This window comes from Trachypithecus francoisi, unplaced genomic scaffold (assembly GCF_009764315.1).
Source record: "Trachypithecus francoisi isolate TF-2019V2 unplaced genomic scaffold, Tfra_2.0 Lachesis_group10, whole genome shotgun sequence".
NCBI lineage: Eukaryota > Metazoa > Chordata > Mammalia > Primates > Cercopithecidae > Trachypithecus > Trachypithecus francoisi.
The window spans coordinates 99,192,060-99,263,087 of NW_022681455.1; the positions used below are offsets into that span (position 1 = coordinate 99,192,060).

Consider the following 71,028-nt stretch of genomic DNA (forward strand, 5'->3'; position numbering starts at 1 on the left):
TTGTTGACATATAATTTTCATAGTATTCTCTTATAATCCTTTTTATTTCTGTAAGGGCAATATTAATGGCTTTTATCTCATTCCTGATTTTAGCAATATGAGTCTTCTCTTTCTTGGTCAGTGTAGTTAAAGCTATGTCAATTTTGTTGATTCTTTTTTTTTTTTTTTTTTTTGAGAGGGAGTCTCGCTCTGCCACCCAGGCTGGAGTGCTGTGGCCGGATCTCAGCTCACTGCAAGCTCCGCCTCCCGGGTTCACGCCATTCTCCTGCCTCAGCCTCCCGAGTAGCTGGGACTACAGGCGTCCGCCACCTCGCCCGGCTAGTTTTTTGTATTTTTTAGTAGAGATGGGGTTTCACCGTGTTAGCCAGGATGGTCTCAATCTCCTGACCTCGTGATCCGCCCACCTCGGCCTCCCAAAGTGCTGGGATTACAGGCTTGAGCCACCGCCCCCGGCCTATTTTTGTTGATTCTTAAAAAGAAACTTTTGCCGGGCGCGGTGGCTCAAGCCTGTAATCCCAGCACTTTGAGAGGCCGAGACGGGCGGATCATGAGGTCAGGAGATCGAGACCATCCTGGCTAACATGGTGAAACCCCGTCTCTACTAAAAAAAAAAAAATACAAAAAACTAGCCGGGCGAGGTGGTGGGCGCCTGTAGTCCCAGTTACTCGGGAGGCTGAGGCAGGAGAATGGCGTAAACCCGGGAGGCGGAGCTTGCAGTGAGCTGACATTTGACCACTGCACTCCAGCCCGGGCGACAGAGCGAGACTCCGTCTCAAAAAAAAAAAAAGAAACTTTTGATTTTGTTGATTTTCTCTATTTTTCTATTCTGTTTCATTTATTTGAGCTCTAGTTTTTATTATTTTCTTCTGCTTGCTTTGGGTTTAATTTGATCTTTTATTTACTAGTTTCTTAAGATGGAACATTAGGTTATTGAATTAAGATCTTTCTTCTTCTTCTTCTTTTTTTTTTTTTTTTTTTTGAGACGGAGTCTAGCTCTGTCGCCCAGGCTGGAGTGCAGTGGCCGGATCTCAGCTCACTGCAAGCTCCGCCTCCCGGGTTTACGCCATTCTCCTGCCTCAGCCTCCCGAGTAGCTGGGACTACAGGCGCCCGCCACCTCGGCCGGCTAGTTTTTTGTATTTTTTTTTTAGTAGAGACGGGGTTTCACCGTGTTAGCCAGGATGGTCTCGATCTCCTGACCTCGTGATCCACCTGTCTCGGCCTCCCAAAGTGCTGGGATTACAGGCTTGAGCCACCGCGCCCGGCCCTTCTTCTTTTTTTTTTGAGACAGAGTCTTGCTCTGTCACACAGGCTGGAGCGCAGTGGTGTGATCTCGGCTCACTGCAACCTCTGCCTCCTAGGTTCAAGCGATTCTCCTGCCTCAGCCTCCCAAGTAGCTGGGATTACAGGGACACGCCACCATGCCTGGGTAATTTTTTGCATTTTTACTAGAGACGGGGTTTTACCACATTGGCCAGACTGGTCTCAAATTCCTGACCTCAGGTGATCCACTTGCCTTGGCCTCCCAAAGTGCTTGGATTACAGGCATAAGCCAACATGTCTGGCCAACGTCTTTCTTCTTTTTTTTAACAAAGGCATTTATAGCTATGCACTGCTTTAACTACATCCCAGAAGATTTGATATGTGTTTTCATGAAAATATTTTCTAATTTCCCTTTTGATTTCTTCTTTAACTGATGTTATTTAGTAGTGTACTGTTCAACATCCACATATTTATAAATTTCCCAAATTTCCTTTTGTGATTGATTCCTAGTTTCATTCCACTGTGGTCGGAGAACATACTTTGTGTGATTTCAGTCCTTTTATGTTTATGGAGATGTGTTTTATGGCCTAATGTATGGGCTGTCCTGGAGAATGTTCCACGTACACCTGAGAAGACTGCATATTCTGCTCCTGTTGGGTCAAGTGTTCTATAGATTGTCTATTAGGTGTAGTTGGTTGATTTACAGTATTGTTGAAGCCTTCTCTTTTCTTGTTAACGTTCTGCCTAGTTGTTATATCCATTCTTGAAAGTATGAGGCTGGGAGCCGTGGCTCATGCCCATAATCCAATCACTTTCGGAGGCTGAGGCAGGAGGATTGTTGAGCTCAGTGGTTTGAGACCAGCCTGGGCAACATAGCAACATCTCATTTCTACTAAAAATTAAAAAAATTAGCCAGGTGTGGTGGCACATGCCTGTGGTCCTGGCTACTCAGGAAGATGAGATGGGAGGATTGCTTGAGCCCAGGAAGTTTGAGACTGGAATTGTGCTCATGTCACTGCACTCCAGCCTGGGTGACAGAGCAAGACCCCGTCTCAAAGCAAAGAAAAAAAAAAGATTGTCTTTTGTCAACAGCATATAGTTGGATCTTTTAAATAAAAAAATCCCTTCTGCTAATATCTGTCTTCTAATTGTAGTGTTTGATTCCTTTACATTTAATGTAATTACTAGTAAGTTAGGCTTTACATCTGCCATTGTGCTGTTTGTTCTCTCTATATGTCTTTTCATTGTTGTTATTCCTCTGTTCCTCCATTATTGTCTTATTTTGTGTTAAGTACATATTTTCTAGTCTATCATTTTATTCTCTTGTGATTTCTTTTACTGTTATGGTTTGAATGTGTCCCCCAAAATTCATGTGTCAGAAAGTTAATACCTAATGCAACAGTGTTGGGATGTGGGGCCACATAAGAGGTGATTAGGTCATGAGTGCTCTGCCCTGATGAATGGACTAATATAATTATTGTGGGAGTGGGTTAGTTATCATGAGATTGGGCTTATTAGAGAAGCAAATTCTGGACTGGGGACAGTGGCTCACACCTGTATTTTCAGCACTTTGGGAGGCCAAGGTAGGCCTCTCTTGAGGCCAGGAGTTCAAGACCAGCCCAGTGAACATAGCTGTCTCTGTAGAAAAGAAAAAGTAGCCAGGCATGCTGTCTCATGCCTGTAGTCCCAACTATTCAGGAAGCTGAGGCAGGAGGATTGCTTGAGCTTAGGAGGTTGAGGTTGCAGTGAACTACAATCCTGCCACTGCACTTCAGCCTGAGTGACAAAGTGAGATCCTGTCTTATAATAAAAATAAAAATAAAAGTGTTCCACCTTTGGCCATGGGATGACTCAGCAAGAAGGTCCTCACCAGATGGCAGCACCATGCTCTTGGACTTCCCAGTCTCCAGAACCATGAGCCAAATAAACTTCTATTGCTTATACATTCTCCAGTCTGTGGTATTCTGTTATAGCAACTCAAAATGGACTAAGACATTTACTATACACAGTTTTGAGTGATTTTCTTAGTGGTTGCCCTGTGGATTACAATTAACATTAGAACAACACTCTAGAATTAATACGAATTTAATTCACTTAGATCCAAATCTTTGCTTCTATATCCTTTTGTTCTCTTTCCCCCGTATGCTACTCTAGTAATACAAATATGACAGCAGTTTATGTACATTATAAACCCATCAACATAGTTTTATTTTTAAATTTAAAAAATTCTTTTTCTGAGATGGTCTCACTCTGTCACGCAGGCTGGAGTGCAGTACTGACTTATTGCAACCTCTGTCTCATGGGTTCAAGCTATTCTCCCACCTCGGCCTCCTAAGTAGCTGGGACTACAGGCATGCATTACGACTGAAAATACCTAGTTTCTGTATTTTTAGTAGAGACAGGGTTTCACCATGTTGACCAGGCTGGTCTCAAACTCCAGACCTCAAGTTATCTGCCCACCTTGGCCTCCCAAAGTGCTGGGATTACAGGGATGAGCCACTGAGCTTGGCTCCATCAACATAGTTTTATAATTCTTTATGCTGTTGCTTTTTAAATGAGAGAGCATGGCTGGGTGTGATGGCTCATGCCTGTCATCCCAGCACTCTGAGAGGTGGATGTGGGTGGATCACTTGAGCCCAGGAGTTTGAGATCTGCCAGGGCAACAGGGTGAAACCCTATCTCTATTAAAAAAAAATTATCTGGGTATGGTGGTGTGCACCTGTAGTCCCAGCTACTGGAGAGGCTGATGTGACAGAATTGCTGAGCCTGGGAGGCAGAGGTTGTACTGAGCTGAGGTCGTACCGCTGTACTCCAGCCTGTGGGACAGAGCAAGCCTCTGCTTTAAAAAGTAAGTAGGGAGCACAAGAAAAGTGTTATAAACAAAAAATACATTTGTACTATTTTAAATATTTACTATGTAGTTATTTTTACTGGTGCTCTTTATTTCTTCATTCAAATTACTGTCAAGTGTCCTGTTATTTCAGCCTTAAGGATTTCCTTGAATATTTCTTTGCTAGCAACAATTTTTTCTGTTTTCATCTGGGAATGTCTTAATTTCTCTTTTGTTTTTGAAGGATAGTTTTGCTGGACAAGAATTCTTAATTTATGGTCTTTTTCTTTTCTTTTTTTTTTTTTTGAGGCGGAGTCTCGCTCTGTCACCCGGACTGGAGTGCAGTGGCCGGATCTCAGCTCACTGCAAGCTCCGCCTCCCGGGTTTACGCCATTCTCCTGCCTCAGCCTCCCGAGTAGCTGGGACTACAGGCGCCCGCCACCTCACCTGGCTAGTTTTTGTATTTTTAGTAGAGACGGGGTTTCACCGTGTTAGCCAGGATGGTCTCGATCTCCTGACCTCGTGATCCGCCCGTCTCGGCCTCCCAAAGTGCTGGGATTACAGGCTTGAGCCACCGCGCCCGGCCAATTTATGGTCTTTTTCTTTGAGCACTTTGCATGTGTCTCCTCACTGCCTCCGGCCTCCATGGTTTCTGATGAGAAACCAGTTATGAAGCTCACTGAGGAGCCCTGTATGTGTTCCTTCTCTTGCTGCTTTCAAATTTCTCTGTCTTTGGACGGTTTATGATGTTTCTAGGTATGGATCACTTTAAGATTATCTTAGAGTTTCTTGGATGTGTAGATAATGTTTTTCTCAAGTTTGGAAAGTTTTCCACCATTATTTCTTCAAATATTCTTTCTGCTCCTTTCTTTCTCTTTCTCCTGAGACTGCCATTATGTATATGTTGGTATGCCTGATGGTGTCTTGCAGATCTCTGAAATTCTATTCATTTTTCCTCTTTTTTTTTTGAGACAGTCTGGTTCAGTCACCCAGACTGGAGTGCATTGTTGTGATCTTGGCTTACTGCAACCTCCGTCTCCTTGGTTCAAGTGATTCTCATGCCTCAGCCTCCCACGTAGCTGGGATTACAGGTACATGCCACCATGCTTGGCTAATTTCCATATTTTTAGTAGAGACAGGGTTTCACCATGTTGGCCAGGCTGGTGTGGAACTCCTGGCTTCAAGTGATCTGCCCTCCTTGGCCTCCCAAAGTGCTGGGATTACAGGTACACCCAGCCCTCACTTTTCTTCATTTTTTTTCTTTCTCTTCCACAGGACAGATAATCTCAATTGATGTGTCCTTATGTTTACTGATTCTCTATCAGCACAAATTTACTATTGAGCCCTTCTATTAAATTTTTAATTTCAGTTATTACTGTACATTTTAATTCCAGAATTTCCATTTGGGTCTTTTTAATAATATCTATTTATGATAGTCTCTATTTGGCAGGACACTGTAGTTGTTCAGACATAATTTCCTTTCATTCTTTGCCTATGTGATTCAAAGTCTTTGTCTAGTAAGTCTAATGCCTGGGTTTGGGCTTCCTCAGGGACAGTTTCTATTGACTGCTTTTTCCCCTATGTATGGACCATACTTTCCCATTTCTTTACATTTTTCATAAAGTTTTTGAAGACTAGACATTGAAAAATAACATAATATGGATAGCCAAAAATTGGAGTTTGTTGCTGCTTCCTTTTGTTTAGTGACCTTCCTGGACTAATTCTGTAAAGTCTTTATTCTTTGTTGTGTGTGGTCACTGAAGTCTCCTCCGAGTTAGTTTAGTTAATTTGATGATTTCCTTAAATGCCTTGAACCAGTAAGTATCCCAGCCGTTACTGAAAGTCTGTTTAATTCTCTGGTTGGCAGTTTATCCCTCTGTCCTGGACTTCACTTACTGTTTGCACAGAGCCTCAAGGCCAGTCAGAAGTGAGAGATTAGGATGTTCTTAGATCTTACCTGGACATGTGCGCAGCCTGTACCTGTTCATGGTTTTCTAGTTTACCAGAAGCATGACAAACTTTTACTTACTTATTGTTTTTGAGACAGAGTCTCACTCTGTTTCCCCAGGCTGGAGTGTAGTGGCACAATCTTGGCTCACTGCAATATCCCCTTCCCGGTTCAAGCGATTCTCCCACCTCAGCCTCCTGAGTAGCTGGGACTACAGGTGTGCGCCATCATGCCCAGCTAATTTTTTTGCATTTTTTCTTTTTTTTTTTTTTTTTTTTTTTTTTTGAGGCAGAGTCTCGCTCTGTCGCCCGGACTGGAGTGCAGTGGCCAGATCTCAGCTCACTGCAAGCTCCGCCTCCCGGGTTTACGCCATTCTCCTGCCTCAGCCTCCCGAGTAGCTGGGACTACAGGCGCCCGCCGCCTCGCCCGGCTAGTTTTTTGTATTTTTAGTAGAGACGGGGTTTCACCGTGTTCGCCAGGATGGTCTCGATCTCCTGACCTCGTGATCCGCCCGTCTCGGCCTCCCAAAGTGCTGGGATTACAGGCTTGAGCCACCGCGCCCGGCCGCATTTTTTCATAAAGACTGGCTTACACCATGTTGGCCAGGCTGGTCTTGAACTCCTGACCCCAAGTATCTGCCTGCCTTGGCTTCTCAAAGCGCTGGGATTACAGTTGTGAGCCACTGCGCCTGGCCCTTACTTATTGAGACAGGATCTCACTCTGTCATCCAGACTTGAGTGCAGTGGCAATGATCATGGCTCACAGCAGCTTTGACCTCCTGGGCTCAAGTGATCCTCCCGCCTTGGTCTCCCAAAATGTCGGGATTACAGGTGTGAGCCACTCAAAACTTTTTAAAGGCCTCTATAGACACATTCATTCCCCAGTTTTTTTCTTTTGAAGTTATTTTTTTTTTCCTTTCTTAGTTTTTTTGAGACCAACTCTTGCTCTGTCACCCAGGTTGGAGTGCAGTGAAACGATCTCGGCTCACTGCAACCTCCGCCTCCCAGTTCAAATGAGTCTCGTGCCTCAGCCTCCTGAGTAGCTAGGAATACAGGTGTGCACCTGTGTACCCAGCTAATTTTTGTATTTTTAGTAGAGATGGGTTTCACTGTGTTGCCCAGGCTGGTCTCAAACTCTTCAGCTCAAGAGATCTGCCTGCCTTGGCCTCCCAAAGGGCTGGGATTACAGGCATGAGCTACTGCACCAGTCCCTGAAACCAGTTTTGAGTCTTTTGGTTTTTAAGGCTACCATGGAGCTGGGAGGAGGGGGATGGGAATAGGGCGTTAAATGACACAAGTCTTGCTGTTCTGACTGAGATTGTCATTTTTCTTGAATAAACTCTCCTGGGATGGTTGGCAGCATTTGCTTCATTCCCAGAGTGTTGATTTTGGCATTGTTTGACAGTATCCTCATTGCTTTTACGGAAGACAGGATTCTCTCTTCCACATTCTGCCATTTCAAAAATGCTCTCGTTAGAATCATTCTTTTTTTTTTTTTTTGAGATGGATTTTCACTCTTGTTGCCCAGATTGTTGTGCAGTGGTGCGATCTTGGCTCACTGCAACCTCCGCCTCCTGGGTTCAAGCGATTCTCCTGCCTCAGTCTCCCCGGAAGCTGGGATGACAGGCGCCCGCCACCACACCCGGCTAATTTTTGGAATTTTTAATATAGACAGAGTTTCACCATGTTGGCCAGGATGGTCTTCAACTCCTGACCTCAGGTGATCCACCCACCTCGGCCTCCCAAAGTGTTGGGATTACAGGCATGACCCACCACACCCGGCCAAGAATCGTTCTTTATTTTCCACTTCCTCCAGTTTAGATTAAGAGTTTGGATGGGGATCAATGTTCATATGATGCAACCAAATTGAGATGGAGCAGATGACTTTGTTCCTTAAACCCTTTTGCCTACAGGATCCAGTAATTCCTTCAGAAGACATAATGCACTTGGTGGTGTGGCCTCTGCCTGCCCTGCTAGGCAGATCTCTTGCTGCTCCAATGTTTGAGCTCTAACTTGTTTCCAGACCTTCCATTATGCTTTTGCATCTGCTGTGGAATATCCTAAACCGGGCCAACTCAGAATAGGGCTTCAGACATTTGTTGAAATTGAGAAAGAGAAGCTTTGTTTCTTTTTGTCTCTCTTTTTTTTTTTTTGAGAGGGAGTGGAGTTATTAGAAAAAACTCCTGGACCTGCTGGTGAGTATCTTCTCACTGTTGAGAGGACAGTCTTCTCAAGAATGAAGCCAGCACCTGCCAGGTGCTGTGGCTCATGCCTGTAATCCCACCACTTTGGGAGGCCGAAGCAGGTGGATCACTCGAGGTCAGGAGTCTGAGACCAGCCTGGCCAACACGGTGAAACCCCGTCTCTACTAAAAATACAAAAAAGTTAGCTGGGTGTGGTGGCAGGCACTTGTAATCCCAGCTACTTGGGAGGCTGAGGCAGGAGAATCACTTGAACCCGGGAGGTAAAGGTTGTAGTGAGCCAAGATCGCACCACTGCAATCACTCCAGCCTGGGTGTCCGAGCAAGACTCTATCTCTAAAAAAAAAAAAGATTGAAGCCGGTGCCAGCACCAGCAGCAAAAAAAGTGAAGCTGACAAATGGAGGCAGATTCTTGGCAACACGGAGCACTTAGCTCTGGCTGTTAGACCCAGCAGCTAGAGATCTAGAGCTACCATTACATCAGCCTTGGGCTGTTCTCCAGTACATGTACATGAGCCAATTCCCTTTTTATTCTTGTGCCAGTCAAGCTGGCTTTTGGCACTTGCAACCAAAGGAGCCCTAATTGATAAAGTCTAGAGGCTCAAAGCCAAGACAGGGGAAAACAATAAAGAGCGCCTTCGAGTTCTAAGCACAAATGACCTGCCACAGTATTTGCTTGAAAATATTTTTTGAAGGTTGCCACGGGCATCAAATAAGATCATGTCCTTTTTTTTTTTTGAGACGGAGTCTCACTGTCGCCCAGGCTGGAGTGCAATGGTGCGATCTCGGCTTACTGCAACCTCTGCCTCCTGGGTTCGTGATTCTCTCTGCCTCAGCGTCCTGAGTAGCTGGGATTACAGGTGCCCACCACCACACCCGGCTAATTTTTGTATTTTTAGTAATGATGGGGTTTCACCATGTTGGCCATGCTGGTCTCGAGCTCCTGAACTCAAGTGATCTGCCTGCCTCGGCCTCCCAAAGTGCTGTAATTACAGGCATGAGGCACCGCGCCTGGCTGATCATGTCCATTTTTAAGTGCCATGTAAATAAACATAAGGGATTGTTAAATATAAGCCTGACAGAAATTCTCAGCTGAAATTCCTCACATTGCCCCAGGAATTGGTCCAAAAAGGTCTTTGGATATTGAGTAACTTCCTTTTTTAGATTTGGACATTTAGAGAATGGCCTTCATTTCATTTTTTTTTCTTTAGTGTAGATACACTTTTTACAACTTTTTTTTTGAGGCGGAGTCTCTCTGTCCCCCAGGCTGGAGTGCCGTGGTGCGATCTCGGCTCACTGTCACCTCCACCTCCCAGGTTCAAGCGATTCTCCCACCTTAGCTTCCTGAGTAGCTGGGACTGTAGGCAGTGCACCACCACAGTCAACTAATTTTTGTATTTTTAGTAGAGATATGGCTTCACCATGTTGCCCAAGCTGGTGTCGAACTCCTGGTCTCAAGTGATCCTCCTGCCTTGGCCTCCCAAAGAGCTGGGATTATAGGAGTGAGCTACCATACCTCGCCTATATTTTTTAATTAAGAAAAATTCTTTTTTAGAGACAAGGTTTCACACGTTACTCAGACTGGACTTAAACTCCTGGACCCAAGTGATCCTCCTGCCTCAGCCTCCCAAATAGCTGGGACCACAGGCTCATGCTACTGCACCCAGCTAGAGAATGGCCTTCTGTCTGTAGATTCCCCAAGCCTACCACCTCACTGGGGACTTGACAGCAAGTTTTTACCATTTTAAAATAAAACCATTTTTTTTTTTTTTTGAGATGGAGTCTTGCTCTGTCGCCCAGGCTGGAGTGCAGTGGTGCGATCTCGGCTCACTGCAAGCTCTGCTTCCCGGGTTCAAGTGATTCTTCTGCCTCAGCCTCCTGAGTAGCTGGGACTACAGGCACCCGCCACCGTGCCCGGCTAATTTTTTTGTATTTTTTTTAGTGAAGATGGGGTTTCACTGTTAGCCAGGATGGTCTCGATCTCCTGACCTCGTGATCCGCCCGCCTCGGCCTCCCAAAGTGCTGGGATTACAGGTGTGAGCCACCGCTCCGGCCCCGGTGTGTATGTATGTATGAATGTATGTATGTATGTATGTATGTATGAATGTATGTATGTATGAATGTATGTATGAATGTATGTATGTATGAATGTATGTATGAATGTATGTATGTATTTTTCAGATGGAGTTTTGCTCTTGTTGCTCAGGTTGGAGTGCAATGGCGTGATATTGGCTCACTGCAACCTCCGCCTCCCAGGTACCAACGATTCTTCTGCCTCAGCCTCCCAAGTAGCTGGGATTACAGGCATGTGCCACCACACCCGGCTAATTTTTGTATTTGTAGTAGAGACGGGGTTTCACCATGTTGGCCAGGCTGGTCTCAAACTCCTGACCTCAGGTGATCCACTCACCTTGGCCTCCCAGAGTGCTGGGATTACGGGCGAGAGCCACCATGCCTGGCCCTGGTTTTGTTTTTATCTTCCGCTTATTTCCTAAGCTCTGCCAACTCACTTCTCTATTTATCTATTTTTTTCTTCCTTGATCTCTACTTTACATAATTGTCTTTCAGTACTTTCAACATATGTGAGAATCTATGGCCAGAATTTTCATTTTCTTTGTGGCATTATTTTCTTTTCGTTGGTATGCTCGTTTGCCTTGTTTCCCCATTCCTTTTTTTCTCCTAGTATTTTTTAAAGCTTATTTTAGGGCCGGGCCTGGTGGCTCACACCTGTAATCCCAGTACTTTGGGAGGCTGAGGTGGGCGGATCATGAGATCAAGAGATTGAGACCGTTCTTGCCAACATGGCGAAACCCCGTCTCTACTAAAAATACAAAAATTTGCCGGGCGTAGTGGCACATGCCTGTAATCTCAGCTACTCAGGAGGTTGAGGCAGGAGAATCGCCTGAACCTAGGAGGCGGAGGTTGCAGTGAGGGAAATTGTGCCACTGCACTCCAGCCTAGCAATAGAGCAAGACTTTGTCCAAAAAAAAAAAAAAAATTGAAGTGTAAGATGCATATAGCAAAGTCAGTAAAACATACTAATTAAATTCAGCACATCTTGATGAATTTTTACTTATGTATTCACTTTTGTAACCATGACCCAGAGCAAGATTTAAAACATTTCCAGCACAGCTCTTAGAGCATTTTTTCTTATCCCTATGACAGATTAAGAAATTTTATTTTTCTTTCGGAGATGGGGTATCACTATATTGCCCAGGCTGGTCTTGAACTCCTGAGCTTAAGCAATCCTCCCACCTCATCCCCTCAGAGTGCTGGGATTATAGGTGTGAGTCACTGTGTCCAGCCAGATTAAGCATTTTTAACAGATATTGTGCTGGTTCTTTTAAAAAATATATTTACTTTTATGTTAGGAACAACTTTACATGTAATAAATTTTAACTGAAATTTTTACAAGTGTTTATACATACATGCATCCACCACTCAGATTGATACAGAACGTTTCCAGCATCTCAGAAGCCTCTCTTGTGTCCCAGGCAATATCCCCCTCTAGAAAAGGCAACCACTATTCTAGCTGATGTCACCATAGATTAGTTTTGCCAGTTCATGAACTTCACATAAATTAAATTATACAGTATTTGCTCACTGGAGTCTAGTTTCTTTTGGCCAGTACTATGAGATTCATCCAGGTTGCTCTAAGTAGTTATTTATATATGTATTTCCCCCCCATGACTGTGAATTTTAAGAAACTCATCCTTTTTCTTTTGTTTTTGAGACAGAGACTCACTCTGTCGCCCAAGCTGGAGTTCAATGGCACAGTCTTGGCTCACTGCAACCTCCACCTCCCAGGTTCAAGTGATTCTCCTGCCTCAGCCTCCAAAGTAGCTGGGACTACAGGCGTGCACTGCCATGCCCAGCTAACTTTTGCATTTTTAGTAGAGATGGGGTTTCATCGCTATGTTGGCCAGGCTGGTCTTGAACTCCTGACCTCAGGTGATCCACCTGCCTTGGCCTCCCAGAGTGCTGGGATTACAGGCAGGAGTCACTGTGCCCAGCCAGAAACCCATTCTTCTAAAAGAAAAATTCATTCTTCTGTTGATGAATACTTGGGTTGTTTTTAGTGTTGGCAATCGATATAGTTTGCCTCTGTGTCCCCACCCAAATCTCATCTCAAATTGTAATCCCCATGTGTCGAGGGAGGGAGGTGATTAGATCATGGGGGTGGTTTTCCCCATGCTGTTCTCGTGATAGTGAGTGAGTTCTCGTGAGATCTGATGGTTTTATAAGCGTCTGGCATTTCCCCTGCTTGCACTTCTCTCTCCTGTCACCATGCGAAGAAGGTCCCTGCCTCCCTTTCAACTTACGCCACGATTGTTAAGTTTCCTGAGGCCTCCCAGTCATGTGGAACAGTTAGTCAATTAAACCTCTTTGCTTTATAAATTATCCAGTCTCAGGCATTTCTCTTTTTTTCCTTTTTTCTTGAGACTGAGTCTCGCTCTGTCGCCCAGGCTGGAGTGCAGTAGCGCAATCTCGGCTCCCTGAAACCTCCTCCTCCCCCCAGGTTCAAGCGATTCTCCTGCCTCAGCCTCCCGAGTAGCTGGGATTACAGGCATGTGCCACCACACCTGGCTAATTTTTGTATTTTTAGTAGAGACGGGGTTTCACCATGGTGGCCAGGATGGTCTCAATCTCTTGACCTCATGATCCACCCGCCTCAGCCTCCCAAAGTGCTGGGATTACAGGCATGAGCTACTGCGCCTAGCCACTCTCAGGTATTTCTTTATAGCAGTGTGAAAACAGACTAATACAGCAATTAAGAATAGGTATTGTGTATGTTCTTGTTCATGTCTTTGGGTTGACATATATGAATTTCTCTTGAGTGTATACCTAAGAATGGAATGGCTGGGTCATAGGATAGGAATATGCTATATGCTATAGTTTCGATATCTGACCCCTCCAAATTTCATGTTGAAATTTGATCCCCAATGTTGCAGGTGGAGCCCAATGGGAAGTGTCTGGGTGATGGGGGCGGATTCCTCTTGAATGGCTTGGTGCTGTCCTCGTGGAAATGAATTCTCACTCTATTAGTTGGCAGAAGTTTCCTTCCCAGCTGTCTGTTTAGAGGATCCTGGCCCCTCTCTTGCTTCCTGTCTCACCAAGTGATGTCTGCCTACACCAGCTCCCCTTTGCCTTTGCCAAGAATGATAGAGGCCAGAAGTCCTCACCAGAGCAGATGCTGGTGTCATGCTTCTTGTACAGCTTGTAAAACCATAAGCCAAATAAGCCTGTTTTTTTTTTTTTTTTTTTTTTTTTTTTTTGAGGCGGAGTCTCGCTCTGTCGCCCAGGCTGGAGTGCAGTGGCCGGATCTCAGCTCACTGCAAGCTCCGCCTCCCGGGTTCACGCCATTCTCCTGCCTCAGCCTCCCGAGCAGCTGGGACTACAGGCGCCGCCACGTCGCCCGGCTAGTTTTTTTTTTGTATTTTTAGTAGAGACGGGGTTTCACCGTGTTAGCCAGGATGGTCTCGATCTCCTGACCTCGTGATCCACCCGTCTCGGCCTCCCAAAGTGCTGGGATTACAGGCTTGAGCCACCGCGCCCGGCCATAAGCCTGTTTTTATAAATTACCCAACTCTGGTATTCCTTAAGCCTTGTCTTGTTTGCTCCGAGAATACTAACTGGCAACGCCTGTGGCTGTAGCATTTACCCTGAGATAAATTTGCCATGAAATATCTCGTTTTTTTTTTTTTTTTTTTTTTTTTTTTTTTTGAGACGGAGTCTTGCTCTGCCACCCAGGCTGGAGTGCAGTGGCTGGATCTCAGCTCACTGCAAGCTCCGCCTCCCGGGTTTACGCCATTCTCCTGCCTCAGCCTCCCCAGTAGCTGGGACTACAGGCGCCCGCCTCGTCGCCCGGCTAGTTTTTTGTATTTTTAAGTAGAGACAGGGTTTCACCGTATTAGCCAGGATGGTCTCGATCTCCTGACCTCGTGATCCGCCCGTCTCGGCCTCCCAAAGTGCTGGGATTACAGGCTTGAGCCACCGCGCCCGGCGAAATATCTCGTTTTTATGATTTTTGCATCGCTCTAGTATATCAACTTTGGAAACAAAAGACATTGTTCTATTTATAGCATTGTGTTTTTAGTAGTGGTATTTTCATTTACTATAGTAATTGCCTATCACTGAAAATGTTAAATCCTAGAAAATGTCGCATTCCTATGCATGATGTTAACATCATTCTCAAACAGTTGTTGGCCGAAGATTCATTTGATGAATCTGATTTTTCAAAAATAGACAATTCTGAGGATTCAGGTGATTCTGATGTTAGTTCTGTTTAGAAGTAACGCCAAGAACAGTTTTTATATTTTATTTTCACATTGAAAATCAGTCAGATTTGGTTCAGCCTCAAAGAGTGTGTTTATATGAAATTAAATGAGCACTGGCAGCGAGCTGCATTTTTTTTTTTCTAAATGGGAAAGGGTTAATAGCGACACAAAAGAACTAAGACAGCATATGTGTAGCTTTAGTAAATACTGACAGTATTTACTCCACTGACAAAGTGAGAGTTCTAGTTCCACATCTTCACTAATCTTAGTGGTGTTCGTCTTAATTTTAGCCATTTAGGTGGGTGCGTCTAATAGTGGTTTTGTGTTTACCTGATGAATGATACTGAACACTTTTTCATATGCTTTGAATATGTACATCCAAATTTGCATATCCTCTTTTGTGACATGCCTGTTCAAGTCTCCTGGTCATTTTAAAAACTGGATTGTCTCATTGATTTGGAATAGTTCTGGATATATCTGGATTCTAGTTTTATTTTTTTAAGACAGGGCCTCACTCTGTCGCCCAGGATAGAGTGCAGTGGCACAATCATGGCTCACTGCAGCCTCGACTTCCTTGGGCTCAAGCGATCCTCCTATCTCAGCCTTCTGAGGAGCTGGGACTACGGGTATGCACCATCACGTCCGACTAATTCTCTATTTTCAGTAGAGATGGGGATTCGCTATGTGGCCCAGGCTGGTCTCAAACTCCTGGGCTCAAGAGAGCCACCTGCGTAAACCTCCCAAAGTGCTAGAATTACAGGTGTGAGCCACCACTCCTGGCTTAGATTCTGGTGTTATTTATATGTACTGTCAATATATTCTCCATCTGAAGACTGTTTTTTTTTTTTTTTCCACTTTATTGGTTTCCTTTGTGGAACAAAACTCCTTAATTTTGATGAAGTCTAATTATGGTCAGTGCTTTTTATGTCTTGTTTAAGAAACATCTGCCTAAAGTTTTGAAGATTTTTTTTTTTTTTTTTTTTGAGATAGAGTCTCGCTGTGTCACCTAGGCTGGAGTGCAGGGGTGCAATCTTGGCTCACTGCAACCTCTGCCTCCCGGATCCAAGTCAAGCGATTCTCCTGCCTCAGTCTCCTGAGTAGCTGGGATTGCAGACGCGCACCACCACACCCAGCTAATTTTTGTAATTTTAGTAGAGATGGGGTTTCACTATGTCGGTCAGGCTGGTCTCAAACTCCTGACCTCGTGATCCATCTGTCTCGGCTTCCCAAAGTGCTGGGATTACAGGAGTGAGCCACTGCACCCAGCCCCCGCCTTTTTTTAAGACGGAGTTTCACTCTTGTTGATCACACTGGAGTTCAATGATGGCAATCTCGGCTCACTGCAACCTTCACCTCCTGGGTTCAAGTGATTCTCCTGCCTCAGCCTCCTGAGTAGTTGGGATTACAGGCACACGCCACCATGCCCGGCTAATTTTTATATATTTTTTTAGTAGAGACGGGGTTTTACCACGTTGGCTAGGCTGGTCTCGAACTCCTGACCCTCTGGCCGGGCGCGGTGGCTCAAGCCTGTAATCCCAGCACTTTGGGAGGCCAAGACGGGCGGATCACGAGGTCAGGAGATCGAGACCATCCTGGCTAATACGGTGAAACCCTGTCTCTACTTAAAAAAAAAATACAAAAAAACTAGCCGGGCAACGAGGCGGGCGCCTGTAGTCCCAGCTACTCGGGAGGCTGAGGCAGGAGAATGGCGTAAACCCGGGAGGTGGAGCTTGCAGTGAGCTGAGATCCGGCCACTGCACTCCAGCCTGGGTGGCAGAGCAAGACTCCGTCTCAAAAAAAAAAAAAAAAAAAAAAAAAAAAGAACTCCTGACCCTCAGGTGATCCGCCTGCCTTGGCTTCCCAAAGTGTTGGGATTACAGGCATGAGCCACTGCATCCTGCCCTTTTTCCTTTTTGAGACGGAGTCTCGCTCTGTCGCCCAGGCTGGAGTGCAGTGGCCGGATCTCAGGTCACTGCAAGCTCTGCCTCCCAGGTTTATGCCATTCTCCTGCCTCAGCCTCCGGAGTAGCTGGGACTACAGGCGCCCGTCACCTCGGCCGGCTAGTTTTTTGTATTTTTTAGTAGAGACGGGGTTTCACCGTGTTAGCCAGGATGGTCTCGATCTCCTGACCTCGTGATCCGCCCGTCGCGGCCTCCCAAAGTGCTGGGATTACAGGCTTGAGCCACCGCGCCCGGCCTCTTTTTCCTTTTTTAAGAGACGGAGTCTGACTATGTTGCCCAGTCTGGTCTTGAACACCTGGGCTTAAGCAACTCTCCTGCCTCAGCTTCCTAAAGAGCTAGGATTACAGGCATGAGCCATGGTGCCTGTGCCTACTTTTTTTTCTAGAAGTTTTATTGTTTCACCTTCCACATTTAAGTCTCTGATCCATCTTGAATAAACTTTTGTATATGTTGTTAAGTAGGGGGTCAAAGCTCATTCTTTTCACTTAGATCATAGCTCACTGCAGCCTCAAACTCCTGGGCTCAAGTGATCCTCCCACCTCAGCCTCCTGGGTAGTTGGGATTACAGGCCCAAGTCACTATGCCCAGCCAAAATTATATTAGTAGTACAATCTCTACCATGTAAATATTTGCATGGAAAAACCAATGAAGACCATTCAGTATAAACAACTGTTATTTCCAAATGGTAGGCATTTGAGGAACTTAAAATTTTCTGAAATGAGCATACCTTACTGTTATCAATAAAAACTACTGTTTTCAACACTTTTTTTTTTTTTTGAGATGGAATCTCGCTGTCTCGCAGGCTGGAGTGCAGTGGCGCAATCTTGGCTCACTGCGAGCTCCGCCTCCCATTTTCACACCATTCTCCTGCCTCAGCCTCCCAAGTAGCTGGGACCACAGGCGCCCACCACCACACCTGGCTAATTTTTTGTATTTTTAGTAGAGATGGGGTTTCACCGTGTTAGCCAGGATAGTCTCAATCTCCTGACCTCGTGATCCGCCCACCTCGGCCTCCCGAAGTGCTGGGATTACAGGCATGAGTCACCGTGCCCGGCCGTTTTCAGCATTTTTATAAGATATTTTGAAAAAGAAATGATTGGTCTTTCAGTTATCATTAGGTATAAATAAACCAATAGGCTGGGTGTGGTGGCTCACACCTGTAATCCCAGCACTTTGGGAGGCCAAGGTGGGTGGATTGTTTGAGTGCAAGAGTTTGAGACCAGCCTGGGCAACATAGCAAGACCTGGTCTCAGTAAAAAAAATAACAATAAAGAAAAAAAAAAGAAAAAAGAAAAAAACCCCTAGTAATTTCTATGAAAAAAAAAAAAAAAGTCCAGAAAAAAGGCTTAGAATAAACTCTCAAGTTGGCTGAGTAAGTTGGACTTTGGTTGCTTAGATGTTTAACTGAAACAGTTCAGGTTGACAGTTCCCAATGGCTGATCTATGGGTGAGTTATATTTGAATCAACTGCAGTTTTTTTTAATTTAATAAAATAGATTCTCAAGCTTTCTTTTAGACATGCTGAATCAGAATGCCCAAGAGGTGAGGCCAGAGAACCAGTATTTTAAATAAATGATCTAGATTTGGGAACTATTCTACCTTGAATTATAATGAAACAAAGTTGGCTGGGTGCGGTGGCTCATGCCTGTAATCCCAGAACTTTGGGAGGCTGAGGCAGGTGGATCACCTAAGGTCAGGAGTTCAAGACCAGCCTTACCAACATGGAGAAACCCTGTGTCTAGTAAAAATACAAAAAAAAAAAAAAAAAAAAAAAGCGAGGTATGATGGCACATCCCTGTAATCCCAGCTACTTGGGAGGCTGAGGCAGGAGAATCACTCGAACTTGGGAGGTGGAGGTTGCAGTGAGCCGAGATCATGCCATTGCACTCCAGCCTGCACAACAAGAGCAAAACTCTGTCTCAAAAAAAAAAAAAAAGGCCGGGCGCGGTGGCTCAAGCCTGTAATCCCAGCACTTTGGGAGGCCGAGACGGGCGGATCACGAGGTCAGGAGATCGAGACCATCTTGGCTAACACGGTGAAACCCCGTCTCTACTAAAAAATACAAAAAACTAGCCGGGTGAGGTGGCGGGCGCCTGTAGTCCCAGCTACTCGGGAGGCTGAGGCAGGAGAATGGCGTAAACCCGGGAGGCGGAGCTTGCAGTGAGCTGAGATCCGGCCACTGCACTCCAGCCCGGGCTAGAGTGAGACTCCGTCTCAAAAAAAAAAAAAAAAAAAAAAGGTATGACTATTCTCTCTGAGCAGGCAAACTACTCTCAGATTGGAGAATATTAACATTTTAGACCCAGTCTAGGGAACTAGGAAAAGGCTGTGGGCCAATGTTCTGACCTTCTCAGAAAACCATCAAGCTGCAGACACCACATGATGAATGGGACTTAGTCCAGTGTAAGGTGGTAGTACCCATGTTTAAAAATAACAAGGTCAGGCCGGGTGTGGTGGCCCACGCCTGTAATCCCAGCACTTCAGAAGGCTGAGGCAGGCGCATTGCGAGGTCAGGAGATCAAGACCATCCTGGCCAACATGGTGGAACCCCGTCTCTACTAAAAATACAAAAAATCAGCTGGGTGTGGTGGCGCACGCCTGTAGTCTCAGCTACTTGGGAGGCTGAGGCAGGAGAATTGCTTGAACCCGGGAGGTGGAGGTTGCAGTGAGCTGAGATCACACCACTGTACTACAGCCTGGGCGACAGAGTGAGACCAGGGGGTGGGGGTTAAGTTCCTTTCGCAATTAGTTGAGGTCTTGGCAGCCAACTTTCAACCATTTTTGCTCCAGACAGAGAGAACTTCAGTTTCTCCTGACCCAGGCAGTCAGTACCTTTGTAGAGCAGCAGACTAAGATGTCTATTGTTTCCCCTTTTCAGATAGAGATATCCAGTGAACCAGTCCTTTCACACATCCTTTCACCACCTTGGAATGTCCACTAGTAACAGGAACACAGAGAAGCAAAGGGTCAGAGCGACCCCCGACCTGCCATGCAGTGTTCCCTCAGGAGAAAGCAAGAGGGAAAGAACAAGTTGAGCCTGCTTCCCCATCCCAGCAACCATGGGGACACTGTGGAGGGTCTCTGGGCCTGGCTCCTGCTCCATTGCTTATCTGGCTGGTCACTGTCCCATACTGAAAGGCTCCTTGCACTGAATGGAAGGGACAAAATACTATAAGCAGGGCTGATGTCACACAGGTGCCAGTGCTGGATGTCTGTTGACAGGGGCATGTGACCTACATCAGAGGACACAGAATTGCAGTTTACCATCTGCATCCTGCTTCCAATCTGCACCCTGCTTCCAAATCATTTTTTTCCTTTTTTTTTTTGAGATGGAGTTTTGATCTTGTTGCCAAGGCTGGAGTGCAATGGTGTGATCTCAGCTCACCGCAATCTCTGCCTCCTGGATTCAAGCGACTCTCCTGCCTCAGCCTCCTGAGTAGCTGGGATTACAGGCATGCGCCACCACACCCAGCTAATTTTGTATTTTTAGTAGAGACAGGGTTTCTCCATGTTCGTCAGGTTGGTCTTGAACTCCCGACCTCAGGTGATCTGCCCACCTTGGCCTCCCACAGTGCTAGGATTACAGGCATGAGCCACCATGCCCGGCCCAAATCATTTTTAAAAAATTGAATCAGTTGCCAACTTTTAAGCACCAACAGACCACCCACAGAAATCAAGATTTCCATTTCTCTTGAAAAATGTAAGACCTACCACCTTGGGCGTTCATCCTCACAGTTCCTGTCACTTCGCTACTGCTCTTCAATGCTGAGGATGAGGGTTGATCACCACTGATCATCGTAAATCCAGTTCACACCACTTTTTATTCACATTACCTATTTGGCTCCTATAGACCACTGAAGGTGTCACTTCTCCTCCATCCCTTCTACCCCTTGCCTATATCCACAGGATCCTTCATGGGACTCCATTTGTTCCCCACAAGGTCCAAGAGATTACACCCACATTCTCAGCATCTTTGAACTGGACAAACTGAATGGCAACATGAAGAAGAAAACGACCAATCTTCAGCCAATATTTGGAATAGTGGCTACATCTACTGACTTATGATCAGCTACACGATTCCAAACTCCTAGGATATTTATTTACCCACTCTTACTCCTTCCTCCCATTAAAGAAAAAAGATAACTTAGTAGACAGTAGTTGGGTCTACAGTAATTTTATTGTAACAGAGAAACCAGGCCGCAATAAGTCTACATGGTTAGAGCAGATGGTGGTTCTTTCCAGTGGGTGAAGCCTGAACCCAGCTAGCAGCACACAAAGCCTAGAATATCCTCTTTCCTGGTACCACCCTGCGCCACTGGACTCACGGTGTGAGATGAGTGGCTGTATACCACATTCAACAAAGGGAGGAGGTCCAACTGGGCAGAGACAACATCCCAACCAGAGAAACTTACACAATCATTCAAGAGGATGCCTAGATAAAGTACAGTTTCCTACTCTCCACTATTCTTTGCTGAGAAAGGTGAGGGTATGACATCAGCAGAAAATTATGTTCTTCATTCTTAAATAAATCTCGATAGGATGGAGTTGATGGTCAGTCAAGCAGTAGAATGGGATGAAAATCTGCAGTAGTTAAAAATGTTGGTACATAAGGAAAAGAACAGCAATGACAAGGGAGAAAAAGAGAGCCTTCTCTTTTTCTTACATAAGACAAGAAACTGCATTATTTTCCTTGCTGGAGTGGCAGCAGCCTCATTGGTTTTCATAAAACATCATTTCTGCAGTGCGGCCTGTTGATAAGGTTGCTCCAAGATGGGAGGACAGACGGAAGGCCGACTGTTCATGACAGAACTAGGTCTTCTCTCAAAGCCTCTAACGTGTGCTATTTCTCACAAGGAACCTGACACTTCAGTTAAAGCTTCTGAAATATTGCAATGGCATAATTGACAGGTTTTTTGGTGTGATGACTTTCTTGCACATGTAAACTCTTTGAGAAAAGTTGGAGATAAAAGGACAGGCGAGAGAGTTTGGTTTAATGTTCCAGACGCCAGCCACGGATGCCTCTGCCCTGTGTCACTACATGTTCATTTCGGAGAAACATTCAAATGCTGAGTGTTACACACTGTGGTTGAAAGAAATGATCCACTCACCACCATCCACCCTCTCTCATTGTCTGTGTGAAGCTCTCAATAGCAGAGGCTGAAGACAGAAAGGTTGTCTCTGTTTCCTTGCACCAGGGACATTACTTGGTGACCTGGTGAATGGCATGGGCAAGGTAGCCCACGTTGCCAGAGGTGACCCCTGCCACAGAGATGCGGCCGTCCTTGGTCATGTAGATGGAGAACTCCTTGGTCAGTCGCTCCACCTGCAGACAAGAAAGAGTTTGGGTACCTCTTCCCGGTAGGGGGGATTCTCCCCGGCCTGGCATGGTACAGCAGCCAACTTTAAACTAAAGTTCTGTTTCCTCGCTTAAACCCTTTTCCCAGAATTTGCTGTTAACTTGGAATAAAATAAGAAAGCAAGCTACTTTAAGGCTGGGCATGGTGGCTCATGCTTGTAATCCCAGCTATTCAGGAGGCTGAGGCAGGAGAATAGCTGGAACCTGGAACCTGGGAGGCAGAGGCTACAGTGAGCCAAGATTGCGCCACTGCACTCCAGTCTGGGTGACAAAGTGAGACTTCATTTCCAAAAAAAAAGCTACTTTAAAGTAGGATGATGAATTCTGAGGCATAAATAGACGGGGAAAAAACACCTTTAGATTCAGCAGAGCCAGGATTCAATTATGAAACAGCTATTTCTCCTGTTGTTCTCTTGGGAGAAGCAACAGTGATCATGAACATGATCAAAACAAGCTCTGCTCTTTAGAAGTTTGTGAGTTCATGGGGGATACAGAGAGGTAAACAACTAAAAAAAAAAAAGAAAGCAAAATAAATGCTAAAAAGTATTACAATACTTTTACCTAAAAGGGCTCCAAAATAACTGTTTTAACTATTTTTAGGTTAACTTTGAATAGGTGGGTAATCTATGAAGAATCCTTCTGGGGCTGGGTTCAGTGGCTCACACCTATAATCCCAATAGTTTGGGAGACCAATGTGGGTGGATTGCTTGAGTCCAGGAGTTCAAGACAAGCCTGGGCAACATGGCAAAGCTACGTGTCTACAAAAGATACAAAAATTAGCCAGGTGTGGTGGCACTCACTTGTAGTCCCAGCTGCTCGCCAGCTGCTCGAGAGGCTGAGGTAGGAGGATCACTTAAGCCCTGGGAGGTGGAGGTTGCAGTGAGCTGAGATTGCACCACTACACTCCAGCCTGGGTGTCAGAGCGAGACTGTCTCAAAACAAAAACAAAAAGCCAAACCAGACCAAACCAAACCAAAACAAAAAACCCAAAAACATTAAAGAAAAAAAAAAAAAAGAAAAAAAAAAAAAAAAAAAGAATCCTTCTGGTTTGCAAAGACTGATCAGTTAGTCTGCTGCAGAGAAATCAGAATCACTCACCTGTTCAGGTTTTAACCCTGTGAAACAGAACATGCCAATTTGGTCAGTGATGTGTTGCCAGTTGTGGATGGAACCCTCTTTCTTGAGGTTGGAGACCAGTTGAGTCCGCATGCCAATGATGCGGTCGGCCATGCCTTTCACTTCTTGCAACCTGTAAAGAAATCCCGAGATGCAGCTCATTCTGCCTAAGCACTGACAGATATGCCGGAGTTTGCAGCATTTTTACCCCCGCCTGAGCGCTCCCCTAGTGTGCCTCAATTCTCAGGCCATGAGTGAATCACAGGTTGTCACTGGCCAGGGAAGAAAGCTATTTTATAGCATTCTGTTTTATATTAGAACACTATTTCCATCAGGCAACTAAAACACTTAACACATTTGAGTAGAGACAGTCCTTGACTTACAATTTTTCAGCTTTATGATGGTACAAAAGCAATATGCATTCAATAGAAACCGTACTTTAAGTATCCATACAGCCATTTTGTTTCTTTCAGTACGTTATTGAATAAATTACATGAGACATTCAGCACTTCATTATAAAATGACTTTGTGTTAGATGATTTTGCTCAACTGTAGTCTAATACCTGTTCTGAGCATGTTTAAAGTATGCTAGGGTAAGCTATGATGTTTGGTAGATTAAGCGTATTAAATGCATTTTCTTTTCTTTTCTTTTTCTAAAAAAAAAATGTAGAGATGGGGTTTTGCCATGTTGCCCGGTTTGGTTTCAAACTCCGAGGTTCAAGCAATCTTCCTACTTTGGCCTCCCAAAGTGCTGGGATTACAAATGTTAGCCACCACACCTGGCCCGTTTTTTTTTTTTTCAAGATACAGGGTCTTAGTCTATCACCCAGCTGGAGTACAATGGTATGATCTTGGCTCACTGCAGCCTCAATCGTCTGGGCTCAAGTGATCCTCCTGCCTCAGTCTCCCAAGGGGTGGGATCACAAGTGCATTCCACCATGCCTCGCTAATTTTTTTTTTTTTTGTAGAGACAGGGTCTCCCTATTTGCCCAGGTTGGTCTGGAACTCCTGGGCTCACGTGATTCTCCCACCTTAGCCTCCCAAAGTGCTAGGATTACAGACATAAGCCTGGCCTTAAATGCATTTTTAATTTATGACAGGCTTACTGGGATGTAACCCCATTGTAATTGCATACGTATTAAGAAAAGTGAATGAATCACTCTAAAACCTACTAAGATTAAGGTAAAAGCTGTGGGTTAAACAAAAAAAAGACCTTATTTTTGACATGGATGAAATATACATTCTCATCTTCACAACTGAGACAATGTACTACGAATCTACAATGAGCGAAGCTATCGCAGGTGGTGAAACCATCTCTACTAAAAATACAGAAATTAGCCAGGCATGGCGGTGGGTGCCTGTGATCCCAGCTCAGGGGAGCCTGAGGCAGAATTGCTTGAACCCATGAGGCGGAGGTTGCAGTGAGCCGAGATTGTGGCACTGCACTCCAGCCTGGGCCACACAGCAAGATTCTCTCAAAAACAAGAAGAAGAACAAAGTCATGTGTGTATCTTTGTCATCGGATTATAACCACCCTGAAGTAGTCATTAACAGTCTGGCATCTTTGTCTACTACAGACTCTCAAATTGTGTACTGAAATGCATGCATTAAAAAAAATCTTCATAACCAGAGAATATGAAAATATTTTAGAAAATATTAAGTAAAAAAAGTTTAGTATAATTCTAAGTGACAAAACCAAAACCAGTCCTGCTCATACATATATAACAGTATGTCACAACTACAGATAACAATGGGTGGCTGGGCCTGGTGGTTCACGCCTGTAATCCCAGTACTTTGGGAGGCCGAGACGAGCGGATCACCTAAGGTCGGGAGTTCAAGACCGGCCTGATCAACATGGAGAAACCCCGTCTCTACTAAAAATACAAAATTAGTCGGCCGTGGTAGCCCATGCCTGTAATCCCAGCTACTCAGGAGGCTGAGGCAGAAGAATCGCTTGAACCCAGGAGGCGGAGGTTGCAGTGAGGCAAGATTGTGCCATTGCACTCCAGCCTGGGCAACAAGAGCAAAACTCTGTCTCAAAAACAAACAAACAAACAAAACAAAACACATGAAATACCACACACACAAACTTAAAAAACAAATAAACAAAAAACAAACAAACAATGGGCAAGGGAAAAAAAAAGTTGAGTTAGAATAGCTAGAGTTATGGTTAATTTTTTCCCTTTCACAAACTTTCTGAAATATACTTACATGTTAATATCATGCTGCAAAAAAATATGACTTAAAAAGTAGTCAATTTTTTGGTAGGTCTAGCATGAACCTATTATATCATAAAGAACTATCCTGAGCTGGGTGTGGTGGCTCACAGCTGTAATCCCAGCACTTTGGAAGGCTGAGGTGGGAGGATGACTTGAGCCCAGGAGTTTGAGACTGGCCTGGATAACACAGTGAGACCTTGTCTTTATAAAAAAATCAAAAGGAAAAAACAAAACAAAAAAACAAAAAAAACTATCCTGAACCAGACTCTTATTATTTACTTTACTGTTCATGAGACAGAAACTGAAGACAGAAAAAATAGTTGCAACATGATGACTAGGGGAGGTACACATCAAGTTTCTTAGAGATAGCAGATTTAGCTTTTCTACCCAAGAGCTGCTCAGAGATGTGACCTCGCAACTAAGCAGCTACACAGGATAAACTCATATAACAAATCACGCCTTCCACAGGCATCAGGGTTTTATGAACTCATAGAGTAGGGATTGGCATACTTTCTGTAAATGGCCAAAGAGTAATTATTTTAGGCTTTACGGGCCATATGGTCTCTGCCTGCTACAACTGCTTACTTGGCCATGGCAGCAAAGAAGTAGCTATATAAAACGCATAAGTAGATGGGTACAGCTGTGTTCCAATAAAACTTTACGAGAATAGGAAGCAAACTGAATTGACTCTCAGAACAGTTTGCCAACCCCTTTCTAGAGCAGTGTTTTCTAAATTATGTGTCATGACCCATTGGTAGGTTATTTTTTAATTTTTTAATTTTCTTTTATTTTAATAGAGACACAGTCTTGCTATGTTGCCCAGGCTGGTCTCGAACTCTTGGATTCAAGGGATCCACCCACCTTGGCCTCCCAAAGTGCATGCTGGGATTATAGGTGTGAACCACGTTGCCTGGCTTAGTATGTTAAATTCAACTTAGTAAGATGCAATTGGCTGGGCACAGTGGCCTTAAATATATTTCTTATGTGGATTGTGGTCAAAAAGATTGCGTAACACTAATTCACAGAACAGATGTTGAGAGTCAGATAGTACAGATAATAAAAAACAGGCTGAGTGCAGTGGCTCACACCTGCAATCTCAGCACTTAGGGAGCCCATGGTGGGAGGATCATTTGAGCCCAGGAGTTTGAGGAGACCAGCCTGGGCAAGACAGCAAGTCCTTGTCTCTACAATAAAACACAAAGATATGCAAAAATACTGATTCAATGCTAGCAATTATTAGGACACAAACAAAAATATGTTTTTAAGGAAATTTTCCTATGTAAGGTACTTAATTTGAAACTGATTTTAGGGGAAAGCAGGTTCGATTTAACATGGAGATAACGGAATAAAAGGAACTACCAATTAAAAATTATGTCTGGGCCGGGCGCGGTGGCCAAGCCTGTAATCCCAGCACTTTGGGAGGCCGAGACGGGCGGATCACGAGGTCAGGAGATCGAGACCATCCTGGCTAATACGGTGAAACCCCGTCTCTACTAAAAAATACAAAAAACTAGCTGGGTGACGAGGCGGGCGCCTGTAGTCCCAGCTACTCGGGAGGCTGAGACAGGAGAATGGCGTGAACCCAGGAGGTGGAGCTTGCAGTGAGCTGAGAGCCGGCCACTGCACTCCAGCCTGGGCGGCAGAGCAAGACTCCGTCTCAAAAAAAAAAAAAAAAATTATGTCTGTCTCCTACAGAGAAACACCAACTAATTTGGTTCAAAGTGCTAACAAATACTTGGGAGGCTGAGGCTGGAGGACTGTTTGAGGCCAGAAGTATAAAGTTACAGTGACTTAGGATTGTAACACTGCACTCCAGCCTGGGTGACAGAGCAAGACCCTGTCTCAACCAATCTCTCTCTCTCTCTCTCTCTCAACCAATCTCTCTCTCTCTCCTCTCTCTCTCTCTCTATTTTTTTGAAACGGAGTTTTGCTCTTGTTGCCCAGGCTGGAGTGCAATGGTGCAATCTCGGCTCACTGCAACCTCCGCCTCCCAGGTTCAAGCAATTCTCCTGCCTCAGCCTCCTGAGTAGCTGGGATTACAGGCATGCACCAACCACACCTGGCTAATTTTGTATTTTCAGTAGAGACAGGGTTTCTCCTTGTTGGTCAGGCTGGTCTCAAACTCCCAACCTCAGGTGAGCCACCCAACTCGGCCTCCCAAAGTGCTAGGATTACAGGCATAAGACACCGCACCCGGCAGGAATGCACATTTTTTGCTCCCTTCCCTGCTTTCGCATATGGAATCTATGGGGTACTGTACATCACTAGAGGTCAATTATAAACTAGCTTTGAAGAAGCAGTGGTGGGAACAGGTGGGTGGCTGGGGAGTGGCACAAGCCTTTACCATTGTTTTCGCAAATCTGGGGTGTTCAGAATGGCAGCAGCAATCCGGGCCCCATTGAGGGGAGGGTTGGAATACATGGGACGGATCAAGATCTTCAACTGTGACTCTACCCTTTTGGCTTCATCCGCATCTTTGCAGACCATAGTGAAGGCTCCTACACGCTCACCTGAAAGACAAAAATGGATCTCGTCTTCTACTTCTACTATCTAATGTGCTAAAGCAAATCATGAGTGTATTTGCTATGTATTATCTGTTTCCATCCAAAGGGCCCCAAAATAACTTTATTATAAATAAAAAGCTTTCAACAACCAGAATGGTGAACTGAGGCACAAGGAAGTTTTGAGTACTCAGAGTATTCAAAGATATTTTTTATTGTATCTATCTTCTTGGCTGACGGATTCGTTACTTTTTGTTTAGAGAAGCAGTAATCAGTTTCCTTTGCTGGAAAAATTTAAGAATACTGAAGAATATATGGCTAAGAAAATCAGTAAAATCTACGATACCAGTCTTTCATCTTAGGGTAGGGAGGGACGTGGACACGGATGGACACACACACATACACACCCCCCACCCCAAAACTCTATGCCTTCGTGGCATTCTCTCCTAGCATGAGAACATGTGTCATGCTGGGTGCTGTAGCTTACCATATAAGCCCATGTTCTTGGCGTATGATTGGCAGAGACAAACATTAATGCCCTGTTCGATGAAGTGGCGCACAGCCCAGGCATCCTTATCACCATCACCACTGGCAAAGCCTTGGTAGGCCATGTCAAAGAACGCAAAGAGATTCCTTTTCTGAGAAGGAATAAAAGATCGAAGCTTCAGCGGTCTGTCTGAAGAGGCCCTAGATGTTTATAAAAATCTGAAAGACGTTTCTGTGAGGTGGGCATGGTCCCAATAAGCACAATAAGCCTTTTCTGGGGCTAACGTCATCCTGGAAGACTCATCTTACACCCAGGGCTCACGAGACAACCTCATTAGAACCATTTTATCTTGAAAGTGCTTTCCAAATGCTGTTTCTGTCTCATTCTCTGTGCAGCTTATATTTGACAGAAGTTAAAGAAAGGGAAACTGGCCAGGCATGGTGGCCCATGTCTATAATCCCTGCACTTTGGGAGGCCAAGGTGGGAGGATCGCTTGAGCCCAGGAGTTTGAGATCAGCCTGGGCAACAAAGTGAGATGGTGTCTCTATAAGAACTAGAAAGAATTAGCCAGGCAGGTGTGGCACACATGTCTGCAGTCCCAGCGACTTAGGGGCTGAGCTAGGAGGATTTTTTGAACCCTGGAGGTAGAGGTTGCTGTGAGCCATGACTGTGCCACTGTGTTCTGGCTTACGGCGACAGAGTGAGACTCTGTCTCAAAAGAAAAAAAAGAGAGAGAGAGAGAAAAGAAAGGGAAATGAAAAGGAGTGAAAAGGGAAAACAAGGAGATGAGACAACAGGAATAATATTTTCTTCCCTAGGAATTTTGACTAGTGTCTTCTCTGACAGCTGTCTACACTTTTAGAGTGATCATGGCGATGCTGCAAAGGAAAGGACATGAAAAAGTGTTTAAACAGATCACTAAGCAACCACTGACCAGGGTGAATGTAGGCATCAACAGCAGACACCCTGGGGTCAGTAGACAGGTTTTATCAGAGTTCCCTACAACCAGGATGAAGAAAAAAATTATTTTCTTTTTTCTTTTTTAGAGACAGAGTTTTGCTCTTGTTGCTCAGACTGGAGTGCAGTGGCACGATCTTGGCTCACCACAATCTCCACCTCCTAGGTTGAAGTTATTCTCCTGCCTCAGCCTCCCAAGTAGCTAGGATTACAGGCATGGGCCACTACGCCCAGTTAATTTTGTATTTTTAGTAGAGACGGGGTTTCTCCATGTTGGCCAAGCTGGTCTCGAACTGACCTCAGGTGATCCACCTGCCTAGGACTCCCAAAGTGCTGGGATTACAGGCGTGAACCACCGCGCCTGGCCAGAAAAAATTACTTAAAAATGCTCATGCGTCATCAATCCCAGAACTGCTAATCACGCAAATGGGGAGCCCTTTTCTGGCAGCTTATCCACCTGTATGGACATTTCACGCAGGTTCAAGGTTAAGACTCTCTGTTAAGACATTGCCAAATTAAGCCTCCAAAGCTGGTTACTAAACACAGAACTGTCGCCAGTGAGTTCATCCTCCTTACCTTCACCACTGTTGCTATTTCCTTCCATTGTTCTGGACGCGGGTCCACTCCCGTGGGATTGTGGGCGCAGGCATGCAGAAGAAGAACACTCTGCTCTGGTATTTTCTAAAGAGAAAACAGCCAAGAGACGACTTTGCAGCTTTAAGGGAAACAGTTTATCTGAAATGCCACAGGATTGTCATCATTTGATAAGTAACAAAGGTAACCAGAAGTCTGGAAATCACCTCTTCCCCAGTATTTTAACTCAGATATCGGAACATGGTGGGAGACATCAAATGTCTGCAAGCAAGGAGTTTTATTCACCTCTCTCACCCTGAAAGCCACACTTACTGAAATATCCTCCATAGCGCCTGTGAAGTCAAAACCGCAAGTCTTGGGGTCATAATACCGATAACCTTGTAGCTGCATGCCAGCATCCCTGAAGATGGGCGTGTGGTTTCCCCAGCTTGGTTTGGGCAGAAAGACATCTCGGCTGAACTTAAAAAATCTTTGCTAAAAGATGGGACGAAAGGAAACAGAAAAATGAACAAAGGAGAGGCAAAAAAATGTTGACATGTTTTACTGAGGGAACATTTTTCTCCACTGAAACCCAGTTTCTCTCAATGGTTAAGCAGTATTGACTCAGCAGTAAGACTGCCTGGGTTGGAATAGTCTCCGACAGTTATACTGGCTGTGTAGCCAAGGACCTTTCTGGGTCTTGCTTTCTTCACTTGTAAATGGGGTTAATTGTACCTCTGTCACAAGGATTAAACAAGTTAAAATGCAAAAGCTCTCTAGTAAATAGTTCCTAGTGAACTTAATTTATCATAATCACTACTGTATCTTTCTTGTAATTTCTTCAAAGTCCTTTCATTTTTTCATCAGAGAATAGGACATCTGCAAATTCATGGGAAGAAGAAATCTACTTCTGCATCAATAGTCAAATATACACACAACAGGAAGCCTTGTCATCTGGAATTTATAGTTCTTTCCTGAAGAAGCTTCCAGACTCACCAGAAAACTGGCTCCGATCCTTAAGGCTCCGGTTCCAGAAATGGTCTGCACAGTGACAAACTGAAGGAGAGACACCCACAGTTAGTGATGTGCGACACTCTCTATACAGGACCAGCCCAGGGGCACTGCTCTGTCCAGGACCCTTCCGTACTTCAGAAGCTCATTCTTTATGGCCTGTTAGTATCATTCCATGTTACATGGGAAACTTTCAGAACACAAAAATTCCTCCCCAATATGAAAAAGGGGTGAATTATATAAAAGATATAAAAAGACCTGAGAGGCTGGGTGTGGTGGCTCATGCCTGTAATCCCAGAACTTTAGGAGGCCAAGGCGGGTGAATCGCCTGAGGTCAGGAGTTCGAGACCAGCCTGGCAAACATGGCGAGATCCTGTCTCTACTAAAAACACAAAAATTAGCTGGGCATGGTGGCACACGCCTGTAATCCCAGCTACTCGAAAGGTTGAGGCACGAGAATTGCTTGAACCTGCGAGGAGGAGGATCCAGTGAGCCGAAATTGTGCCACTGCATTCTAGCGTGGGTGAAAGAGTAAGACTCTGTCTCAAAAATAAATAAACAAATAAATAAATGAAATAAAAAGACACTGAGAATAGTCACTACTTTAAGACATTATTCTAGGCCGGGCGCGGTGGCTCAAGCCTGTAATCCCAGCACTTTGGGAGGCCGAGACGGGCGGATCACGAGGTCAGGAGATCGAGACCATCCTGGCTAAAACGGTGAAACCCCGTCTCTACTAAAAACTACAAAAAACTAGCCGGGCGACGAGGTGGGCGCCTGTAGTCCCAGCTACTCGGGAGGCTGAGGCAGGAGAACGGCGTAAACCCAGGAGGCGGAGCTTGCAGTGAGCTGAGGTCCGGCCACTGCACTCCAGCCTGGGCGACAGAGCCAACTCCGTCTCAAAAAAAAAAAAAAAAAAAAAGACATTATTCTAGAATTATACAAAGTAGAATGACTCTCTAAACATCAAAGTTCCTTGAAAAGCAAGTCAACAAATATACAAGGATAACATTACAACATTTTAAAGATTTTCTAGCTAGGCGCAGTGGCTCACGCCTGTAATGCCAGGACTTTGGGAGACCAAGTTGGGTGGATCACCTGAGGTTGGGAGTTCGAGATCAGCCTGATCAACATGGAGAAACCCTGTCTCAACTAAAAATACAAAATTAGCTGGGTGTGGTGGCACATGCCTGTAATCTCAGCTACTCGGGAAGGCTGAGGCAGGAGAATCGCTTGAACCTGGGAGGCGGAGATTGCGGTGAGCTGAGGTCGTGCCATTGCACTCCAGCCTGGGCAACAACAGCGAAACTCCATCTCAAAATAAATAAATAAGCAAATAAATAAATAAAGGTTTTCTAAGAGGTCCCTTCTATGTGTTTTCATAATCTGAAAATATTCATGTTTTGGGTAATAGGAAGATGCCTGAGGTGAATCTGCTTATTCAAATTGGTCAACTTTAAGGGGCAAACAAGAAATCACTGTAGGTTTAAGAGGTTTTCATTTGTTGTTTTTAAAGGCATTGTAGAAGTACAAGGCTCTACAAAGCACAAATGTATTTTTCTGGACTGGGGTAGCAATAGATTAAAGAGGGAAAAACCCAACTAAAAACTTATTTTTAAATAGTTTGTCTCTGCAAATTTTGGCATGATGGAAATAAAAACCTCACTGTAGGTCCGATAATACTATGATTCACAAAGGCACAACAACTTTTTTTTTTTTTTTTGAGACAGGTTCTTGCTCCGTCACCCAGGCTACAGTGCAATGGCGTAAACTCGGCTCATTGCAACTTCCACCTCCTGGGTTCCAGCAATCCTCCCACATCAGCCTCCCCAGTAGCTGGGACTACAGGCGTGCGTCACCACATCTAGAGACGGGGTGGGGGGAGGGTGTCTCACCATATTGGTCAGGTTGTTCTCGAACTCCTGACCTCAGGTGATCCACCCACCTCAGCCCCCGAAAGTGCTGCGATTACAGGCGTGAGCCACTGCACCCAGCCGAGGCACAACTTGTAAAAGACAAGTTGATGTTATTTTTTTTTTTTTTTTTTTTTGAGACAGAGTCTCGCTGTGTCGCCCAGGCTGGAGTGCAGTGGCGCAATCTCGGCTCACTGCAAACTCCGCCTCCCGGGTTTACGCCATTCTCCTGCCTCAGCCTCCCAGTAGCTGGGACTACAGGCGCCCGCCACCTCGCCCGGCTAGTTTTTTGTGGTTTTTAGTAGAGACGGGGTTTCACCGTGTTAGCCAGGAGGGTCTCGATCTCCTGACCTCGTGATCCACCCGCCTCGGCCTCCCAAAGTGCTGGGATTACAGGCTTGAGCCACCGCGCCTGGCCTAAGTTGATGTTATTTTAAGGTAGGCCAGTTTCATACTTAGGTTATTATCTAGATGGAGCAGAGACTAGGCAAAAAAACACATGAATTAAAAAGTACAGAAATTTTCAGGAGGGGCTAGCAGGCAGTTGACTGTATGGACAGAACTAAACCAAATCTATTTGACGTAGGATAATTACTACCTAACCCTGGGGTTGAGGTTGTGTGCTTTACTCTGAGTTAACAAATTCACGTGTGGACTTAGACCAGTCTTGTAAATAAAGTGTATTTATTCTGGCTTTTCAGAGGGGGAAGGGAAGAGAAAATATTGACTTAAAGTTGCTGGTTTGTATTTTTCTTCACTTCCCAGGCTCACCCAGAAAAACATACAAATGCACTCATTAAAAAACATGTTTTTTTTCAAAAGAAAGTGAACCACAATGTGCACGAGTTCACATGTTGGGAGCGTGGTCTTTTTTCTGTGTCCACATGGGCTGTGAAGGGATAGCAGAGGGCTGCCAGACTGGTTCAGCGCCCAAAGTCCGCCCATGGCTTGTTTCCTGCTTTTGCTGCTTCTGTGCAAGTTGGAAGCCTAGGACATGAGGGTTTGGCTAATTGCAGGCCTAAAACTTGGCATACTTAACATTTCTTTTTTTTTTTTTTTTTTTTTTTTTGAGGCGGAGTCTCGCTCTGTCGCCCGGACTGGAGTGCAGTGGCCAGATCTCAGCTCACTGCAAGCTCCGCCTCCTGGTTTCCGCCATTCTCCTGCCTCAGCCTCCCAAGTAGCTGGGACTACAGGCGCCCGCCACCTCGCCGGCTAGTTTTTTGTATTTTTAGTAGAGACGGGGTTTCACCGTATTAGCCAGGATGGTCTCGATCTCCTGACCTCGTGATCCGCCCGTCTCGGCCTCCCAAAGTGCTGGGATTACAGGCTTGAGCCACCGCGCCCGGCCTACTTAACATTTCTAAAGCATATTCAATGTAAAATGAACATAAGCAGGTAGAGACTAACAGTAAAAGTAACGTCAAATCTATCAGTCAAATGACTACCACATTTTCAGGATTACTAGTAGTACATTTTTGGAATTGGTGTCATGTAAATTATTTTATCTAATGATGGCAATTTAATATCAAATTAGAATTATTAGAAATAGTGTGGCCTCCTCAAATAGTCATTATACACAAAATAAGTTATCTTTTCATATTTCTTTTTTTTTTTTTTTTTTTTTTTTTTTTTGAGACGGAGTCTCGCTCTGTCGCCAGGCGGGAGTGCAGTGGCCGGATCTCAGCTCACTGCAAGCTCCGCCTCCCGGGTTTACGCCATTCTCCCGCCTCAGCCTCCCGAGTAGCTGGGACTACAGGCGCCCACCACCTCGCCCGGCTAGTTTTTTGTAATTTTTAGTAGAGACGGGGTTTCACCGTGTTAGCCAGGATGGTCTCGATCTCCTGACCTCGTGATCCGCCCGTCTCGGCCTCCCAAAGTGCTGGATTACAGGCTTGAGCCACCGCGCCCGGCCATCTTTTCATATTTCTTAAATTTTTTTTTTTTGAGACAGAGTTTTGCTCTTGTTGCCTAGGCTGGAGTGCAATGGTGCGATTTCGGCTCACCGCAACCTCCACCCTCCAGGTTCAAGTGATTCTCCTGCCTCAGCCTCCTGAGTAGCTGGGATTATAGGCATACGCCACCACGCCTGGCTAATTTCGTATTTTTAGTAGAGACGGGGTTTCTCCATGTTAATCAGGCTGGTCTTGAACTCCCGACCTCAGGTGATCCGCCCGCCTTGGCCTGCCAAAGTGCTGGGATTACAGGTGTGAGCCACCACGCCTGGCCTAAAATTGTTTAAATAACTACAAATTTGTTAAAGACCTGGGATGATGCCAGAGCCTGCTCAGCTTACCCGGCCACTCTTCAAGACGTCGCTGTTCTCACCCAGGGCTAGTTCTGCAGATGCCTTGCAAAATTCAGCCAGTCCCCCAATGGGTAGGTATTCCTTGTCCAAATTTTTTGCGGCAATCTGGGCCTCTGCCTAGGCAAGAGAAAATACATTCATTGAGTTTCTTCTCCTTACTTGGAATTACTATGATTAATATTTAAAGTTTTATAAGTTAAGTTTTGGAGGTAAAGTCTCTTTTTTTTGAGATGGAGTTTTGCTCTGTCACCCAGACTGGAGTACAGTGGCGCAATCTCGGCTCACTGTAACCTCCACCTCCCGGGTTCAAGTGATTGTCCTGCTTCAGCCTCCCAAGTAGCTGGGACTACAGGCACCCGCCACCATGCCCGGCTAATTTTGTATTTTTAGTAGATATGGGGTTTCACTATGTTGGCCAGGCTGGTCTCAAACTCCTGACCTCAGGTGATCCACCTGCCTCAGCCTTCCAAAGTGCTAGTACTATAGGCATGAGCCACTGCGCCTGGCCAAACCTTTTTTTAAAATTTGAAGTTACTCTCCGAGAAGAAGGGTAGGTAGAATGCTTGATAGTTTATATTGAAGAACAGAAATACTTACTTTTTAAAATTGTGTTTTATTGTTTAAGTTAAGTTTTATGTGGATGGGTATGGTCTCTCTTGGTTACAATTTAACATAAAATGAGATTCTTGGAATGCACAAGACCAAGGTTTAAGAGCAACACCTAAAATAGATATAAGATGATTAAATCAAACTAAATACATAAAGGAGAAGCATTTCAAGCTATATGCCAGTCTAAGAACTTCAAAGGGTTAACAGTGATAGCCACACATCTTCGTGCTTTGGCATTGGAGGCCTGGCTGTCCCTTACTAGTTGTGTTACCCTAAGCAAGTTATTTAGCCTTCCTGAGCCTCGGTTTCCTCCTCTGTTAAATGGAGGAACTATTTCTACCTCTGACAGTGTTGAGGAGAAGTGTGAATGAGGGAATGTACAATAGTGCTTGGTTGTGATGCAGGCTGCAGTAGCAAATACTTACTGAATAACTTAAAAAATTAGTCTAAGGGGATTTGTTACATTATTTAGTCAATGAATAAAGATGCTACTAATAAAAATATAACCAAAGAGGTGAAAAAAATTCCATAGCTCAGCAGGAAGAAAGGACGGAGCATGCCTGTGTACAAAGGTTTGATCAAGGTAATCACAGTTAGAGAAAGGGAAAATAACAATAGTACTCCACGAAGAGCTATTCCTCTCACCAAGAGACAGTGCTTAAAGTCTTGGTCCTCTTGTGCACCTTCAGGATTAAACTAGGCATAGCTAAGCAATTCTAAAGCATATTTAATGTCTGTTTTATAGATGATCACAGAACCATAGAAAGTTCAATCTTGGAAAAAACCAGATGGTTCCAACCTCTCACCTTTACAGCCAAGGAGACTACAGCCCAGAAAACCCAAGTGATTCATGCCATTAGTGCCAGAACTAAAGCCCAGGGCTCCTGCTTCCCGGTCCAGCACTATTCCTGCCATTCTCCAGGGCTCTCTTCAGTTTATTCATCCCACTGAGAAGGAGATGAACAGCAAGCTCACCTTGCGGACGCTAGGCAGCACATAAGGCTTTCCACTATCATCCCGGTAGGCACCGACTCCCAGATTCATCTTTTTGCTATTGGTGTCCCTCTTAAAGGCTTCAGTGACTCCCAGAATGGGATCTGGAGGTCCCATTTCCACATGGGTCCACCAGGAGCTGAAATGAGAGATACATTAGCTCAATCCCATTAGCTAGATCCAGGATCCATTTTACTTATTTATTTATGAGATAGACTCTTGCTCTGTTGCCCAGGCTGCAGTGCAGTGGTGCTATCTTGGCTCATTGCAGCGTTTGCTTCTTGGGCTCAAGTGATTCTCCCGCTCCAGCCTCCCGAGTAGCTGGGATTACAGGCACACACCACCACACCAGCTAATTTTTGTATTTTTAGTGGAGACGGGGTTTCACCATGTTGGCCAGGCTGGTTTCGAACTCCAGACCTCAGGTGATCCACTACACCTGGCCATATTACTCTTACATGTTTAAAATTATGAAAACTACAAATTTGTGTTAAATGAAATTGAATTGCTATTCTGACAAACTTTATTTATTTATTTTTTTTGAGAAAGAGTCTCACTCTGTCACCCAGGCTGGAGTGTACTGGTGCGATCCTGGCTCACTGCAGTCTCTGCCTCCTGGGTTCAAACAATATGCCTCAGCCTCTGTGAGCCAAAACAGTATTGATTTACAGAAAATTGAGCAGATAGTACAGTCCCATCTACCCTTACCCCCAGGTTTCCCCTATTAACATTTTACATTGGTATGGCACATTTGTTACAATTAATGAATCCATACTGATACATTATTATTATTATTATTTTTGAGATGAAGTTTCCCTCTTTGTCACCCAGGCTGGAGTGCAATGACGTGATCTCAGCTCACTGCAACCTCTGCCTCCCACGTTTAAGTGATTCTCCCACCTCAGCCTCCCGAGTAGCTGGGATTACAGGTGACCACCACCATACCCAGCTAATTTTTGTATTTTTGGTAGAGACGGGTTTCACCATGTTGGCCAGGCTGGTCCCAACCTCCCAACCTCAGGGGATCCACTCGCCTTGGCCTCCCAAAGTGCTGGGATTACAAGCGTGATCCACTGCACCCAGCCTAATTTTCGTATTTTTAGTAGAGATGGGGGTTTCACCATGTTGGCCCGGCTGGTCTCGAACTCCTGACCTTGTGATCCACCCACCTCGGCCTCCCAAAGCGCTGAGATTACAGGCATGAGCTGCCCCCGGCCTGTTTTTTTTTTGTTTATTTTTGAGACAGTCTTGCTCTGTCACCCAGGGTGGAGTGCAGTGGTGCGATCTCGGCTCACTGCAACCTCTGTCTCTGGGTTCAAGCGATTCTTCTGCCTCTGCCTCCCACATAGGTGGGATTACAGGTGTGTGCCACCATGCCCGACTAATTTTTGTATTTTTAGTAGAGACAGCGTTTCACCCCGTTGGCCAGGCTGGTCTTGAACTCCTGACCTCAAGTGATCCACCCACCTTGGCCTCCCAAAGTGCTGGGATTACAGGCTTAAGCCACTGCACCCGGATGTGAATTTTGTTTTGATTTATAGTAAGTGAATCTGAAAAGAAGTTGAGTTAACTTTTTTGTTTTTCTTTTTTAAAGAGATGGGTCTCGGCTGGGTGCAGTGGCTCACGCCTATAATCTCAGCACTTTGGGAGGCCGAGGCAGGCAGATCACCTGAGGTCAGGAGTTTGAGACCAGCCTGACCAACATGGTGAAACTCCGTCTCCACGAAAAATACAAAAATTAGCTGGGCAAGGTGGCAGGCGCCTGTAATCCCAGCTACTTGGGAGGCTGAGGCATGGGAATCACTTGAACCCAGGAGGCGGAGGTTGCAGTGAGCCGAGAACGCACCACTGCACTCCTGCCTGGGTGATAGAGGTAGACTCAGTTTCAATAAACAAACAAACAGAGATGGGTCTCACTCCGTCCCCCAGGCTGCAGTGCAGACTTGACCTTCTAGACTCAAGCCATCCTCCCACCTCAGCCTTTCAAATAGTTGGGACTACAGGTGCACACAAGTTAACATTTCAACAAAGTTTGCCCAATCTTGATGACCTAGTTCCCTTGGTTTAGTGATTAATGACTTCACCTACAATATAAAAGTTTAAGAAAAACAAACAAACAAACAACAACAAAAAAAACACCTCCTGTGCAATCAGTTTAGATTGTAGAGATTCTCTGCCTTGCCAGAACACTTTTCTAGGCTTTATGATCTTCCAAAGCAATCATTAAGAACACTATGCTAAGGGCTGGGAATGTAAAGAAGAGTAGAGTACAACACAATCCCTTACCACCTTAGTCCACTGTGGTGATCAGCAGGGAGCTACAAGCAATGCAGGCTGGGCACTGCAGGGAGATGATGGATAGTGACACATACCGACCCAGGGCATTATTATGGGATATTACTTATGGGAGCCCTGAGCAGAGGACCTAATAGCTTGGAGAAGGGAAGTACTCCAAGTACTGCACAAGGTTAGGAAGTACAAAGTACTGCACAAGGTTAGGAAGGCTTCCCTGAGGACGTGACTTAGCAGCTGAGTGCTAAGGCTGAAAAGAAGACAAAAAGGGCTTTTCAAACAGAGGCTTAAGAATAAAGGCTCACGGGTGAGAAAGAGCTAGGGGTTGTTGCAGGAGAATCGCCCAAGTTCTCCTAGCAATCACTTATCCACTGTGAATCAGCCACGTGTTTCAGTACGGTACCATGGAAGTTCTCCGTGTTCACCACGCTGATAAACTCGTGAATTACCTCCCAACAAAGGTTCTCTTAATATACTTGTCAGCATTCATACACCCACTCCTCCATGGGGCGTACTGGATGGCAGTACAGAGTTTAATTCATGCTCTCTTGACAAGTTAAAGACTGCTGCAGTCTCAATCATTGTAATTAGTTAGTGTATACAGTCAATTCTCTGTTATTTAAGGGCAGATTATTTCCAGTTTTTCTGATTTCCCAGGCTCTTATTTCTTTTAATGGTTCTTTTAATAGTTTGCCTTGGGTAATTTCAGTACTGGGCAAACTGCATGGATTCAAATAACAGCTCAGTCATCTGCCAGCTGTGTGAGCACTGGCAAGTAAATTAAGCCTCAACTTTCCTTACCTGTAAAATGGGGCCATAGTACTACCTATCTCACAGGGCTGGTATAATGATGAAAAAAAACACTCAGAACCTAGATTGGCAGAGTGCGTGATGTTCGCTAATAGTCATCGTTACTAAATTATCACTGCTCCACTTTTATTTGTAACCATCCTGTATCCTAGTACAGAGCCTGGCGAGGCCAGTATGTAGAGAATTCAAGGAGCATATACAGTTGTAAGATTATGACTAAATGCACGTCCTTTCTGCTTTTCTTTCTCTTTAAATACAAAGCTAATCAAACATGGCTGTGGGGGGAGATAATGTTAATCAGTTTAACAATAACCCACAACCCTCCGACCAGCTAACCTTCTCTGCTTTTCTTTTTTTTGAGACAGAGTCTCACTGTGTTGCCCAGGCTGAACTGTAGTGGCGTGATCTCGGCTCTGCAACCTCCACCTCCCAGCTTCAAGCGATTCTCCTGCCTCAGCCTCCCAAGTAGCTGGGATTATAGGTGCCTGCCACCACACCCAGCTAATTTTTTTTTTTTTTATTTTTAGTAGAGATGCGGTTTTGCCATGTTGGCCAGGCTGGTCTTGAACCCCTGATCTAAAGTGATCTGCCCGCCTCAGCCTCCCAAAGTGCTGGGATTACAGGCATAAACCATCGCGCCGGCCCTTTTCTGCTTTTCGATTACTACTGCACAGTTTTTTCTAGAGTATCAGGAGACACTACCATTATCGCCCTTCCCCCTCACGAGTGTTGGTGCCAGTTCTTTTAATAGCTTGCCTCTCATTTTGTTGTTGTGGCTCTAGGTTGCTTGGCTGTTCCTAGTACCTAGGCGATAGTAAGAAGCAGATACCTTAAACCAACTTCTGAACTGGGTCTGAAGAAAGCTTCCATTATTACTTATCCACAATTCAGACCCTGAAAACATGTAACCACCTGTCTATCTACATCACTGTCATTAACTGCTGAGTGAAAGGAATACCCTGAATGTCAAGGACATACTAGATTATAAAAGAGAACACTTCTGGAAAACAGTTTCCATTTTTCAAAAGACGGTCTGGCTGGGCATAGTGGTGCTGCCTGTAGTCCCAAGCTACTCAGGATGCTGAAGTGGGAGGGTCACTTGAGCCTAGTGTTTTGAGACCAGCCTGGGCTACATAGAGACTCTGTGTCAGGAAGAAAAAGAAAAAAGAAAAAGAAAAAACAATGGTCTGTATCCTCCAAGGCCCTCAATCAATAATAAAGCCATTGCCCACTGCTCCCTACCACAAGGAGAGAAGGCATCATTTTTGTTAAATGGTGTGAAAAGCACTTATTTTTCAAGTTCTTTAAAATGTTAAGCATAGAAACTCAGAAACCATAGTCTTGAGTCTTCTGGGATATCTCTTAAGAATTCTCAACACAATTTCAAAATACTGAATTTTTAAACAATCTAAATACAGGAGCAGGGATACTCAATTTAAAAAAAATGTAATAAATCACGTTCATTTTACAATTACGAAGGTAGTTTTGCGATTGAACATGAAATACAGATTAAAGTACACAGGTATGAAAACCACATATCGATTGCTTGAGACAAGCTTTATAATCCAGATCACAAGGAAAGTGGTTCTTAGCCAGAGAGAGGAAGGGGTTGCCTAGCTAGGGAACACTGACAATTTCTGGAGACATTTCTTTTTTTTTTTTTTTTTGAGACGGAGTCTTGCTCTGTCACCCAGGCTGGAGTGCAGTGGCCGGATCTCAGCTCACTGCAAGCTCCGCCTCCCGGGTTCCCGCCATTCTCCTGCCTCAGCCTCCCGAGTAGCTGGGACTACAGGCGCCACCACCTCGCCCGGCTAATTGTTTGTATTTTTAGTAGAGACGGGGTTTCACCGTGTTAGCCAGGAGGGTCTCGATCTCCTGACCTCGTGATCCACCCGTCTCGGCCTCCCAAAGTGCTGGGATTACAGGCTTGAGCCACCGCGCCCGGCCATGAGACATTTCTGTTTGTTGAAACTCTGGGGGAAAGCAGATGCTACTGGCATCTAAAGGGCAGAGGCCTGGGAAGTGTTTTTAACTTTTATTTCAGGTTCACAGGTACATGTGTGTGTCCTGGGGGTTTGGTGTACAGATAATTTCATCATCTGGCTAAGAAGCATAGTACCTGACAGTTATTTTCTCATTCTCTCCCTCTTCCCATTCTCTACCCTCAGGTAGGCTCCAGTGTCTGTTTAGCAGGGACTAGGGTGCGTGCCACCATGCCTGGCTAGTTTTTTGTAGAGATGGGGTTGTGCCATATTGCCCAGGCTGGTCTCCAACTCTTGGGCTCAAGTGATCCTCCCACCTCAGCATCCCAAAGTGCCGGGATTACAGGTGTGGGCCACGGCACCTGGCCTAGAGGGAATATTCAATTTGATTAGCCCCACATTAGTAACCAGCTTTCAGCTCCTCCATGCCTTTCATTATTCCATTTCTTAACATGGTAAAGACTACACACACGTTGTAAGAACTCTGATGTTTTTAAAGGAATTGAGAAGAGTGTTCTAGGAGCAAAACTAATGCTGATAACCTGTGACCTAGAAAGTGATTCCTATCAGTAACCTTTGGATACAGGCACAAATTCTCAAACATTGAGCAATATTGACTGGTCATCCAAGAGAGGTTAGGTACAAAGTATTCAGGTAAGCCTTTCCAATCGAAACGCATTGCAATTTCCCTGGAGCTTAAGCCTACTTAAAGTTTTAGTTTTTAAACTGCTTTTCCTCACATCTTCTTATTTTAAAATCAGAAGAGAAGTTAGCTAGCTTGCCCACAATCACAGAGCTAAAAATGGCAGAGACAATAGCACAGCTGTGATCTTTTTTTTTTTTCTTTTTTCTTGAGACACAGTCTTGCTTTGTTGCTCAGGGTGGAGTGCAGTGGCGTGATCGGCCTGGCTCACTGCAACTCTTCACTTCTCAAGCGATCAGGCTCAAGTGATCCTCCCACCTCAGCCTCCCAAGTAGCTGGGATTCCAAGCGCACATCACCACGCCCAGCTAATTTTTTGTATTTTATGTAGAGACGGGGTCTTGCCATGTTACCCAGCTGGTCTAGAACTCCTGAGCTCAAGCAATCCACCTGCCTCAGCCTCCCAAGTGCTAGAATTACAGGTGTGAGCTACCACGCCTGGTCTGTGATCTTCTAACCAATGGTTATGGTACCACAGTTGCACACTGCATTTTTAAAGTCTCACAAGACCTGCTCAGTTATTTCACCAAAAAGTAAATAATCACAATTAAATAATTAAAAACGAATCATTATAAATCAAAATACATTAGCATCTTTTTTTCTTCATTGCACTGCAATTATGTCTGATCTCATGTCACTATACATTTACAGTACAGGTCAACAAGAGAAAGTTATATTTGCAGTGTTTAGCTAAATGATACACTTGAATTTACAAAGAGTTCCACATATTTACAAAGAGTTCCAAGTATGCCATTGGATAAATCCTCAGTTCTTCAGAATAACAACTGACAAGGTTTTATTGTATTAGTCATTTAAATAGAAATATCGATGATTTCAGTTTAAGTATTTTCCACTTTTGCCACTCAGAGCTAGGTAAAGATCACTTCCACAGTGGAAGGAGTGAAGTCTGATCTCCTTGCATGAACAGTTAACCTTCATGCTAAAGAGGGCATCTGGGGCCGGGCGCGGTGGCTCAAGCCTGTAATCCCAGCACTTTGGGAGGCCGAGGCGGGCGGATCACGAGGTCAGGAGAACGAGACCCTCCTGGCTAACACGGTGAAACCCCGTCTCTACTAAAAATACAAAAAACTAGCCGGGCGACGTGGCGGGCGCCTGTAGTCCCAGCTACTCGGAGGCTGAGGCGGGAGAATGGCTGGAACCCGGGCGGCGGAGCTTGCAGTGAGCCGAGATCGCGCCACTGCACTCCAGCCTGGGCGACACAGTGTGACTCCGTCTCAAAAAAAAAAAAAAAAAAAAAAAGAAAGAGGGCATCTGGTTCTATCATCTAATCAGGTGTCATTGTTTAAATCTGAAGAGTAATTCCTCAACATAAGGTGCTCAACTATTTCAAGAATTTATTTTCTGGTCAGGTGGAGTTGATCAGCCTATAATCCCAACGCTTTGGAGGGCTGATGTGGGAGGAGTCTGAGACCAACATACGGAGACCCTGTCTCTACAAAAAATAAAAAATTGGCTGGCTGTGGTGGTGCGTGCCTGTAGTCCCAGCTACTTGGGAGGCTGAAGCAGGAGAATCACTTGAGCCTAGGAGGTCAGGCTGCAGTGAGCCATGATTGTGCCACTGCACTCCAGCCTGGGCGACAGAGTGAGACCCTGTATTAAAAAAAAAAAAAAGAGATAATTGATTTTTTTTCTACATATTTTGCAGCACTATTGTTCCCCTGTGTGTTTAAGATTAGTCGAGAGAAGGAACAATAAAATCTGTAACTGGTTATGATCAATTAGTTGTAAACACCATAACACTTGGACCAGCCTATGTTCAGATTTTGATCTAAGATACAACATTAAAATGTCATACTGTATTTTTTTCTGTTGCATTAAGTGAAAAATCTGGGCTTAAAATAAAAATATCCAATATGAGAGACATGCCAGGAACTGTTAATAGTGCTGAGATGTAACAGTGAATATAAAGTAGGTGAAGTCTCCGTTCTTATGGAACTTACATTCCAGTGAGAAAAATACAGAAAAGAAACAAGAGTCAGACTCTCAAACTGAAAGAATGACTAACCCTGACCCCAGGGGATTTTCACCAAGCACTAGAGCTTCAGGCGACCTAGCCAAATCCATAATACAAGGTATTATTTTAAGATTACTACAATAGAGAAACATACTTTCTCTTGCCCGAAATTTTAAGCACTACTTTGGTTTTCCAAATTTGTTGTATAAATAACTCCTCCTGGCTCTGGTCCACTAGGTAGGCAGACTTAAAGAGCACACGTTGACAGTGGGCCAGGAAGGAGCCAAGTCAGGAAGAGAAGTGCGAAGCCAGGGCAAAACTGTACTGCCAAGGCTGTGGGGCATTGGAAAGGACAGATCGTTCTGCCGGCTGAAAGACATACAGCATACATTCAAACGAAAAGCCAAGCTACGCTTTGCTCCTTGCAGTTAATACCTGCTTGGGGGTGGTTTTAAAACTCAGTTCCTTATTAAGGTAGCACTTAAGGAGAGTGCTCCAAATCGGCTTCTTGAGTTGAATTAATCGTCTGGCTCCGGTCTCCACTGGGAATGAATTACTAGAGCTCGTTTCAAGCTCTGAAATTTCCCTCCATACTATTATACACACCACAGTACGAAATTACGTTGTCATTTTTTGAGCAATGACAATTTGTCATTGTCTTTCCCTCGCCTTGTTCACAGTTGTATCGCTAGCATCTGGTCCAGAGCCTGGCTCTGAGAAACTGCAGTTACGAAACATTTACTGAATGAAAGAGCACAGGGAGATGGAGAGGAAGATTGATGGCCCCCCTGCAACCGGACCTCCTTAGGGGCAATAAGGAAAAAATAAAGAAGGCACACTGCACCTCGACCCTTTCCCAAGCAAAGGCCAAACGGGCACCGGGGTCACAGGGACCTCGGGGGGTCGCAAGGTCTCAGGGATGCCGCACGCCAAGGTCGCAGATGCCAGGAGGGAAGCGAGGCCCGAATGCCGGCGCCCCGGAAACCTTCCTCTCGCGCGCTTCCCGCCCAGGGCACACACGCGGCAGCCAGCCAGCCGCCCCCGGCCCACCGACTCGGGCGGGCCGGGAGCCAGGACAGGTGCGCCCGCCACCCCCAGGGCACCCTATCAAGGGCACGGGCGTCCCCCAGCGCCGCTGCCCCAGCACTCTCCGCACCCCTCCCACTTGAATGGGAGTCCGGGAGCCGCCGAGGGCCACACTTCCTTTCCCCAGGGATTGCGTTGCACGCCCTCCTGCAGGGCCCGCTGCGGGGACCAGAAGGATGAGGGATCCTGAGGGTCATTGTGGGGCACGGACGCTCAATCCTCAGTCCCCATTAAGGGAAAGCCGAGGGGGTGGCAGAAAAGTGTGTGTGTGTGAGTGACAGTGTGTGTTTGGGGGCCGGGAAGAGTAAATGTCCTGGGGTCCTCGCAGCTCAGCGGGGCAGGGCCATCGCCCTGGCTCCATCTCCTTTTCCCTTGGCTTACCTGGCTCTGGCAGAGGCCGCGGCGGCGAGGCCCGGGTGGAAGGCGGCGGCGATCCCGGAGAGGACGCGGCCGGAGTGCAGCAGGGCCATGGTGGATGGTAGGAGGGCAGTGGGACGCCGCAGGACGGAGCAGAGGGCGAGCAGACACACACACAGGGAGCCGGCTCCTGTTGAAGGTAAGGACAACGACTTTCCCGGGCCAGAGCGGCCGCGTGCTGGGCCCAAGCCGCGTCACAGCGACCCCTGGCGGCCGGCGGGCGGAGCGGCGTGGGCTCCGCGGAGGTCGTGGAAGAGGATGACTGCAGTAAAGCCCAGCCTTTGCTGCACTTCATTCGTTTAATCCAGCCAGGCCAGGCCTCGCCGGCCAAAGAGGTGGCTGCTGTTATGGCAGTTTGAAAGATGAGAAAATGGGCCGGGCGCTGTGGCTCACGCCTGTAATCCCAGCACTTTGGGAAGCCCAGGCGGGCGGATCACGAGGTCAGGATATCGAGACCATCCTGGCTAACACGGTGAAACCCCGTCTCTACTAAAAATGCAAAAAATTAGCCGGGCGTGGCGGCGGGCGTCTGTAGTCCCAGCTACTTGGGAGGCTGAGGCAGGAGAATGGCGGGAACCCGGGAGGCGGAGCTTGCAGTGAGCCAAGATCGTGCCACTGTACTCCAGCCTCGGCAACTGAGCAAGACTCTGTCTCAAAAAAAAAAAAAAAAAAAAAGGAAAAGAAAAAAGAAAGATGAGAAAATGTAGGCTGACATAGTTGACGTATTTTGTCTGATGCCTTACAGCCACTAGGACCCAAGGTGCCTTACTTTCAACCCTAATAGTTTCCCTAAACACAAGTCATGTCACCTCCTTCCTGAATGTTTCCTTATCCCCCACCCTTTTTTTTTTTTTTTGAGATGGAGTCTCACTTTGTCACCCAGGCTGGAGTGCAGTGGCGTGATCTCAGCTGACTACAACCTCTGCCTCCTGAGTTCAAGTGATTCTCCTGCCTCAGCTCCCTGAGTAGCTGGGTTACAGGCGCCACCACCATGCCCGGCTAATTTTTGTATTTTTAGTAGAGACGGGTGTTTCACCATGTTGACCAGGCTGGTCTCGGACTCCTGACCTCAAGTGATCCCCCCGCCTCAGCCTCCCAGAGTGTTGGGATTACAGGCGTGAGATGTAAGAAAGCAAACATATATCTCAGTCCTGGGCCCAGTGCAAACATTCCTCCATTTGTCTCAACTTCCTGGGCCCAGTGCAAACATTCCTCCATTTGTCTCAACTTTAGAAAAACACCACCTGGAGAGTCCCCGATAAGGTCACAACCGTTTGTGGAGTGGTTTTACTGAAAGCGCGGGAACCAATAAAAAACCTGCTAAATGTATAACTTAAAATGTTAACCAATTGTAATGCTGTAACCCAAAGAATTCCCTTGTTTCTCTGTAACCTTACATATCCTGTTTACATTGGGCTATAAAAAGCGAGCACATGCATCGTTCGGGGCCCTCTTGTATGCTGTGGAGCAGAGGGACCAAGTTCGATCTTGCAGTAAAGATCCTTGCCGCTTGGCTTTGACTCTGGACTCTGGTGGTCTTCTTCGGGGAATAAACGGTCTGGGCATAACAGAGCCACCGGGCCCGGCTTCTTTATCCCTTTATGGAGAGGGTCGCATGCGTATTTTGTGGGGCAGTTGTGAGGATTAATAAGATTAGCAGATTATGTCTAAAACAGGGCCTGATTTAGTAAGCACAAAATAACCCATGGTCATTAATGACAAACTCGTGTATGTCAAATCCTGGTGACTGTGGAAGGAAATGAATCCGTTTTAAAGGAAAAAGCAAATGAATTTCAGACATATCCACAAGTCAAACAGGTCTTTCTCATGTGTAGTCTATTTCTCTGATACTGGTATCTTAAACCCAGATAGGGGCCCAGTGTGTTGGCTTATGCCTGTAAACCCAACACTTTGGTAGACTGAGGCAGGAGGATGGCGTGAAACCAAGAGTCTGAGACCAGCCTGGGCAACAAGATGAAACCCCCATCTCTTAAAAAAATAAAAACATTTAGCTGGGTGTGGTGTCACGTGCCTGTGGTTCCAGCTACTCAGAAGGCTGAGGAGGGAGGATCTCTTGAGCCCATTAATCCAGGGTGCAGTGAGCCAAGATTGTGCTACTGCACTCCAGCCTGGGTAACAGAGTGAGACGCCGTCTCTAAATAAATAAGTACATACATAAATAAAATAAAACCTAGATAGAACTGTGTATCTTGACAATTTAATATCTCCTCTGTGGCTCCACGTTGCCTGAATGGTAAAGTCTAAACCCCTCCTTAGGGCCACATTATAGGTCCTTCCAGCCCAGCTCCAATTTACTGCCTCAGACCCTTATGCTCTCATATGACCTTGACCTATGCTCCTATAGGCCATGACTTGGGATTCTACCTGTAAAAGGTAAAGTAGAGGTTCTTCTTCAAAGACTTTGCTCCCTGTCTAATTAGAAATAAATAGTAAATTGGCCGGGCGCGGTGGCTCAAGCCTGTAATCCCAGCACTTTGGGAGGCCGAGACGGGCGGATCACGAGGTCAGGAGATCGAGACCCTCCTGGCTAACACGGTGAAACCCCGTCTCTACTAAAAAAAAAAAAAAAAAAACTAGCCGGGCTAGGTGGCGGGCGCCTGTAGTCCCAGCTACTCGGGAGGCTGAGGCAGGAGAATGGCGTAAACCCAGGAGGCGGAGCTTGCAGTGAGCTGAGATCCGGCCACTGCACTCCAGCCTGGGCAACAGAGCGAGACTCCGTCTCAAAAAAAAAAAAAAAAAAGAAAGAAATAGTAACTTCTCTTAAAAACAAAATTTATTCAAAGACCCGTGCTGACATTCTTAAATATCTGCTAGGCATAATAAAGAAATCAATGTACTTTATGTTCTTAGCTCCCACAATTTAGCCTAAATATTTGCCCTGGCATGCTTGTACTGGTCCAAGCAAGCATCAGGTCATAGCCTGTTCCTCTTCCTTATTTTACCTTTCTCAGCATTCTACAAGTTACTTCCTCCTTCCTTTGCTCTCCTCTGCCTTTGCCTCTTTTTTTTTTTTTTTTTTTTTTTTGGTGGAGTCTCGCTCTGTCGCCCAGGCTGGAGTGCAGTGGCGCGATCTCGGCTCACTGCAACCTCCGCCTCCTGGGTTCATGCCATTCTCCTGCCTCAGCCTCCCGATTAGCTGGGACTACAGGCGCCCGCCACTACGCCCAGCTAATTTTTTGTATTTTTTAGTAGAGACGAGGTTTCACTGTGTTAGCCAGGATGGTCTCGATCTCCTGACCTCGTGATCTGTCTGCCTCGGCCTCCCAGAGTGCTGGGATTACAGGTGTGAGCCACCGCGCCCGGCCTGCCTTTGCCTCTTTTAAAAAGTTCTAAGTCGCTAGCCAATCAGGACAAATATAAAATGTGAGGACCCGTTCCAGCCAATGAAAACAGGACACAGCAGCAAGGTGGAAGCATCAGGTTATAAATGACCCTGTCTCCTTCGTTCCGTGTACTCTCATGGCAAAACTGCTGTCGAGTGTACCCTTTCTGCAGAAAGTATAAAAATGGCCTTGCTAAGGAAATTAAATTTATGTTCAAGTGCTATTTCTTTTTTTTTTTTTTTTTGAGGCGGAGTTTCACTCTTGTTGCCCAGGCTGGAGTGCAATGGCACGATCTCGGCTCACCGCAACCTCCGCCTCCCAGGTTCAAGCAATTCTTCTGCCTCAGCCTCCCTAGTAGCTGGGATTATAGGCATGTGCCATCAGGCCCAGCTAATTTTGTATTTTTAGTAAAGACGGGGTTTCTCCATGTTGGTCAGGCTGGTCTCGAACTCCCAACCTCAGGTGATCCACCCGCCTCGGCCTCCCAAAGTGCTGGGATTACAGGCGTGAGCCACTGCGCCCGGCCTAAGTGCTATTTCTTTAGGCACCAAGAAACAAGCATTTCAAACATACCAGTACATTAGTTTGCTCAGGCTGCTGTAACAAATCCCCATGAACTGGGTGGTTTAAAACGACAGAAATTTATTCACTGACAATTCTAGTGGCCGAAAGTAAAAAAATCAAGATGTTGGCAGGGTTTGTGCCTTATGGGGTCTCAGAGACTCTGTTCCATGCTTCTCCTAGCTTCTGGCAATTGTCTGCACTCCTGGGCATTCCTGTGCTGTCAGAGGCATCACTAATCTCTGCCTCTGGTGTCACACAGTGTTCTCTCCCTGTCTGTTTCTTCTCTTCTTTTAAGGACACCAATCATATTGGGGTAGGGTATATCTTAATTGCCTCATCTTCGCCTGATTACATCTGTAAAGACTCTATTTTCAAATAGATCACATTAATGAGTTCCCCAGGTTAGAACTTAAACATATCTTTTTTGGGGGCACATTTCAATCCATAACAACGACTATTCCCAAAACAATGACACTTCCAGGTATAAACCCTAGAGATCTCCTCACACATTTTTAAGGCTGTCAGTGAAGCATTGTTTATAAAAGCAAAGCGGAACAACCTAGTTGCCCAGTGACGGAGGAAGAGATGGATGTTCTGCTACAGTCCCATGACGGAGCGTTACAGAACTACCAACATGAATGAGCTCAATAGATGTCACCATGGATAGACCTCAAAAACATAAACATACTATAGAATTATACATATAATATGGTGCCACTTAGATAATATTTTTAAAATACATGAAACCAGAACATACATTCATTCATAAGTGTATGTAAAAGTTTGAAAAAAATATGCCAAGGATATAGTTCAATCCGGGATTAGGAGGGCATGAGCGTATTTGCCCTTGTGGAGGGAAGGAGACGACTTTGTCATATTTGCTTTATAAAAATTACAGATAAGAGGCAGGCGCGGTGGCTCACGCCTGTAATCCCAGCACTTTGGGAGGCCAAGGTGCGCGGATCACCTGAGGTCAAGAATTAGAGACCAGCCTGGCCAATGTGGTGAAACCCTGTCTCTACTAAAAACACAAAAATTAGCCAGATGTGGTGGCATGTGCCTGTAGTCCCAGCTACCCAGGAGGCTGAGGTAACAGAATCACTTGGACCTGGGAAGCCGAGGTTGCAGTGAGCCTAGATCGTGCCACTGCACTGCAGCCTGGGCACAGAGCAAGACTCTGTCTCAAAAAAAAAAAAAAAGAAAAAGAAAAAGAAAAAATACAGATAAGATTAACAGTTGTCACCACTTTGGGGTTGAGTATTTGTTACATTGGATTCTGTACTTTTCTGTGTGTGTGTGTGTGTGTGCGCATATAGTTTTTGTGTGTGTGTGTATGTGTATATATATACATATAGATATATGCTAATTTGAGTTCCTGATATGAAAAGTGGATTGGAAGGAACGACCCTACAGTGGGGAGACTAGGTAGAAGGAAGGTTTACACAGGAATCCAGGCAAGAAATTCTGATTGCCTGAGTTCAGCTAGAGGTAACAGTGATGGAGAAAAGGTTACAGATCTGGGGCATATCAAGGAGGTAGAATCAGATGGATTTGGTGATTAGATTCAGAGAAAGGTAGAAAAGGAGTCAGAAATAATTCCCAATGCTTTAGTTAAAATTGGGGTTGTCTGCAATTAACAGAGACCCCGAATAATTGACAACATAAAATATATCTTTCTCACATAACAATCTAGATAGGCAGCCCAGGCCTAAGGTGGCATTTCTGACCCACTGAGTCCTGAGGAAGTCAGGTCCTTCCAGCTCTTTGCCCCGCCCTCCCTAAAGGGTGGCTGACTCTCAGTGGTCCAAGATAGTAGCCATAGCTTCAGCCATCATATCTCCATTCAAGGCAGCTGGAATGCAAAGGACCTACACCAGTTAACTTTTAAAAGAATTAAAATATGGGCCAAGTGCAATGGCTCATGCCTGTAATCCCAGCACTTTGGGAGGCTGAAGCAGGAAGACTGCTTGAGTCCAGGATCAGTCTACACCAGTCTAGGCAACATAGTGAGACTCTGTCTCTACAAAAAATACAACAATTAGCCAGGCATGGTGGTGTGCGCCTGTAGTTGCAGCTACTTGGGAGGCTGAGGTGGGAGGATTGCTTGAGCCTGGGAGGCAGCGGTTGCAGTGAGCTGAGATTGTGCAACTGTACTCAAGCTTGGGCAACAGAGTGAGACCCTGTCTGGGGGCGGGGGGTGGAGGGGAAGTTAAAATAGGAGGAGGAAGAGTGTGACAAAGATCAGATGGAGGACACAGCGAGCCAGGGGAGCACAGAGGAAGAAAGGGCTCAATGCCAGCTGTGGAAATCAGGGAGGCCTTCATGGGGGAGGTGACATTTGATCTGAACTTTAAAGGACAGTGTTAATGTGGTATGTGGAGGAGGAAGGAAGGAAAAGACATGGCCTATGCCTCTCCTGATTATCTTCCTTGTCCTGGCTGTGTACCTCCCCAGTCTCCCTCCTCTTTTTCTGGCCATTGCCCTGGGCTTTTTCACCCACGCACCTCATACTTCCAACCCTACTATTAATTACTTGAATTCATGAATCCTGCATTTCAGGTTTTGGTATGGAGCCACGGTTCCTTTAAGCCGTCCACCTGCTCTTGCAGTCTCAGGAGCAAATGACAGCACTCCTTCTCCCTCGGGGTTAATCACCATGTCTCTACTTCTCTGTATTTTACAATATGGAGTAAATGCTCGTTAAAAAAAATCATCAGTTTTTTTATTTTTGAGCAAGACTCCATCTCAAAAAAAATCATAAACTTTGTTAAAACATTATGAGTTTTATATTTTTGGCGATTTTTTTTTTCTTTAGCTCTTCAGCTATCCTCAGTGTTAGTGTATTTTATGTGTGGCCCAAAACCGTTCTTCTAGCATGGCCCAGGAAGCCAAAAGATTGGATACCCCTGTCTTATACTGTCACCTTAGGATATTTTTTTTTTTTTTTTTTTTTTTTTTTGAGGCGGAGTCTCGCTCTGTCTCCCGGACTAGAGTGCAGTGGCCGGATCTCAGCTCACTGCAAGCTCCGCCTCCCGGGTTTATGCCATTCTCCTGCCTCAGCCTCCCGAGTAGCTGGGACTACAGGCGCCCGCCACCTCGCCCAGCTAGTTTTTGTATTTTTAGTAGAGACGGGGTTTCACCGTGTTAGCCAGGATGGTCTCGATCTCCTGACCTCGTGATCCACCCGTCTCGGCCTCCCAAAGTGCTGGGATTACAGGCTTGAGCCACCGCGCCCGGCCAGGACATCTATTAAGCTTAGATGTTGCAAAACAATGAACTTTGTCCTCAAGAAACACAGGTACTTTACTAAAAATGCACATATAGACCTATGATTTTAATTTAAAACCATCTTCTAGGTATTTAGTGAAGAGCCCTTCCCTCTACCCTTTCTCTTCTCCTTCCACCATTCCAGGGACTAAGTATAGGACTATGTCTAGCTCCAAGAGGTCTAGGGACAAAGGTCTCTCCCAGAAGACAGGTGTTCATAAAAATGAACAAGAGTACATTTATAAAGGGATTATTTTACTTCCTCTACTTTTAACATACTTTGAGCATTATAACTTATTTTATTATTTAATGCACAGCAATAATAACTAAAATGCGCATATAGAACAATGGTTAGGCCATCTGAACTAATCTAATTCCTGGGCATAGAACCCTTCTCTCTGCAAACTTCCTCCTCCCCACCACCCGCCACTACCCAATGAGCAGTCAGCATACCCTCCAAGACATCAACTTTAACAATTCTGTCCCCAAAATGCAACGACTTCTATAATATTAAAAAAAAAAACTTGAAGGGTATTGCTTTAGTCCTTTTAGCATATTTTGTGCATTTTTAAACATCTGGGAAGATAAGATGTTTCAAATAGGACTTAAGTTTTTCACTATACACACAGTCCCATTGAGAAAACAGTGCACATACATAACAAAGGCTATAATTTCAATATGTTTTCTTTTTTTTTTTTTTTTTTTTTTTTTTTTGAGACGGAGTCTCGCTCTGCCGCCCAGGCTGGAGTGCAGTGGCCGGATCTCACTCACTGCAAGCTCCGCCTCCCCGGTTCACGCCATTCTCCTGCCTCAGCCTCCCGAGTAGCTGGGACTACAGGCGCCCGCCACGTCGCCCGGCTAGTTTTTTTGTATTTTTAGTAGAGACGGGGTTTCACCATGTTAGCCAGGATGGTCTCGATCTTCTGACCTCGTGATCCGCCCGTCTCGGCCTCCCAAAGTGCTGGGATTACAGGCTTGAGCCACCGCGCCCGGCCAATATGTTTTCTATCTAGGAACATTCTGGCCTAGAACTCTTCCCCTTCCTACCTCTATCAATTCAGGGGACAAGTATAAGTATCTGCAATCCTTAGAAGGGATTTTTACATTTAAATTTAAATTTATTTTTTTAAGATGGAGTCTCGTTCTGTCACCCAGGTTGGAGTGCAGTAGTGCAAGCTCGACTCACTGCAACCTCCGCCTCCTGGGTTCAGGTGATTCTCCTGCCTCAGCCTCCTGAGTAGCTGGGATTACAGGCATGTGCCACCATAACCGCTAATTTTTTTTTTTTTTTTTGGATTTTTAGTAGAGATGGGGTTTCACCATGTTGGTCAGGCTGGTCTCAAACTCCTGACCTCATGATCCACCTGCCTTGGCCTCCCAAAGTGCTGGGATTACAGGCATGAGCCATTGAGGCCAGACTGGGATTTTTTTTTTTTTTTGAGACAGAGCCTCGCCCTATCACCTAGGCTGGAGTGCAGCGGTGTAATCTTGGCTCACTGCAACGTCTGCCTCCCAGGTTCAAGCCATTCTCCTGCCTGAGCCTCTGGAGTAGCTGAGATTATAGGCACCCATCAGTATTCCCAGCTAATTTTTGTATTTTTAGTAGAGACGGCGTTTCGTCTTGTTGGCCAGGCTGATCTCAAACTCCTGACCTCAGATGATCCACCCGCCTGGGCCTCCTAAAGTGCTGGGATTACAGGTGTGAGCCACCACGGCTGGCCTTACAAGGGATTTTAACAATTTCACTTCCATAAGTGTTTTTAAGAACAGTCTTTCCTAGTAATTTTAACGTAAAATGTACTCAGTGTATTAGTTTACTAACTCCGCTTTTGTCATCCGCTGGCAAACTCTTTAACATCTTGAAAGACTAGATGTTGTAAAGCAGGACTCATTTGACCTTTACATACACTAGATACACAGCAAAGTAAAATTAAATGCACAGATGTAAGGGACAACGGTCAAATGTTGTTCACCATAAACACTTTTGTATAAAGCCCTTTGAACTTTCTTCTCCTCCTTCCTCCCTGAACCAGTATAAATATAATAATGTGTACTGCTCAGAGAAGTGGTGTGATCAATTTCTTTTTTTTTTTTTTTTTTTGAGGCGGAGTCTCGCTCTGTTGCCCGGACTGGAGTGCAGTGGCCGGATCTCAGCTCACTGCAAGCTCCGCCTCCCGGGTTTACACCATTCTCCTGCCTCAGCCTCCCGAGTAGCTGGGACTACAGGCGCCCGCCATCTCGCCCGGCTAGTTTTTTTTGTGTTTTTAGTAGAGACGGGGTTTCACCGTGTTAGCCAGGATGGTCTCGATCTCCTGACCTCGTGATCTGCCCGTCTCGGCCTCCCAAAGTGCTGGGATTACAGGCTTGAGCCACCGCGCCCGGCCGGTGTGATCAATTTCTAAAAGACAATATTTCATATGAATTTTAACAGAAAGATATCTACAAAATGTATTATTTACTACCTCTACTTTTAACATACTTGGTCCACTTCTAAATATCTAGAAAGAGTAGATGTTTCAAATAAGGACTTAGGCCGGGTGTAGTGGCTCATGTCTGTAATCCCAGCACTTTGGGAGGCTGAGACGGGTGGATCATGAGGCCGGAAGTTCAAGACCAGCCTGATCAACATAGTGAAACCCCATCTCTAGTAAAAATACAAAAATTAGCCTGGAGTGGTGGCACGTGCCTGTAGTCCCAGCTACTTGGGCGGTTGAGGAAGGAGAATCGCTTGAACCCGGGAGGTGGAGGTTGCAGTGAGCCGAGATTGTGCCACTGCACTGCAGCCTGGGTGGCAGAGTGAGACTCCGTCTCAAAATAAATAAATAATTAATTAATTAAACAAACAAATAAATAAAATAAAATAAAAAAATAAAGACTTAAGTTTTCCACTATATACACAGTAGTGTTAAATAAATGACACATGTAGCAATGGTTATATCTGAAAGTATCTTCTAAATAGGAACATTCTGGTTTCTTTTCTTTTTTTCTTTTTACATTTTCACTTCCTTGTCAATGCAATGGAACATTCTGGTTTGAATTCTTCATTTCTTCCAACTCCTCTCCACCACCAATCTGGTGGATATAGGGACATGTGTCACTTAGAAGAGATGTTATCATTTCATGTCCAAAAGTCTTTTTCAGAAGATAGCCTTTTCATGAGTTTTAACACAAACTGTACAAAATGTGTTATTTACTAACATTTAGAGACTAGATACTATAAAATTAGGACTCATTTGTCCAGTATATACACAATACATACAGTACAACAAAGTTAAGTGAAATGCATGTAACATATAGGGCAATGGATAAACTGAAATTTTCTTTTTATTTATTTATTTGAGATGGAGTTTCGCTTTTGTTGCCCAGGCTGGAGTGCAATGGCATGATCTCAGCTCACTGCATATGACCATCGTGGGCTTGAACCATACACTCCTTACTTCCTTCTCTCTGTCATCAATGAAGAGGACTAGTACAGGCATGTGTAATGGTTAGAGAGGTTGAACAAACTCATATCCTAAAGTCATTTACAGAGGACAACATTTCCTGTGAATTTCAATACAAGTTATACAAAATGAGCCAATTTTACTAAGACTTGGTCATAGGCTGGCAGCCTTTTTAACATCTAGAGACTAGATGTTGCAAAATTAGGACTCATTTGTGCATTACATACACTAGATACACAGCAAAACAAAATAAACAAAATGTGCAGAAAAACGGTGTCTTAAAACTTCCAAGTGTGAATGCACTAGCATATCACCTTTTGCAATTCCTTCCCTCCCACCTCCTGCAAACCATTGAACAAGTATAGATGGTACGATCCTGCTCATAGAGGTGGTTTAACAATTTTATTTCCAAAAGATAATATTTCTTATGAATTTCAGCAAAAAGATATTTACAAATTGACATTTTACTACCTCTACATTGAATATGCGTTGGGTACTTGTAAACATCTACATAGACTAGGTGTTTCAGGTAAGGATATTTGTCCTCCATAGACATAGCAGTGTTGAATGAGCCTCACACATGAAGCAATAGTTGCAGTTTTTTTTTCTTTTCTTTTCTTTCTTTCTTTCTTTTTTTTTTTTCTGATACAGAGTCTGGCTGTGTGATCCAGGCTGGATCTCAGCTGAATGCAACTTCTGCCTCCTGGGTTCAAGTAACTCTTGTGTCTCAGCCTCCCAAGTAACTGGGATTGCCGGCATGGATCTGCCCACCTTGCCCTCCCAAAAACTGGGATTACAGGCATGAGCCACTGTGCCTGACCTGTTTTTTTTTTTTCTTTCTTTCTCATTAGAAAATATGGGATGCTTCATGAATTTGCATGTCATCCTTGCACTGGGGCCATGCTAATCTTCTCTGTATCATTCCAACTTTAGCGTATATGCTGCCAAAGTGAGCACAATAGTTTTCATTTGACAGTGTCTTCCCAACATGAACATTCTGGCCTAAAACTGTTCCCTTCTACACCAATGCAGTGGGCTATAATGCTCAAATTTTCAGATGACATTCTTTCCTAGGAATTTTTTTTTTTAACAGAGTCTCGCTCTGTCGCCCAGGCTGGAGTGCAGTGGAGGCATCTTGGCTCACTGCAAACTCCGTCTCCCCGGTTCATGCAATCCTCCTGCCTCAGCCTCCTGAGTAGCTGGGACTACAGGTGCCCGCCACCATGCCCAGCTAATTTTTTGTATTTTTAGTAGAGATGGGGTTTCACTGTGTTAGCCAGGATGGTCTCGATCTCCTGACCTCGTGATCTGCCCGCTTCGGCCTCCCAAAGCGCTGGGATTACCGGCGTGAGCCACCGTGCCTGGCCTTTTCCTAGGAATTTTAAAACAAAATGTACAAAATGTATTAGTTTAACTAACCCTACTTTTGCTTTTGTCATACACTGGCAACTTCTCTAACATCTAGAAAGAGCAGCTGTTGTAAATTAGGACTTGTTTATCTTTTATGTACGTTATATACACAGATAAGTAAAACAAAATGCACAGACAGAAGTGCTAGTGGTTAATCTTGCTTCATTATAAGCACAGTGGTGCAGAGTTCATTGTACCTCCTTCTCTTCCTTCTTTGCCTGAACCGTGCACAAACATAACATACTACACAAAAACAACATTTCATACGAATTTTAACAAAAAGATGCCTGTAACCCCAGCACTTCGGCAGGCCGAAGTCTGCAGATTGTTTGAGGTTAGGAGTTCAAGACCAGCCTGGCCAACATGGTGAAACCCCATCTCTACTAAAAATACAGAAGTTAGCCGGTTGTGGTGGTGCATGCCTGTAATCCCAGCTACTTGGGAGGCTGAGGCAGGAGAATGACTTGAACCTGGGAGGTGGAGGTTGCAGTGAGCCGAGATTGTGCCACTGCTCTCCAGCTTGGGCAGAGCAAGACTCTGTCTCAAAAAAAAAAGTTTTACGAAATGTGATATTTTACTACCTCTACTTTTTTTTTTTTGAGACGGAGTCTTGCTCAGTCACCCAGGCTGGAGTGTGGTGGCGCCATCTCGGCTCACTGCAAGCTCCGTCTCCAGGGTTGACGCCATTCTCCTGCCTCAGCCTCCTGAGTAGCTGGGACTACAGGCGCCTGCCACCATGCCCGGCTAGTTTTTTTTGTATTTTTAGTAGAGACGGGGTTTCACCGTGTTAGCCAGGATGGTCTCGATCTCCTGACCTCGTGATCCGCCCGTCTCAGTCCCCCAAAGTGCTGGGATTACAGGCGTGAGCCACTGCGCCCGGCCTACTACCTCTGCTTTTAACATATACCAGGCACTTCAGAACGTCTAGAAAGACTAGATATTTCAAAAAAGTACTTTGCACTGTCAACTATATATAAAATAGTGAAGAATAAAATGCACACACAAAACAACGATGATAATATGAAAACATCTTCTCCATATGACCTGCCTGGCATAGAACCTTCTCTTCCTTCTCACAGTCTTCTGCTCCATGTCCTCTAAACCCCTGTACAAACGTGGACGTGTGTTACTCTTGGTGCTTCTACATTTCACAAAGTTATTTCCGGCGGAGGTGGCAGGGTGAGGGTGGGGTAGCTCATGCTTGTAATCCCAGCACTTAGGGAGGCTGAGGTGGGAGGATTGTTTGAGGCCAAGAGTTCTAGGCCAGCCTGGGAAACATAGCAAGACCCTATCTTTACAAAAAAATTAAAAAATTTAAAAGAGGCCGGGCGCGGTGGCTCAAGCCTGTAATCCCAGCACTTTGGGAGGCCGAGACAGGCGGATCACGAGGTCAGGAGATCGAGACCATCCTGGCTAATACGGTGAAACCCCGTCTCTACTAAAAAAATACAAAAAACTAGCCGGGCGCGTTGGCGGGCACCTGTAGTCCCAGCTACTTGGGAGGCTGAGGCAGGAGAATGGCGGGAACCCGGGAGGCGGAGCTTGCAGTGAGCTGAGATCCAGCCACTGTACTCCAGCCTGGGCGACAGAGCGAGACTCGTCTCAAAAAAAAAAAAAAAAAAAATTTAAAAGAAATTAACTGGTTATAGTGGCATGTGCATGTAATCCCAGCTACTCAGGAGGCTGAGGTAGGAGGATTGCTTGAGCCCAGGAATTTGAGGCTACAGTAAGCTATGATCACATCACTGCATTCCAATCTAAGTAACAGCAAAATCCTGTCTCAAAAAAAAAAGGGAAAAAGAAAAAAAAGTCATTTTCCGGAGACACACCTCTTCTATGATTTTTTAAAAAAACAAATGAATGTTTACAAGATGTGTGATTTTCTAACTCTGTCATAGTTGGCAACCTCTTGACCTCTAGAAGGACTAGATGTAGCAAATTTTTTTTTTTTTTTTGAGATGGAGGTTTGCTTGTTGGCTAGGCTGGAGTACAATGGCACAATCTCGGCTCACTGCAACCTCTGCCTCCTGGGTTCAAGCAATTCTCATACCTCAGCCTCCGGAATAGCTGCGATTATAGGTGCCCACCACCACACCCAGCTAATTTTTGTATTTTTATTACAGATAGTGTTTCACCATGTTGGCCCGGCTGATCTCAAACTTTTGACCTACCCACCTTGGCCTCCCAAAGTGCTGGAATTACAAGCGTGAGCCACCGTGCCTGGCCACAAATGTTTTCCTTTTCCTTTTTCTTTTTATTACTATTTTTGAGACAGGGTCTCGCTCTGCTGTGTTGCCCAGACTCTAGTGCAGTGGCACGCTTATAGTTCACTGCAACCTCTGCCTCTCAGGCTCAAGCGTCCTCCTGCCTCAGCCTCCTGAGTAGCTGGTACCATAGGTGTGCATCACCACACTTGGTTAATTTTTAAATTTTTTGCAGATAAGGGGGTCTCGCTATGTTGCCTAGGCTGGTCGTGAACTGCTGAGCTAAAGCGATCTTCCCACCTTCACCTCCCAAAGTGCTGGGATTATAGGCATGAGCCACAAGCCTGGCCAAATTTTTTCTTTTAAAAGATTGGGGGGCGGCTGGGTGCGGTGGCTCATGCCTGTAATCCCAGCACTTTGGGAGGGCGAGGCGGGTGGATCATGAGGTCAGTATTTTGAGACCATCCTGGCTAACACGGTGAAACACCGTCTCTACTAAAAATACGAAAAAATTGCAGGCATGATGGCGGGCGCCTGTAGTCCCAGCTACTCGGGAGGCTGAGGCAGGAGAATGGTGTGAACCCGGGAGGCGGAGCTTACAGTGAACTTACGGTGAGCCAAGATCGCATCACTGCACTCCAGCCTGGGAGAGAGAGCGAGACTCCATCTCAAAAAAAATAAATAAATAAAAAGTTGGGGGGCAAGTTGAGATTAGCTTTTAGCTTTTTCATATTATATACACAGGCCTTCTGTGTATTATGCACATAGCCAGTAAATCTTTCCAAAGGGTAGTGGGCATTTCCAGTTGGCCAAATGTGGTCTCTTACTCTACAACTTCTCTCTACCTATATTAAAATCTAGTAGACTTGTCTGATGGCTGCTGACTCATCCATCTGTGGTTATCCTGGGCTCCCTCATCTCCTGGCTGGTTCAGGCCTAGGGAGGTCTTGTCCAATTGGGACAGAGCGGGCACCAGAGGATCCAGATCTGCATGGCCCCATGGCCTACAGAGGTGACCAGGCCTGTGTCAATAGGCCCGCTTTTTCACCCGGCCACACCTGTGCCACTCAAGGACATGTGTCCTAGCAGCTTGCAGGGGGTTCACCTGGGCCTGGAAGGACTGGGCCGGCAGACCGGGTGGCTGGTATGGTCCAGGCTGGGAGAGGCTGCCACTGCCATCAAGTCACCCAGGTGGGGAGGGGAGGGAGGTTCCCTGCTGCTTGGGCCTGGCCAGTGGGCAGCCACAGCAAGAGCTCTGGGCGTCTACAGCACAGAGGCTGCAGCCTGTCCTGGGGACCCCCAGTTCATCTGCCAACCTGGAAGAGCTGACCTTGTTCTGCTTCTCACCCAGCTTTCTGCTGGAACTTAAAATCAGTTTTTGTTTTGTTTTGTTTTTTTTTGGAGACAGGGTCTTGCTCTGTCACTTAAGCTGGTCTTGAACTCCTGGGTGACTGTGCCCAGCCAGAATCAGTTTTAACGAAACAGTGTGCAAGTCCTTAGATTACGTAGTCTGAGTGACCTTTGGGTTCAGGCGTTCATGGTGCCAAGTTCCATCTCTTAGAACTTACTGGACACCATGCTCTGTTCTGCTGCATCCGGAGCTTCTCTGGGCCTCTCTCCCATTTGTTTCCTGCTGGCTGCCAGGCAGACCCAGAGGAGGCTGCCAGAATGACCTCAGAAATGATTGCAAGGATCCTTCTCACCCAGGGATCTAGTTATATAATGATTCTCCTGGGAGGAAGGGTTTGGGAAGGTCTAACAATGAGGGGGTCCTGAGTCAAAGAAGGGTCCCTTCTTCACCTACTCACTTACATCATCATTTGTATTGTTATTTAATAGTAATTTTTATTTTAGACACAGGTTCTTGCTCTGTCACCCAGGCTGGAGTGCAGTGGCACAATGATAGCTCACTGCAGTCTTGAATTCCTGGGCTCAGGTGATCTCCCGCCTCAGTCTTCCTATAGCTGGGACTATAGGCATGTACCATCACACCTGGCTAATATTTTATTTTAATGTTTTGTAGACATGGGGTCTCACTGTATTGACTAGGCTGGTCTTGAACTCCAGGGCTTTAAATGATCCTCACATGTCAGTCTCCCAAAGTGCTGGGATTACAGGCATGAACCGCTATGCCCAGCTGTATTGTTGTTTTAAAATTACTTTGACCAAAGTTGGACATTCTACTGAAATTATGAAAGCTGTTCTGTGGTCACCAGGGATCAACACAGACAAAGCTTTCCTAGTAAGTAACTCTTCTCAACCAAAAGCCTCATGCTCCCACCTCAATCTTTTTTTTTTTTTTTGGAGACGGAGTCTCACTCTATTGCCCAGGCTGGAGTGCAATGGTGCGATCTGGGCTCACTCCGCCTCCCAGGTTCCAGTGACTCTCCTGCCTCAGCCTCCCAAGTAACTGGGACTACAGGCGCCCACCACCACGCCTGGCTAATTTTTGTATTTTCAGTGGAGAAGGTGTTATACCATGTTGTCCAGGACTGTCTCCATCTGTCTGTTTTGTTGTTGTTGTTGTTGTTTTATTATTTTTTATTTTTTAATTAAAAAGTAAACTTGAGCTGGGTGTGGTGGCTCAAGCCTGTAATCCCAGCACTTTGGGAGACCGAGGTGGGCAGATCACAAGGTCAGGAGTTTGAGACTAGCCTAACCAACATGGTGAAACTGCGTCTCTACTAAAAGTACAAAAAAAAAAAAATTAGCCTGGCATGGTGGTGTGCGCCCTCAATCCCAGCTACTCAGGAGGCTGAGGCAGAAGAACTGCTTGAACCCCGGTGGCGGAGGTTGCAATGAGCCGAGATCACGCCACTGTACTCCAGCCCTGGCGACAGAGCGAGACTCCGTCTAAAAATAAATAAATAAATAAATAAATGAATGTAAACTTTAATGTCGAAAATGCAAACTTGGGGAAGGCAGAAATATCACACACAAGGATGTCACTTCACACTTGGAGGGTTGCACAGCAGTAGGGGCAGAGAGGCTCCTCACTTCCCAGACGGTGGTGTGGGTGAGCAGAGGCGCTCCTCACTTCCCAGACGTGGTCGCCACTGGGCGGAGGTGCTCCTCACTTCCCAGACAGTGGGGCAGCGCTGGGCAGAGGTGCTCCTCACTTCCCAGACAAGGTGATGGCCGGGCAGAGGGACTCCTCACTTCCCAGACAGTGGGGTGCGGCCGGGCAGAGGCGTTCTTTGCTTCCCAGATGTTGGGACTGGGGGGCAGAGGCGCTCCTCACCTCCCAGACTGTAAGGCGGCCAAGCAGAGACGCTCCTCACTTCCCATACAGTGGGGTGGGGGGGGTGGCGCTGGGCAGAGGCGCTCCTCACCTCCCAGATGGTTTGGTGGCCAGGCAGAGGCGCTCCTCACCTCCCAGACGGGTTGGTGGCCAGGCAGAGGCGCTCCTCACCTCCCAGACGGGTTGGTGGCCAGGCAGAGGCGCTCCTCACCTCCCAGATGGCGGGATTGCCGGGCAGAGGTGCTCCTCACCTCCCAGACTGTGAGGCGGCTGAGCAGAGACGCTCCTCACTTCCCATACGGTGGGGTGGGGGGGGTGGCGCTGGGCAGAGGCGCTCCTCACCTCCCAGATGGTTTGGTGGCCAGGCAGAGGCGCTCCTCACCTCCCAGACGGGTTGGTGGCCAGGCAGAGGCGCTCCTCACCTCCCAGACGGGTTGGTGGCCAGGCAGAGGCGCTCCTCACCTCCCAGATGGCGGGATTGCCGGGCAGAGGTGCTCCTCACCTCCCAGACTGTGAGGCGGCTGAGCAGAGACGCTCCTCACTTCCCATACGGTGGGGTGGGGGGGGTGGTGCTGGGCAGAGGCGCTCCTCACCTCCCAGACGGGTTGGTGGCCAGGCAGAGGCCTTCCTCACCTCCCAGACTGTGAGGCGGCGGAGCAGAGACACTCCTCACTTTCCAGACCGTGCAGTAGCCAGGCAGACGTGCTCCTCACTTCCCATATGGTGGGGTGGGGGGAGGTGCGGTGCCGGGCAGAGACGCTCCTCACCTCCCAGACCCGGCAGTGGACAGGCAGAGGCCCTCCTCACTTCCCAGACTGTGAGGCGGCCGGGCAGAGGCACTTCTCACTTCCCAGATGATGCAGGGACCAGGCAGAGATGCTCCTCAGGTCTTGATCTCTTGACCTCGTGATCCACCTGCCTCGGCCTCCCAAAGTGCTGGATTACAGGCGTGAGCCACCGCGCCTGCCCTGCCATGTCTTCTTTCTCCTCCCAAGGGGCTGTTTTCATCTCCTGGATTTTGATTTTCTACTTAACACCCCCATGTTCTTACCCATGTTGCCCCTCTGGAGGCATCCTTCCCTCTGGGAAGCCTGACCCAGCTCTAACAGTGCCTCAGGAGATAGGCAGGGAAGCTTAGCGGGTGGGGGCAGCTTGTCTTTATCCCATCTCAGTTGCAGGGGAGGGGTCGGTGGCAGTGGCAGTGGTGACCCTGACAGCTTTCTTTTGCGGGACTCGTGGCCGGCAGCTCTGGGTGGAAAAGAGCTACTTGATCCTAGAGCTGGAGGATCTTTGTGCTGCATGTCCTTCCTGCGGGGGTGAGCCCAGCCTCACAGACAAGACGACCACGATGCCAACAGCGTGGCCAGAAGGTTGCCTTCTTTGGCCACAGGGAGCAGCCCGGAACTGGGGCAGGGAGCACTGTTGGAACTGGGGCAGGGAGCACTGTTGGAGCTGGGTCAGGCTTCCCAAAGGGAAGGATGCCTCCAGCAGGGCTGTGTGAGCTGGTGACTCGGTGGCCCTTGGGGTAGAAACTCACTGCATGCACCTGGGCCTTCTCATTCCGATTCTTTTTTGTCATGCTCTTGAGGTGGACATTTCCCTCCAAGGGCCTGGGACTGCACCCAGAGGAAGTGAGGTTTCCCTGAGTCTCCAGGGGCCTAGAGGTGGAGGCTGCTTCCCCATTGCTACAGGGGCCCCTTTTATTGTCCTCCTGGGTCTCTACCTGATCCACTTCCGTTGGTTCTTCGGGCTCTTCTTCTGTCTTTGGGAGCCTGGCTGGGATCACCTGCTCATCTAACAAAGGCAGTTGGAGGTTAAACTTGCCTCTGAGAGGAGGGATCCTCACGGGGCTGGGGTGTCCGAACATCATGGAGTTGTGAGCAGACAGCACGGGTTTCTTCCTTGAGGGGGGGCTCCAGTCCACAGGAGGCGGGACCCTCAGTGGGGTGCCCCTGTTCCGAGGGAGGACACAGCCTTATAGGGGCGCCGTCCCACCTGGCTGGAAAAGAAGGCCCAGGATATCCGTTGCTGAGGGTTGAAGAGGAATCGGGAACAGCCCAGGATTCCAGGGGCAGGCACAGGTGCAGGAGCTGTGGGGTGAGCCCAGCCTCACAGACAAGACGACCACGATGCCAACAGCGTGGCCAGAACCTGCGCTGGAACCAGGGACAAAACACGCTTAGACGAGCACGTTGCCGATGGCGTGGCCGGGACCTGCGGCGGAACCAGGAACAAAATATGCCTAGTGAGTTGCCCATTTTGAGCAAGTTGTGCGCGGACGAAACTAGGGGTCAGAAGCGGAGAGGATACTCCTAAGTCACCCACTTCTCTGTGGCCGGCTGCGCACTGGGCACCTGGGAGCTTATGACATCACCATGGGACTGGTGACAGAGCCAGGGTGTGGAGGAGTGTGCAGGTGCCCAGTGAGGGCGCCTACAAGAGGAGTCAAAGGGCAAAGGATGAGGCCCCTCCACCGGTCCAGCTGGACTCTCTAGCCTCAGGGACATCCTGCTCCTGGGGGCAGGTGTGTGGCCCTGGATGGGCCCCCCTGTGGGGCTGTGGGCATTGTGGGGCTGATCTGCCAGAGTCCTTCCTGCCTGGCGCCTGACCCAGGCACTGGTTGACACCCAGTGGCCCTGTCTTGGCCCTATACCCCGGTTTACAGCGCCAGAACCTGGAAGCAGAGCGCAGGACCAGCCAGATCCCACCAGGCTCCCCCTGGGACCTCTCCAGTGCCTCTGTGCCGCCTGGAGCCAGGCCCACCTTCTCCATGGCCTCTGTGGCCTTGAGGGCCACCAGCCTCACTGCGTAGGTTTTCAAGGAGAGGACATGGTGCCCTGACCTGACTGGATGCTGCCTCTTACCATATACCCCCCTGGCAACCAGGATCTCCACTTCTTTTTACAAATTTGCCTGAGACTGTTCTTCAGATCATTCAGGTGGTCATGGCCCAGCCAGGCTTTGAACCCGAGCTGTGTGATTCCACAGCTGCACTCTGGCCTGTGTGCCTCATGATCATGGATACAGCATGTATTCTTATTTTTTCCTGTATTCCTGGGGTACTTCGCACCGTGACATATCTGTCTTAAGCACATGCACACCTAGAAGGAGGCTTTCACTTCAACATATACGTTGACCATGGCCCACTCTGGGCTCCAGTCCTCTACAAAGATGTAGGGCCGGGACTACCAATTAGCACAGCACCATCCCACATTGCTCTTCTAATGGAGCTTTTCACCCCAGATGTTCTTTCTCGTTTGATGGGAAGGATCCAGCTATGTAAAGATTATGTTCTAGATCAGCTTTGGTCTATCCTAAAAGAAATTTGCCAGTGGATTATTCCATATAGATAAAAGTCAGTTTCTCTGGTCTTCCTGGAATGTGTCTAGAAAGCAAGTACTTTATTTATTTACAAGTTAATAGTGGATCAATGTATTGGATTAAAATATGACCAACATAATTTGGTCATTGTGAGCATGCCAGCTCGGTCCACTCTTCCCCACACATTATGATATCCTAAATATAACTCTAGATTTTCTTATGCCCTAGAGAAGGACATACTCTTGGGTGTCTGGTCTAGGGAAACATGTATGAAAAATCATTCAGCCACTCTACATCTTTTTATTGGAGAATTGAAACCATCTATATTCAGAGATGCTATTAACAGGCAAGAAGTTACTTCTGTCATTTTGTTAATTATTTTCTGGTTGTTTTGTAGATCTTTTGTTTCTTCTTTTATTGTTTCCTTTATGGTTTGGTGAGTTTCTGTACTGATAAGCTTTGATTCCTTTATTTCATTGACATATCTGGTGTAATTTTTTTCTCTTTGGTTACTCTGGAGCTTACATTTAAAAATTTATAGTTATGATAGACTATTCAAAGCTGATAAAAAGTTTTGATCACATACAAACATGCTATACTCCCCTCACATCCCCTGTCAATGCACAAAATTTGTACTTTTTTGCCTTAATTTATATTGTTCTGTATTGGGCATTTATTAAGAACTCATTGTGGATATAAATATCTTTGACTATTTTGATGTTTTAATGGGTTACCAAGTCTGAATTTCTGAAGATAATTATACTAGGGATGAATTCAATGTAATTCATGAATTATTCATGACTCTCTAGATGGGTTAATGAATGTTTCTTTTAGCCCCTCAGGACGGGATCTCTGAATCAGTGGGGAGCTTAATGAGGGACGTCAGGGGGAGTTGGGAGGATGCTGATGGAAGCGGGGAGGTCTGCGGTCACCCTGCACTTGTTTGTCTAAAAGTGATGAGAAGGCCTCACCCAAATGCAGCAGCCATGATCCTGACCCATCACTGCTCCATGTTACAGGAGACAGGACTTGACCATCCTCCCACAGGTCAGAGCTATTGTTAATCAAGGTGACAGTGCAAGACAGTGCAAGGTGGGTGGATCACGAGGTCAGGAGATCAAGACCATCCTGGCTAACACAGTGAAACCCTGTCTCTACTAAAAATACAAAAAAAATTAGCCGGGCATAGTGGCGGGTGCCTGTAGTCCCAGCTACTCGGGAGGCTGAGGCAGGAGAATGGCGTGAACCCGGGAGGCGGAGGTTGCAGTGAGCCGAGATCGCGCCACTGCACTCCAGCCTGGGCGACAGAGCAAGACTCCGTCTCAAAAAAAAAAAAGGAGACCCCTTGATCTGTGCCCAGCCCTGAGTCGCTTCTGTGGCCTATCCAGGAATCATCTTGGAGCTTTCACTCCAAGCCCAGGCTACAGGATGGATTCTACAATTCAGCCTTCAGGCTATAGGAAGAAAAACCTGAAAGTCTTCCCCAGGGCCAGAACTCTGAAAGGGAGTGTCCTGTGCAGACTCATATACTATCAGGGATGTGCTGGCAATCCCTGAGCAGCAAGACATAGCCCCCTCTACACAGACATTTATTTAAATGTGTAAAAGCAAGTGTGTGAGGTGCCCCTGCATACATGGGTGGGGAGTTTGTGTGCGAGGAGCCGACTATGGAGCCTGTGAAGGGTGTGGACTTGGGGTCATTGGGTTTGAGCATGAACTCATCGTTTTTGCACGTGTGTGCGTATGTGAAAGTCGGTGAGTGGCGTGTGTCTCTGTGCAGGTGTCTGTGTATGTGCATGTTTGCATGCCTGTTTTCTGTGTGTGGGAGGCATGAGGAATGGATGTGTGGCAGATTCCAAACCTATCAGGCCAGAAGGACAGAGGAGGCCAAGTGATCCAGGGACAGGGATGCTGGGTGGCCTCAGGGGCCTTGGTACCATCCTCGTGGGGGATAGTGCTGGTTGAAAGGACTGCTTTTTCTTTTGTTTCTTGAGACGGGGTCTCACTATGTGGCCCAGGCTGGTCTCAAGCTCCTGGGCTCAAGTGATCCTCCTGCCTTGGGCTCCCAAAGTGCTAGGATTACAGGCATGAGCCAACACGCCCGGCGGAAAGGACTGCTTTTATCTGGAGCAGTAACCCTTCCTTTGGACCACAGTCTTTTGTATTCCTACAAACCCTGCCCTCCGGTGCTCAGCCTGCTCCAGGGGAAATGCAAAGCCTCAGGAAGAACTGAAGAAGTCCTGCAGGGAGGCACTGCCTCGCCACCGGCAGCCTGGCCCAGGAAGAGGCAGGAGGGGTCATCACTGGTGACTCTGTTCCTCCTCATGGTCAGAGAGCATCTCCTGAGCCCCCACAGAACATACTGGTTTCTGGCTAGCAGCACCTCTGGAGACCTCTCCCACTGGCCCACAGAGTGTCTTCAGATACTTTTCTGTGCAAGTGAAATTATTCAGAAAAAGTACAACCACATACCCTACCTGATAATTATAAGGAATTTAATAAATAATTTTAAAAAATCCTTTATGGTGGTGTCCATCTGTGGCCCCTGTTTTGAGCCCCTGTGGGGGTCCCTGATTGCCCTTTGTTCTGCCCCACACTCAGACTTTTCACCAGAAGAACCCCAGTTCCCTTGCTGGCTTGGGTTACCACAGCAGGAGCCGCAGGTTCTAGACTGGCCCTGGGCTCCTGTTGGCTGCTTGCAGGGATGGGGAACAGAACAGCAAATGTGATGGTGAGTGCCTGGGTGTGCCCTGCACTGTGCCAGGGCCTGGGGTAGATAGAAGTACTCAATGTGGAGGTTCTAGGGGTTTAGAGTGGAGGGAGGTTGCTTCTGGCTGGGGAACTGGGAGAGGTGCATGGAGGAGGTAGTGTGTGAGCAGGGCCTGGAAGGAAGAGGGGGAGTTTCAACATCATCATCTGTACTTCATGGCCATAGTGTCTAGAAGGGCTGGGCACAGTTGTCTTTCCCATTCACACCTGTGAACACGAGTCCCAGATGGTGAAGTGACTCAGCCAGGGCCACATGGATCTCCTCTGTCAGCTTTGCCTTTCAGATAGGTGGCCTATTGTTTTTTTTTCCCATCAATTTCCAATCAGTCCTGCCTCTCTGGCTGCCCGTGCTAGATCCACCCCGTCCTGTTCAGGGGGGTGAGGACCAGGCACCAGCACCAGCCAGGGCTGAGGCATGAGGGCCTGAACATATCCCACCACAGATTCCAAATATATGTCCTCCTCCCACCACTCCCAAGACCTGACATGCCCATGGGTGAGTCATATCTGACTTATCTATCCATCTCCCTTAAGCCAGAGACCCAAGAGCCATCCTTGGTCTGTCTCTCCCTCACCTCCCGTGCTTTCCAGTTGATCTCCAGAACATGTTTGGAATGGTAATGTTCCATGAAAGGGTTGTATATGCAAAGCAACCCCTAAATGCTGAAGGAGCTCCGAAACCAAAGAGGGAGGCAGACAAATCTAGTTTTTCTGTATAATGTGACTTCTTGGGGAAACTTAGCAGAAACATGGTCTTGGGCAGCTGGCAAGACAGGCGGAGTTTTGCACCGCAGCCACCTTGACCCAGGGCTTACATCTTGGGGGAAAAAGCGTGCATGCTGTAGGAGGAATGTGTAGGTGCTTCTGGGGGCATCACAGTGCATGATTTCTGCAATAGCATTCAGGTGTTTTTTTTTTTTTTTTGGAATAGGTGAAACTTACAATGAATAGATGTTTTTACAGAAAGAGTAATACATCAACTAAACATTTTAGAGGCATTCCTGGACTTGGGATTAGTCAGGAGTCACATGGTGGATTGGCGTTTAAAATAAAGCCACTCTTGTCCCCACAAGTAATAATAATGATAGTAACTATAAACACTCATTCACTTGTGTATTCCTCACAGTGATGCTATGAAGTTGGTGTCCAAGAACCATAGCCAGGGAGGAGCAAAGTGGGGATTCAGCCGCAGTCATCTCCTCACCCCCTGGCTTTCTCCATCTGCATGGCGCCATCATCGGTGCTCTCTTGGGCCACACCCAAAGCCCCTCAATGGACTGCATGACTCATCTCACTCATTCAGAACATTCCCCACAGACCAATCAGTGAGATCCTTCTAAAACAAGCAGCCACTCATCTCTCCTTTGCTTAAAACCCTTCAGAGGCTCCCTAGTGCCCTCAGCCTTGAGTCCAATCTTCTCTGTATAGCGCACATAACTTCATGTAACTCCACATAACCTGTGTAACTCCACGTAACCTCAGGAGGCCTTGGGAGATCTGCCCACTGACAGAGAGAAGCAGGTGCCAGCCTCCTCTCATGAGGAGGAGGTAATGTTCAATGCAGGTAAGTTCAACTGTGCCCAATGGGGCCCTCAACTGCCTTGGTGTCCCCTGTCTCCTGTGTGCCTTCAGTCTCGATGATCAACCATTATGTGCTGAGAGCAGAAGTAGCCACGCTAGGAG

At 46.3% G+C, this 71,028-nt stretch overlaps 2 protein-coding genes and 1 non-coding gene across 3 annotated transcripts; all 3 read right to left on the reverse strand.

Annotated features, from left to right (window-relative positions):
- Positions 1-20,636: 20,636 nt before the first annotated feature.
- On the reverse strand, positions 20,637-45,959 carry GOT2 (glutamic-oxaloacetic transaminase 2). The gene is made up of 10 exons (XM_033218663.1): positions 45,747-45,959; positions 36,501-36,657; positions 34,905-35,033; positions 30,684-30,743; positions 30,021-30,182; positions 29,691-29,795; positions 28,158-28,308; positions 27,514-27,679; positions 22,933-23,083; positions 20,637-21,801 (listed from the first exon to the last, which is right to left on the reverse strand). The coding sequence occupies exons 1-10, from the start codon at positions 45,833-45,835 to the stop codon at positions 21,679-21,681; spliced, it is 1,293 nt and encodes a 430-aa protein (XP_033074554.1). The 5' UTR covers positions 45,836-45,959; the 3' UTR covers positions 20,637-21,678.
- Positions 45,960-57,250: 11,291 nt separating this feature from the next.
- On the reverse strand, positions 57,251-57,357 carry LOC117088810. The gene has a single exon (XR_004439342.1). It is a non-coding gene; the product is annotated as a U6 spliceosomal RNA (small nuclear RNA).
- Positions 57,358-62,883: 5,526 nt separating this feature from the next.
- Positions 62,884-66,809, reverse strand: NPAP1L (nuclear pore associated protein 1 like). Its single transcript, XM_033218664.1, is given in 5 exon segments — positions 62,884-64,561; positions 64,564-65,222; positions 65,224-65,270; positions 65,272-65,411; positions 65,447-66,809. Coding segments are annotated over 5 exon segments (1,278 nt in total). The 5' UTR covers positions 65,514-66,809; the 3' UTR covers positions 62,884-64,196.
- Between the last annotated feature and the right edge of the window lie 4,219 nt (positions 66,810-71,028).

Bases quoted from the DNA above. Each gene is read 5' to 3' on its own strand.
- GOT2 (XM_033218663.1), bottom strand. From the start codon at position 45,835: ATGGCCCTGCTGCACTCCGGCCGCGTCCTCTCCGGGATCGCCGCCGCC. The intron at 36,658-45,746 runs GTAAGCCAAGGG...CTCTCATTTCAG, and splicing joins GCGGCCTCTGCCAGAGCCAG to CTCCTGGTGGACCCATGTGG. The intron at 28,309-29,690 runs GTAAGGAGGATG...ATTCCTTCTCAG, and splicing joins AAATAGCAACAGTGGTGAAG to AAAAGGAATCTCTTTGCGTT.